Source organism: Tenrec ecaudatus, chromosome 6, assembly GCF_050624435.1.
Source record: "Tenrec ecaudatus isolate mTenEca1 chromosome 6, mTenEca1.hap1, whole genome shotgun sequence".
NCBI lineage: Eukaryota > Metazoa > Chordata > Mammalia > Afrosoricida > Tenrecidae > Tenrec > Tenrec ecaudatus.
Genome location: NC_134535.1, coordinates 5,710,720 through 5,780,624, shown reverse-complemented (window position 1 = coordinate 5,780,624; position 69,905 = coordinate 5,710,720). Strand labels below are relative to the sequence as shown.

General features: G+C 57.4%; 1 protein-coding gene across 2 annotated transcripts; it reads left to right on the top strand.

Moving 5' to 3' along the window:
- The first annotated feature begins 35,888 nt into the window (after positions 1-35,888).
- PRR5 (proline rich 5) lies at positions 35,889-65,650 on the top strand. 2 transcript variants are annotated; one of them, XM_075553512.1, is made up of 8 exons: positions 35,889-36,188; positions 49,368-49,448; positions 51,000-51,048; positions 53,520-53,577; positions 57,774-57,865; positions 58,481-58,621; positions 60,212-60,347; positions 62,532-65,650. In XM_075553512.1, exons 1-8 carry the CDS (start codon positions 36,061-36,063, stop codon positions 62,927-62,929), a joined length of 1,083 nt encoding a protein of 360 aa, XP_075409627.1. In that variant the 5' UTR covers positions 35,889-36,060; the 3' UTR covers positions 62,930-65,650. The 2 variants fall into 2 exon arrangements, with proteins under 2 accessions (XP_075409627.1, XP_075409628.1); XM_075553513.1 differs by lacking the exon at positions 58,481-58,621.
- Positions 65,651-69,905: the final 4,255 nt, after the last annotated feature.

Genomic DNA, 69,905 nt, shown 5'->3' with positions numbered 1-69,905 from the left:
ATTGCAACCTGATGAATCCCACAGGTTCCTATTGGCCAGGTTGGCACAATGAACCTACCTATCACAATGGCGAAAAGGTGGGCGTGGTCAAGGATTTCATTCTACCTGGATCTGCAGTCAACGCCCTTGGAGGCAGCAGTTAGGAGATCACAGGACACATTGCGTTGGGCAAATCTGCTGCACACGAGCTCGGTAAAGCGTTTTCAAGCAAGAAGGTGGCACTTGAAGGACTCAGGTGCACCTGACCCACACCTGGTATGATCAGTTGCCTCCTATGCACGTGAAAGATGCCCATGGAAAGGGAAGAGTGCAGGCGAACCAATGCCTTTGCACGACGGGCTGGTGAAGGATCCTGAAAGAACCGGGCCAGCAGAACCAACACAGACCTGCCTTGGAAGGTGCTCAGCCAGAGTGCCCCTTAGATGGGAGAATGGCAAGACTTCGCCGCAAGTACTTTGGACGTGTCGTCAGGAGAGGCCGGCCCCTGGAGAAGGACATCATGCTCGGGAAAGCAGAGGGCAGTGAAAAGGGGGAAGGCCCTCAAGGAGACGGACGGACACAGGGGCTGCCGCCATGGGCTCAGACACAGAACGATGGTGAGGACGGCTCAGGGCCCCGTGGGGTCGCTAGGAGATGTCAGGAACGTAACAACAGCAGCCATGATTGTTGTGGACGCCGACTGCCTCAGGTTTTCTCCCTCGGAACCGCTGCTGGGCTCGAACCTCTGACCTTGAAGCTGGCCGCCACCCTCTTGAGTCACCAGGGCTCCGAAGGCAAACTATAGTTGTCCCCAGAGTGATGTCTTGGCCTCGAAGCACTGTGAAGACATCTTTTGCAGCTGACTTGCTGAGGGCGACGGCATCTGAACCATCACAGGACCGAAGACTGCAGGTGGGCAGGGGCCATCGAATCGGTTCTGACCCACAGCGACCCTGTGCACCACAGAGCAAGACACTGCCCAGCCCTGAGCCGTCCTCACAATTGCTCCTGAGCCAGACCTCCTTGATACAGCACCATGTCCGTCCATCTCGTGGAAGTTCTCCCTTCGCTCCGTCGTCCCTCGACTGTCCCAAGCACGGGGTCCTTTTCCAGGGTCCCTCCTGACGACACGCCCGAAGTACACGAGACAAAGTCTCCCCAGCTGTCCCGCCAGGCAGAGGCTTGTTCTTCCCACAGTTGGTGGTAAAAGTTCATGACTCACCTTTAGAGCCTTGAAACAAACGAAAAATAGACGGTCCTTCTGGTGACAGGAGCAAGCTGCACATCAATGCATCAGAGAAGACGCTCCCGCTGTCATGACCCCGGCTCGACCTTACAGATCCGCCTCGACCAGAGCATGTACAGTGGTACAGATAAGAGATCTCAACTCATGGGATCAGGAACAGAAATGGGAGTAGTGATACCAGGATGGTAGGGGGCAAGTGGGGGGAACCAATCACAATGATCACCATCGAAACCACCCTAAACACACACACACACACACCCCAAGGGGGGACAAACAACAGAAATATGGGTGAAGGGAGACCGTGGTCAGTGTAAGATATGAAAATAATTATAATTTATCAAGGGGTCAAGAGGGTGGGAGGGTGAGGCAGGGAAGAAAAAAATGAGCTGTTAACCAAAGGCTCAAGTAGAAAGAAAATGTTTTGAAAAGGATGATGGCAACCTATGTACAAATGTGCTTGATCCAATTGATGTATGGATTCTTATAAGAGCTCAAAGAGCCCCCAATAAAATGATTAGAGAGAGAGAAGAGATCATTAATTAAAAAATAAGAATACAGAAAATTCAAAATATAAAAAATGTACTCTGTTACATTTCATTGCACAACTCACTTGATGTTGACTGGCCGCAGTCTTGGCTGCAGCTAGCAACCCCCACTCCTAAGGAGAACCCCTGCTGTTGGGTGCAGCTGAGAGCCTGGGGCTGCAGAAGCTTAGAGGTGCATGGCGGGTGAGGAGGAGCTTGGCTGGTGGACTAGAGAAGGGGGTCCCAGAGAGAAAGGGTTACTTGGGACACAACAGAAGACTCCCCACCACCCCTAAAACACTGGGGAAAGTTACAAGCACAGGAGCCAGGGAGTGGGGAGACCTTCAGACCCAGCTCGGGGGCGGGAGGTGGGAGGGCTTCCTTTCACTGCACTGAGGTTTCTGGGTGGGCGGAGTCCTGGATCTCATGGAGTGGAGAGGAGGGGCAGGGTGCTCAGGCTCCAGGCAGAGGGGCTGCCCAGCAGTGTGAGGTCAGCAGGAAGTCCCAGGACTCCTGGAGACAGGGCAGGGGTAGGGTTGAACCTCCAAGCGATAAGCAACAAGGGGAGGAACCCCTTGAAATGAGCCTGCTTGGTGGACTCTGAAGGGGACAGGAGGGTGTTTGTGGCTTAGTCCCAAGGACCTCTCTCTTCTGGGTCACGGGCGCAACACTGGCGTCCCAGGAGGACTGAGAGGAGGGACAGGGTCAAGATGAAAGGAAATGCATCCATTAAACAACAAGAGCTGTTTTAAAGGTCAGGAAGAAATTCTCTCCCAATGGGGATCAGTGATGATCTTTGAATGAGGACATTCTGGAACATTCCGTCAAACTCAACAAAACCACTCTCGCTGCCAACAAGTCCATTCTGGACCACAGTGACCCCTACAGGACAGGGTAGAACTGCGCCTGTGGGTTCCAGGGACTGCAAGTCTTGACCAGCGCTGAAAGCCTCATCTTCTTCCCAAGGAGAGGCTAGTGGTTTTGAACCGCTGACCTTGTGGTTAGCAGCCCAGCATCTAGCCCACTGTACCACCAGGGATCCTGGGATCTGTGGCTGTTTCCAAGCAGCCTGTCGTCACGTGGATGGTTTTTCTGGTGGGAGAGCACGTCACAGCAGCGGCCCCTCGGACAGGAAGCAGCCCCTGGGATTCAAGGACCACCTGTCCTACGGCGTCTGGAAGTAGCTGAGAGCAAGCTGAGTCTCTGCCGCAGCCCCTACAAACCACGTGCCGCTGTGGATGGAAGTTCACAAGCTGCTGCAAAGTCTATTAGGGAGCTGCACAGGGTAGAGGTTATGCATTGGGCTGCTTGCGGCAAGGTCAGGAGTTCGAAACCACCAGCTGCTCCTGGGTGGGAATGGTCTCGATGGTAGTGAATTTTGGTGGCTTTATTTGGGGGGGGGGGGTAAAGCAAGTTAAAACACTTCTCACCTCCTAAATTCAAGTCCCCCCCATCTCAGTGGCCCAGGACATTAGGACACAGCCAAGTGTGTCCACCCAGAAAAAGCCAGGCTGATGGCCTAATCCCATGCCTATCTGGTGACCATGTTTGCAAATATGACCCTTGCATATTCAACATCTGATTCTTGGGCAGTCGATCCCCAGGGATCTCTTGCAAGGCGCCTGTGGGAGACCTTGAACTGCCAGCCTGCTGGTGAGCAGCTGAGCACAGTGAACCATTTATACCCCACGGGGCGGCCTGCTCTATGCAAGTGGGGTCCTTTTAGTTGAGAAGAGACCCAGAGATGGGAAGCTAGAGGAAGAATGTCAGGTGAGGATTCCGCCCACAGGCTGAGAACTGCCTGGGGCCACAGGAAGCTGGGGGAGAAGCCAATAGGATGGCCCTGGCAGCAGGGAACACAGGCCTTCAAACCTGAAGACCCCGTCGGAGGACGGAAGATCATCATGATTTAGACTGGAAGTCTGTCAAAGAAAGGCTTGGAGTTCAGTTTATGGAAATCAGTCCCTGAGACCCTGAGGAGTGTGGTTCCCCCCTGAAGACAGCGGGGCTGGGGGGATGTCCAGAAACCATCAGTGCAAGCTGACCACACCACCGCCCCAAGGGGAAGCAGTTCTAACCCTCCCATCCTCACTCGCCGCCATCACGGTCACACCCACTCACTGCACCCTTGTTGATGTCCAAGACTAACTCTTTATGGAACTAGAAAGCCTCATCTTTCTCCCACAGAGTGGCTGGTGGTTTCAAACAGCTGACCTTGAAATTAGCAGCCCAACAAGTAAGCCAGTATGCCACTAGGGCTCCAACCATTACATGAGGGGTGAGTTCCTTAAATGTGTGACCAGTATGGCCCGTGAATGATGTTGTAAGTATCCAAATGGCTATTGGCAGAAAAAAATGTTCCCCGCCCCGACATACAGGGCAGCCCAGAGCCTCGACTGAGTCGAAGGCAACTGGTTTCCGTGGGCGTTGTATTTCTCGCAGCCTCTGACCACCACATGGGAGGGAAAGTGTCCAGAAACACCTGCCTGGTCTCACAGGCAAGGGAGGGCCCAGCTGAGAGAAACCCAGGCCTCAGACTAGGGAGACTCAGACCCAGATGAGGAAGATCCAGGCCCAGTTGAGAGAGAGCTAGTCCCAGCTGAGGGAGACCCAGGCCCAGCTGAGGGAGGCAAAGGCCTCAGACTAGGGAGACTTAGACCCCAGCTGAGGGAGACCCAGGCTTGAGCCAACTCTGCCATGTGCATGAGCTTCACGCTTACTGTCACACATGACCACAAATGTTGAGCTTTGAGCCACCCAGACATACCCCTTCCCCATCCTAGTGGCTCCAGGAAAGGGGGTGGGGGGATGCAGCAGTGGTGAAATCCTCACCTTCGACTCAGGAGACCCGAGGTTCAAGTCCTGGCCAATCCACCTCAGGTCTAGCCACCACCCACCTGTCTGTCCGAGGAGGATCACGCGCTGCTGAGATGCGACATAGGTTTCACCAGGTGAGGATAGACTGGGAAGAAAGGGCTTCTTGAGGAAATCAGCCAGGGGGACCCTGTGGACCCAGGGTGGCCCTGAGTCAGTGGCTGCTAGCAACACCGGCAGGGGGAGAGACATGCAGGCCAGGGGAGATGGCCTCCTGCCCCATGCAGGCACAGACTGGTGACAGCTGCCCTGTGGGCTGGGAGGGGCTCGCTTTAGCCTTCTGGCCCCAGAACTGTGCCCTCGGCTCCCACCTGGCACCCCTGCCCCTCTCACCCTATCATGGAGCCGGCAGGGTCCTGGCAGCTGAGCGGGCTCCTCCTGACCAGCCAGTGGGAGAACAAAGGAAGGGAATCAGGGGTCAGGTGAGCAGCCTCTCAGGTGAACGGGACTCTCACGCGCTCCAGGCCTTTCTGCAGGCTTGGCCACACACTGGCTGGGGGTGGGGAGTGGGGGTGGCAGGGCATGCTGGAGGAAGATGTAGACAGGCTGGTGGGAACTGTGGGCTCTCTGAGGTCATCCCATCCTGCTCCCAGGAACCCCAGGGCTCAGCTGCCTTCTGAACACAGGTTCCCTCCATGTCCCCGTGGCCATGGGCCCGCAGAGAAGAGCTTTAAGCAGGCATGCTTTCAGACAGGGTATCCTGGGTTCGAATCCTGCTTCTGCCATGACCACGCCTGGTCCTGGGCATATCTGGTAACAACACCCCACCACACACACACACACACACACACACACACACACACACACACACACACACCAGCTTCCAATTCTGGAAAGCAGGGGAAATACAGACTGCAGCTAATAACCGTTGAGCTGATGCAGACTCACGGCGACCCTCTAGGACAGGGTAGACCTGCCCCTCTGGGTTTCTGAGACTGTCACTCTTTAGGGGAGCAGCTAGCCAGCAGAAGGACATCGTGCTCAGGGGTATGGAGGGGCAGTGAAAGGGAGGAGGGCGCCTGACCCGATGGATGGATACGGTGGCTACAACTCTGGACCCATGTGTGCATCAGCAGGGTCTGCGTGAGAAGGGCGCAGGACCGGGGGGTGCTCCGTTCTGCGGTCAGTAGGCTCGCTGCGGGTTCGAAGCAGCTTGACGGCACCGAACAGTAACAACAGCCCGGCAGCAGACGGCAGAATTCACGCCAGGTGACTCAGCCAAACAACCTGCTCACAGAGGCATGAACGGGCCCCCAGCGCCAAGGTGGCAGCAGGCTGACCGCATGTGACCAGCACCGCTCAGTAAGGGGCCCTTCGTTCAGTTGGCACAGTGGTTATGCATTCGGCTGCCAACTGCAAGACCTGCAGTTAGGAACCACCAGCTGCCCCAAGGGGAAAAAATGGGGCTTTCTCCCCAGTCTGGGACACTCACAGGGGCAGGCACACCCTGTCCTGAGGGTCACTATGAGTCGGGATCAACTGGGCAGCAGTGAGAGCATCTCTCAGTCACTCATCAAACCAGTCGCTGGTTCAGGGGAACCCTGTGCCAACAGAGCAAAACCACAACCAGCCCTCTGCCAGCGTCACAGGAGAATCGTGCACCCACCCACGTGGTTCTGAGGATCTCGATTCCTGTTTCCAGAGTGGATTTCCAGGCCTTTCCTCCGCATCCTTCTTAGCCCCGAAGCTCCGCTCAAGCCCTCCCAGCACCATCGCAGCATGAGGTGCATGGACCAGGACTCACACGTGGGCCTTCCTCGTGGACGGCCGACGAGGGATGTGCCCACAGAACCACGGCGCACTGGGACATCTGTCAGGCACTCTTCCACTGCACGAGGAGCCGGGATACTTTGGTTAAGGAAAGGGAGGCCCCCCTCTCAGGGAACCCACCAGGAGAGAAGGAGAGGAGGCCCAGTCTCGGAAGCACAGGCGGGCTGTTTAACTCTGACCCAGAAGGGGCCTCGAAGCAGCGGGCACTCTGCAGAGGCGAGTCCTTGCCAAGTGTCCTTGCCGCCTAAGACTGGTGTCTGAGGAACAATCAAAGCTTTCAAAGAACTTCTGGCTCCATCCCCAGAACTGAGCCAGAGGACGTGGCACAGAACCAAAAATCAGTGAGAAACCCAGGGCCGCCCAGGCCGGTCCGACTCAGAGCGGCGAGCCTGTAGGACAGAGCAGAACTGCCCCAGCGGGTTTGCTAGGCTGTAAATCTTGCCGGAAGCAGACAACCTCATCTTTCTGAACTGGTGGATCTGAACTGCCGACTCTTCGGTTAGCAGCTCCGTGTTTCACCAGTGCGCCGCCAGGCATGCTGGGAAGAGGGCATCAGGTCAGGAAAGGTTGCCTCCTGTTGGGCGTGTTGTTGTTGTTGTTGTTGATTGTCCTCAAGCCTGTTCCAAATTGCAGGAACCTAGGGTACGACTGAAGCAGACACTGCCTGGTCCTGCGTCATCCTCAGCATCGCCCCTGTTCCTGAGCCCACCGTTGAAGCCATGTGTCCATCCATCTCCTTGAGGGCCTTCCTCTCCTCCTCTGCACCCCCCACCCCTTTCCTAAGCCGGATGTCTCTGCTGACAACATGTCCGAAGGACATGAGACAACGAAGTCTAACCACTCTTGCCTCTGGGAGCCCTTTGGCTCAGGACTCCACTTGGAGAACACAGGGTGGAGTTCTAACCTTCGCAAACACCTTCACGCGATCCCAGCCCCACACGTTGGCAGAAGTCCTGGAAGTGGCCGCCCATATGCCCTGCCATCTCACCCCATCTCATGAGTGCCCCTGTTTGGACAGGGAAGCGTACGGTCACCCCTACTGGCCCCTTCAGCCCGACAGTCTGAGTCCAGCAAGCTGTGTGATCTTGGGCCAACCTTACCCCCCAGACTCCTTAGCACCTTAACAAGAAGCAAGAAGCATGTCTTCCTGGGTTCCAGTGGGTTGAATGGGAAGGTGCATATGAGCCCCTCCTGCTCTTGACCATCCTGGGGGCCCAGTTGGGGACTCAGAAGGCGAGGGGTGGTAGATGGCTCCACTAAAAAATAAAATCTCACTGCCATCAAGTCGAGGCTGACTCATGGTGGCCCTACAGGACAGGGTGGGACTTCCCTGTGGATTTCTGAGACTGTCACTCTTTAAGGGAGTAGGAAGTCTTGTTTTTCTCCCGGGGAGCAGCTGGTGGTCTCAAACTGCCAACCCTACGGCGAGCAGCCGGAGTGTAACCACTACTCCACCAGGGCTCCATCACCAACAATAAAACTCCACTGACTCCTAAGACCACCCTCAAGCCAGAAGAGACTGGCTACACAGGGTTTTCAGAAATAGATCTCCAGGCCTTTCATCTGAGGGGCACGGAGCACGTGAAATGTTTGCTCTCCACCCACCAATCAGCAATTCCCATCTGCCTCCCTGAGAGAGGACAGGGCATCCTGTGGCTTGATGCTCGGATGCTCGGTGGGGAAGGGATTGTATTAGTCTGGGTACTTTAGAGAAACAAATCCACAGAAACTCATGTATAAGCGAGAGTTTTATATAAGGGTTATGTGTGCATCAAGAAAACATCCCAACCCAGTGCTGCCCAAACCCACAAGTCCAACATTAACCCATATGTCCAACACCAGTCCACAAAGTCCTCCTCCATCTCACAAAGCAGACATAATGATTCCAACTGCAGGAGGAAAGCCGAGTCAGTGAACGTGTAAGCATCTTAGTGCTGCCAGGGGTCTCCACATGGCTGCTCCAGCACCCAGGGCTGCATCAGGGTAGGTCCATGTGGCTTCTCCTTGGGGATATCTTGCAGGAAGCCAGTCTTGCCAGCTGAAGCACGGAACTGCTAAGGCAGCTGCACCCTGGTGCGACCATCACAATCCAAGAGACCTGAGAACTGGAAAGGAGAGGCTCACCGAGCCATTTATCCCTCCACCCTTCAATTAATCCCACATGTGTTTATTGGCCAGGTTGGCACAATAAGCTAACTAACTCAGGGAGCGTCGGGGGACACTCTCCTGAGCTTCCACTGGCAGCCTTGGGGCATGATGGGAGCATGCCCTTTGGAGGCTGGGCTTCCACCACACCCGGAGCCTGTGTGCTTTGTTGTTCCCTGCAGAGGTCAGAGGTCAGCAGCATACGCCCACTCGGCCCAGTGGGGCCAAGTGTCTGGGCGCCAGCCCAAGCCGCCACCTCCTCTCAGATCAGGCTCCATCTCCAGCCAGCCGGGTGGCAGGAAGGAAGGGGATGGAAGGAAGAACGAATGATTTAAACTTCCAACTGCCAAGCCTTGCTCTTCAAAAGAACCCGTTTCAAAAAAAAAAAAAATCACCCTAGTAAAAGACTCCGTTTGGAAGAAGAGAAGGCCAGGCACGAACTTGGAAGACGCTGTTTGCATGCAAGGCCACACATCCGACCCGGGACGGTTCAATGAGCTGGTCAGGAAGTATTGCTACAAGGCCACAGGCACTTTGATCCCAGAGCCGTCTCAGATGGTGAAATCATGGCTTCTCTACACAGCCTCCATCACGGTTCCTGCACGCCTGACGGCGTCTTTCCGCTCTCGAAGCCTCTTCTGAAGAGGTCTGCCCTCTCGGATGGGCAACACCTGGCCCAGCAACGTGGGCACGCTCCCGGGGCGCCAATCCAGTTCACTGTTCACAATCTGTGCATGTGGGGAACAAAAGAAGCTGCAGAGGGAAGATCAGGGCTGCCGAGTGGATGGGGGCCAGATTCCTGGTGAGATGCCCCCGTTCCTCCCTGGCTAAGCCCTCGAAGAACGAGCAGGTGCCTTGTTGTGGTGGAAACTGACCTGTAGCTTCCAACGTTTGAAGACATGCATCCATAATAAGCTCCCTAAGCATCCTGTGTCCTCTGACAACGTCTTCCAGGACGACTGACCCCTTTGGGATTTCCAAAAGCAGCTGCTATCTAACCTCCGAGCTGACCTCCCTGCCTGGAAGTTGGCTGGCCCGGCAGGCCCACTATTTGGATTGGACCTGGGTCTGTTTTGTTTTGTTTTTGGAAGGCATCCTTTCGAGACTGGGACAGGCTTATGACACAGAGAACTTGTCTGCAGCTGGGCCAGCGACTGATCACGGAGACTGGTTTCAACATGTTCCGGCTGCAGGGGAATGGCATAAACTGGACCCCCGGCAGCAGTGCTTTGGGACTCGTCCTCGTTCCTAGGAAAACGAGTCTCTAGTCTCCAGAACGCTCAGGATTCAACCCGGCAAAGCAAAAGCCATTCAACCAGACAAAGTCTCGCTATCCTTGCCTCCACTGCCCATTCCGGGGGCACCTCCAAGGCGGGTTGGTTTTCTCTGGGCAGTCCATCGGACTTTCCATGTTCTTCTCCAGCATCACCAGTCAAATGCACGGACGTCCTCGACCTTCCTTATTGAGTGTCCAATGTTCACATGCACGGGAGGAAACAAACCCACGGACGGATAGTCGACAACACTCACCCTGAAAACGAACCCTCCCCGGCTGCTGCCGAGTCAGTGCCTAGTTTGTGAAAAGACCCCAAACACAAGAGAACACAATGCTTCCCGGTCCTATCCCCCATCCCCGCACCCCGGGATGGGCTGTGAACTGAACCCTGATAAACCATAGGGTTAACATTATTTGGGGAAACAGCTCACCAGACCTTTCTTCCTAGGCTTAGTCTGGACGCTCGCCCCGCATGCAACCTGCTCAGCATCACGGCAACATGCGTGCCTTTACTGGCAGACGGGTGGTGCCTGGGTCAGGCTTCAACCCCATGGGAAGGTGGAATCCCACACAGAACCAGCCGTCACACCGAGCCGACTGGCCGACAACAACAAGGGCAGCATCCGCAGCAGGATGTGCTGGTGTGAGCAGAGACACTGAGTCACCCCTTCTCGACGGGCACTGTGTAGAATGGGGCAGCCGTGCGGGAAAACAGCTTGGCAGTTACCCCGGCGCTCTCGGGCATGTTTCCCAAACAAAGGGAAACACGGGTTCACAGACAAATCGACCCCAGGATGCTTGCACCTGCTTCCTCCACCATGGCCCCCGCTGGACACAGACCCCCACTGGACACAGGCCCCCACCATTCAGCAGCTGACCAGCACCTTCATCCGCACCACGCAGCCCTGCTCAGCAACAAACAGAATCCCAGACTGGAACACAGGACTGGCTGGAAGCGTCTCCGGGAATTCTACTGAGTGAGAGGAAGAAGAAAATCTAAAAGTTACAGCTTGTTTGGTCCATGCTCACCTGTTGCTGTCAAGTGGAGCCCTGGTAGCACTGGGCTGCTCACCACAAGGTCAGCAGTTCAAAACCACCAGCCTCTCCGAGGGAGAAAGGCGAGGCTCTCTACTCTGGTAAAGAGTTCTTCCCTGTACCGTAGGGCAGAATCGACACGGTGGCAGTGAGTTTGCTGTTGTTTGTGTGGGTGCCAGCTCGTCATGGTGAACTCAGGTATTACTTAGAACTGGGTCCCATCGGGTTCCTTGAGTGCCATCTTGACCAGAGCATTCACCAGACCTGTCTTCCGCAGTCCCAGTGTGGGTTTGAATCCCGTTAAGCAGCGGTTCCCACCCAGGCTCTCTGCCGTCAATAGAACATTCTTGTAAAGACTCCATCCTAGGTGTGGAGAGCAGGGGCCTGGTAGCCAGCCCCAATGACGGGAAGTCGGAGTAGCTATGAAAGGGCAACATAAGGAATCCTTGTTCTATGTCCAGCCAGGTCAAGGTGCACCTCCTGGTAGTGATACTGTGCTATGGTTTTACAAGATGTTACTGTGAGGGATGAGGCCGCAGCGGCTGGCTTAGTGGGCAAATGCTCCCCTTCCACCTGGGAGATCTGGGTTTGATTCCTGACCAAGGCACCTCGTCTGCAGCCACCATTGGTCTGTCTGTACAGGCTCACAGGGTGTGGTGATGATGAACAGGTTTCAGTGGAGCTTCCAGGCTAAGACAGACTAGGAAGAAAGGCCTGGCAATCCACTTCCCAACGTCCGTCAAGGAAGTCTTATGGACCACAGTGGGACCAAATCCAGTCATTCACCCAACTCAGTGATGGCCTAGAGGCTGACTGACCAGCAGCTCACACAGGGGGCACACAAGAGCTCTGCATGGTTTCTTACAACTGTGGTTGTTGTTAGGTGCCATCGAGGCATTTCCGACCCATAGCAACCATGTACACAGCAGACGGAAACACCGCTCAGTCTGCATCATTCTCACAACGGTTCCCATGTTTGAGCCCCCTGTTGCAGCCACTGTGTCCATCCATCTCGCTGAGGGTCTTCCTCCCTGCTACTGCCCCTCCACTTTACCAAGCACAATGTCCTTCTCCAGGCACTGGTCTCTCCCGATAACATGGGCCGAAGCATAGGAGACGAAGTCTTGCCATCGTTGCCTCCATGGAGCACCCTGATGTACTGCTTCCAAAACAGATCTGTTTGTTCTCTTGGCGGTCCCCGCGGCTTTCCACGTTCTTCTCCAGCACCACAATTCAATGGCATCCTTTCTTCGTCTTTAGTCAACAAACAAGCCTGCTTACTGCAAAATGAGAGCGTGTCGTTTTAAAAAGCCCTTCCAAAGCCAGGGTGCCTGGTCTGCAGCCTCCAGCTCAGAAGGACTCCCTCTTCCGCAGCACAGTACCCCATCTCCAGCCACTCCCTCCACTGTCCCTACCATGCAGCATCTGACCCATGTGGACTCCTCCCCCAACATTCGGCGGTCCTCCAACTGTCCCCTTTGTCCACACACGCTGCCCTGTCCCATTCTGGGAAGGCTTGGACAGCCTCCCGGGCTAAACAGCCAGCTTCCAGCGCCTTGGGGGCCATCTACGTTGCTGGCCACGCTGTCCTGCTGACCCTCCCCAGGAATGTCTGTCACCTTCCCCGCCCATTGTGACACTGGACATGGGCTGGATGTGGGTGTTGGACTTGTGTTGCACATGGGGAACTGGGTGTGAGTTCTAGATGTTTCTACCAGTCCAGGTTCTCAAATTCGCAGTCAGAATCACCAAAGGTTGGTTAGAACCCAGGTACCAACCTCCTCCCATCTGCGCCACAGGACTGGGACTGATTCCCATGTGGCGCCCTGCTCCCATAGCCAGGCACCCGCTCAAGCCGGGCCGCCAAGAGGGTTCCCTCCCAGGAGTGGGAAGGGCATTAGAGGCCTGAGAAAGGAGACTGGCCTAGTTACTGACCCGCGAGTGGCCGGCGCCGCCCACAGCTGCGCAGTGTCCCTGGAGAGGGAGCCGGAGGGCCCGTGCCTGGCATCCTGAGCCCCCCAGGTCTGGGCGGAGGAAGAGCTCCATCCCCAGCGCCTCGAGGTAGGCGCGGAGGGTGCGGCCCGGACGGTGGACATGCCAGAGCCGGGGTCACCGCACCGCGCCTGTCCCCGCGGGCCCGGGAGGGGCGTGGCTAGGGGCGTGGCCTCCGGGCCCCTCCCCCTCCCGGCCCCGAGGCGGCTCGGCTCGGCCGGTGGTGGCGGCGGCGGCGACGCGGGCCCCCAAGGTGAGCGGCGGCGACGGGGACGGGGCCCAGGGGATGTGGCGGCACGCGCCACTGCGGAAGGCTGGGGACCCGGGCGGCGCCAGCAAGGGGCGCGCTCCTGAGTGTGTGCGCGCGCGCGCGCGTAAGAGAGAGAGAGAGAGAGAGAGAGTGTGTGTGTGTGTGTGTGTGTGTGTGTGTGTGTGTGTGTGTGTGTGTGCACGCATGCTGTGCCCTGGGCAGGGACACGGGGGTGATGGGCCGGGGCGGGGCCGGGGCACGGTCGGCCGCCGAAGGTGGGGTTCCGCCTCTCCCTCCCCAGCCAACAGCGACCCCCGCGTTCGCCGCCCTGCCTCACTTTCCTGCGTCTCGGAGTTTCTCTCCATTTCTGGGGTGGGTCTCTCTAAACCTGCCTGGTGCCCCTGATCCCCTTCCCTGCCAGCCACTCTCTCCTCCTCTCCTCCCCTGTCCCATAATAGGTGAACAAAGATGGTCTAGAGAGGAAACCCCTTCCCTGGGGAAACCCAGAGCCCTCCCCATGCCCTGGCCTCTGGCCTGGGCCTCCAACTGCCTTCCTGCAGAGCCTGTGGGATGGGGTGGGTTGGACTGACAGGCAGACAAGAGGGCAGAGGCCCTAGACGGGAGCCCTGGGGGCCCTGGTGTCAGAGCCTGGGCCCCCCATCCCAATGACTCTCTGCAGATGGAGGCACTGATCTGCTTGGTCAACATCTAAGTCTGGCGACATCAGCTGTTTCTTTGGGCCTGCCACTGTGAGCCAGGTCCTGCCACTGTCTTTAAACTGCCAGGAGGGCCAAGGTGGGGGACAGGGGGCTGGCCTTAGCCTACTCAGCAGAGATCACACTGCTTCATTACCTTTCGAGTCCCCAGCAGGGGTAACGTGTGTGTGTGTGTGTGTGTGTGTGTGTGTGTCCCTGTGAGGACCACATGGAGTGGCCATCACCATGGACCTGGTTAGAGGTGCTTTTGGCACTGGTGACTCGGCCGGGTCTAGTTTCGGGGGCCCCAATGGGAGGCCTGCTCTATTCTGAGCCCTTTCTTTAAATTTTGTGCCTTTTGGGGTAGGGAGTAAACCCTAGAGCCTCTGCTGACTGGTTCTGTGTGACATTTCACCCCGACATAGAAACTGGGAGCCAGGCAGACAATGGATGAGTGTAGCCCCTGACCCATTCTCTGTGTCTCAGCCAACTGGATCGCTCATTCCTGGGACTCTGAAGGATCATCTGCTACCAAAGGCTCAGAAGGGCCAATACCCAAGCCCCTCCTGGCCACACAGAACCGCCTGGGCAGTGCCAGCCAGTCTACTGGGCTCAAAGATGTCAGGTGGCCTTCTTGAGGGCTGGTTTTTTTGCTCAAGGCAGGCTCTGGCATCTCCTATGCAGGGTCCGGTAGTAAGCAAATTCTGGGGCTGGGGCAGGGGTGGGGTGGGGTGGTGGGGATTAAATAGCTAACCTCCTCAGGCTTCCCTGGACCCTGAAGCAGTACTCACGCATGCCTCCTCCACCCTCCATCCTCCTTTATCAAGTGTCACGCCCACTGTTCCTTTCCACGGTGCTCGACTGCCATCATTCACCCGAATGGCCACACAGAGCTCACAGACAAAACTCGCAACGAAGTGTTTAGGGAAGTGTGTAGGTGATCCCAAGTTAGGATCGGTAAACTGTTAGGATACAGTTGTTGGTCCACAACAACACCGCTCCTCAGCCAGCAGCCAAGTCTCCCAAGGCTCTCTTAGGTCCTCAGCCCCTCAGCCACGTGGTCCCTGGACCTCTCCCTCCGTGGGGCAAGAAGCCTGCCCACTGCTCTGCCTCACAGTCCCATAGTCTCAGGAGCGCTGCTCTGCTGTTTCACGATCTCCAGGCCTCCTGCTCTAGTTTGGCTCCTTTATCTCTGTCCGTGGTCCTCATGCTGCCGTCTCTGGTGCCTCTGTCTCTTCCGACTGAGATCTCCAACATGCTCTTCCGGTGGTCCCGGGATTTCTTTCTGAGGCTGAGGCGGCTCTTATCCACAGGGGAATGGCTGTGATGGCGGTGTGGTTTTTGTCTATCCGTCGACACTGGTTGTGGTTGTTGTTGTTAGGTGCTGTTGGGTTGATTCCAACTCATAGCAACCCAAGGGACAAAACAAGGGTCCCACCCTTGTCACAATTGTCGTTCTCTCTGAGCCCACTGTTGCAGCCACCGTGCCAGTCCATCTCATCGAGGACCTCCCTCTTTCCCACTGCCAAGTTTACCAAGCATGACGTGCTCCTCCTCCTCCAGGAGCCTAACAGCATGTCCAAAGAGCGCGAGAAGTCTCGCCATCCTTGCCTCCCAAGAGCTCTCTGGCCGCACTTCTGAGACCAACGTGTTGCTTCTCTTGGTGGTCCGTGATGCCCTCACCATTCTTCGCCAGCGCCAGAGTTCAAAGGCATCGATTCTTCTTTGGTCTTCCTTGTTCAGTGTCCAGCTTTCATATGCGTATGAAGAGATTGGAAATATCACGACTTGGATCAGGCACACCTCAGCCAGCAGACCACATGCCCCACGGAAACAAAGGGTGGCACTTGGCTCATCCTCTCTCCTTAATCCCACGTGCATCCTGTCCAGTCATACAGCAGAGACCCTCGCTGGCCTCGATTGATCCCAACTCGTAGTGACCCATTGGACAGAGTAGAACTGTCCTCTGGCTTCCTGAGACTGTCACTCTTTGGAGGCGTAGAGAGCCTGTCTTTCTCTCCCAGTGCAGCTGGTGAGTGCCACCTGGTAACCGTGTGGTTAGTAACCTAGCATGTGACCACTGAGCCACCAGGGCTCCTCTGTGGCTCACAGAGTCCATATCAACTCAGGAGGGGTGGGGACAGAAGAGGCAAAAGAACAGGCCAATACAACAAAGGTACATATATAAAGGACGGGCCAATCAGGCTGATGTTCACACCAGGAAGTGGGCACCAGACCCCAGACTGTCATGAAGACGCTGTGCGGTGCAGCAGGGGGGTGACTTCCTGGTGACAATGGGGCCCTCCTTTGATCTTTTCACCACATCCCTCTCTCATGTCTTGGAGGGAGCACCTTCTCGGGGGAGGGCTTTGATGTCTGGGACCTGGTGTTGGTGCTGCCCAGGGGTGAGGGGTTGGCCCCTGCCCTTAGCTCTGGGTGGCTGCTGTGAGGGTGTGGCCTGTGTGTGACCTTGGGTTCTCTAGAGCAGCAAAACCAGTGACCTTTGTGCATGAGGTCTGCAGGAAGAGATTGATCTCAAGAAACGGCTTACCCAGGTGTAGACATAGGTGATCCCAGTCCGGTTCAAGTCAGGCTTCTCCCGACTCATGGAAGCTGATGGCCAGGGAGGAGGATGAGGAAGCAGAGGCAGCAGGACACGGGCTGGCGGCTGCACAAGGGAATGAATCCACCACCGCTAGTCTTATGATAGCTCCTGGGATCGGCAGGTGACACAGCAGGAGATGGAGGAACCAGACTCAAGATCCAGCTCCAGCAAAAGGCGGAGGATCCGACTCAGAGAGGATCCGACTCAGCTGGGGCTCTTTCTTATGCAAGAGTTCACACCTTCAAGGAGATGTCATCTGGCTGTGACCTGACCGATAGCTTGGGCTCCACCCTTACCTGGGGAGTGTCTCCTTGAGGTAAACCACATCCATCACAGCCTCCACTCTCAGGCCTTCAGCTCTTAGGGACTGAGGCTGCCTGGGGGCGTGGCCTCTGCCCTCAGACCCTCAGCTCTGGGTGACTGGGGTGCAGAACGCTGCAGGAGCCCAAGAAAGATGCCAACATCAGGATCCAAAGTCAGCCTGCCGTTTTGGCAGCACCATTTCGTCTCTGCGTGACGGCGGCAAAGCTACCCAACCTTTCTGAGCAAAAGCTGGCTCATGGGCAGAGCCGTGGGGGAGCAGTTTAGGTGGTACATGCTGGAGCCCCGCTGCCCGGATCCCACTCCTGACCCCACCCTTAGCAACCTTGTGACCCTAGACAAGTTACATCACCTGCCTGCCCCGTGTCTTCATTTACAAACCAACTGCAGTGGGGTCAGTTTCTACTCATAGCAACCCTATGTTGTTGTTGCTGTTGTTGTTGTTATGGTTGTTGTTGCCGGTGGTGGTGGTGGTAGGTGCCATCGAGTCGGCCCTGTCCCCTAGCGACCCTGTGCATGGCAGAAGGAAACACTGCAGGGTCCCCTGTGCCATCCTAACAAGTGTTCCTGTGCCCGAGCCTAGTGATGCAGCCACTGTGTCCATCCATCTCGAGGACCTTCCTCTTTCTCTGCCTTTCCACTCCACCAAACAGAGAGTGGTCTCCTGACAATACGTCCTAAGGTCGTAAGATGACGCCTTACCACCCTACAGGACAGAGTCGACCTGCCCTGTAGGGTCCTTGAGGCCGTGAATGGAGCAGGCTACCCCTTCCTACGCCCAGAGAGCAGCTGGCGGGTTCAAACTGCTGACCTTCTGTTGGCAGCTGAACGCGTTCAGCACCAAGCCACTGGGACACCTCCATCTACATTCGAAAGTGGTGCTCGTGGCCACACCTGCCTCACAGGCTGTTGTGAGAATTAAGAGGCGTCCTGTCCGGTGGTGAGGACAGGGTCTAGCTGGGAGTGCTCCCTGGTCATGCGGTCTTGTCTCGAGGACACCTAGTGGGGACAGGGTGTGGTGTCCTATGATGCGGAGACACCATCTTGAAGTGAAATGACCTCACAGTGGCGCAGTCATGCGGTGACATGATGGGGTGGTCACAAGGTCTGGCAGTGACTTGCTCCTGTAGTCTCGTGGTGAGATGGTCTGATAGTGCTGTGGTCTTACAGCGAAGCGATCCTAGCATGACAGTCTTGTAGTGGCGTGCTCGCGTGGTGGGATGGCCACATAATGCCAGAGTCATGTGGTGGAGTGGTCAGGTGATGGTGCGGTCATATGATGGAGTCATATAATGGGGGAGTCCTGCAGTGGGGTGCTCTTGAGGTGGTCATGTGACGGTAAACTCGTGGAGTGGCATGATCATGTACTAGCACAGTCCTGGAAGGACATGGTCATGTGGTAACTGGGTGGTTGGTCCTATGACAGAGTAATCATGTGGTGGGGGGATCTTTTGATCACACACACTGGTATTGCTGTTCGTGTTCATGTTACTGTGTGTACGGACCCACCCCCTCACTCCCTGAGGGTACAGGGGCAGCAAAGGAGAGGGAGGCCCTCAGCAAGATGGACTGACAGTTAGTCTGGGTGGACTAGAGAAGCAAACTCATAGACACTCATGTGTATAAGAAAGAGCTTGATAGAAAAGAGCAATTGTTTATTGAGAAAACATCCCAGCCCAGTCCAGATCAAGTCCATACATCGGGCATTCGCCTGTATGTCTGATACCAGTGTATAAATTCCTCTTCAGACTCATGCAACACATGCCATGATACGGAATGTAGGAAGATCACAGGCTGGTGGGTGAAAAGTCTTGTGAATTTGGAGGCTCCACGGAGATAAATAGCTCACTGGAGGTGGGACACTCGATCACTCCCAGGGAGGCAATAAGCCTGATGGAGCTACGCTGATGGAGCCAGAGCCCTGGAGCTGGAGGAGCCATGTGGAAACCCACCCCCGTGCTGAGATGCTTCCACTGCCACTGGATCCACAAGACTTTCCACCCTCTGGCCTGTGATCTCCCTGCATTCGGCAACATTGCATGTGTTGCATGAGTCTGAAGAGAAGTTTATAGATTGGTATCAGACATATGGGCTAAGATCGGACTATGGCCTTGATCTGGACTGAGCTGGGATGTTTTCTCAATATTCAATTGTTCTTGGATATAAAGCTCTTTCTTATGCACATATGAGTGTCCATGAATTTGTTTCTCTAGTCCACTCAGACTAACACAAAACTGACCCTCGTATTGTGCTCCCAGGCAGGGTGAGAGGTGGGGACCCTTCATGGCTGGGGGCCCTTTTTGCTGGCCCCACACAAACCCTCGCCCCACCTTACCCCCACACCCTCACATGCAGGATTTTGTGCATGAGGCGGTCCACACAGGGACCTTGGGAAGCTGTGTGCAGGGAGGAAGCCCTTCTGGAGGTCGGTGTGTGGGGGGGACTTGGCTCTTTCTGGGTGTCTGGGGGAGGCCGGGTGACATGCTTGACACTAACCACAAAGTGGGAAGTTTGAGCCCACCTGGGTGCCCAGGGAGAAAGGTCTAGTGATGCACCTTTGAGGGGGCCTGTGGAGGGGGAAGCTCCACTCTGAACACCAGGGGTCCTGGGCCACTGATGTCAACAGGGGCAGGGTGGGCAGGGGGTGCTTGTGCAAGAGAGCACGTGTTCATGGGGAAGCGAAGATCCCATGCAGACTGTCCAGAGCTGGCAGCCAGGAAGCCCTGCTGTGGAGCCACTTGGGGGCTGGCCCCCAGGGCCACAGAAATGACTGCCGATTTCATCCATCAGTGAGGCATGCAATGAGGGGCCCGAGTGACTGAACGGGGAGGGGCAGCTGACACCACTCCCCATCGCTGGATCTCAGTGCTCTCCTGTGCCATGGGGAGCAGCCACGTCCAGTCCACAAGGGCAGGGGGCAGGGCGGGGAGTGGTTCTCATGGTCAGTATCAGGAAGAGCAGATTTGGGGGTGGCAGTCCACCCTCGGAGGTATCCCTAATGGCTAACAGGGACCCTGGTCACACAGGTCTGGCAGCCAAGCCTCACAGACAGGTTGGCAGCTGGACCAGGAGGACCAGATATGACCTAGAGGAGCCCAGGGTGACAGACTGGGGTGGGGTCTGAGCTCAGGTCTCTGACTTCTGGGGCAGCTGGTCCGAGCCGGGGCAGCATTGACGGCAGAGGCTTGGGTGGCCAGCCTCCACCCCTCCCCAGCCCAAGGACGGGGACATGGGTAGGAGACAGTGCTCAGCTGAGTGCCTCCTGGGATTCCCTCAGTGGGAGCCGCAGCGTAGGGACTCCCTCTCCCCACTTCCGGGCCAGCTGGAGGGGCTGTCTCCAATCTGGAGCCCCCTTGGTGGGGGGTGTCTGCTGTGGGCTCTGATGCATCTGCATGGCAGCCCGGCCTCCCCTCTGAGGGTCCTGTGTCCCCTCACTGTGCCCAGTGCTGTCCCCCGAGTCCTGTGCTCCATCGGCAAGGAGAAGCCCTCACCCCAGGTGTCGGGCACACCCTTGCTGTGGCTGTGGATGAAGCAAAAGCCGTCCCTCCAGTACACGCTCTCTCCACTTAGTGATCAGGTTCTGTCCCAAAGACCAGGGCACTGTACGAAACAATGGGTGGTCCCCAAGCCAAACTCACGTCCGTCCATCGAGTCGATGCCTCTGCACAACGACCCTACAGGACAGGGGAGAACTGCCCCTGTGGGGGTCCCAGACTGTCACTCTTCTATTTATTTATGTAATAAATCATTTTATTGGGGGCTCTTACAGCTCTTATAATAATCTATGCATCCATTGTGTCAAGCACATTTGCACATATGTTGCCATCACCCTTTTCAAAACATTTTCTTTCTACTTGAGCCCTTGGAATCAGCTCCTCTTTTTCCCTCCCTCCCCCACCCCCCCACCCTCATGAAGCCTTGATAAATTATACGTTATTATTATTTTCATATCTTACCCCATCCCATCCGCTGTCTCCCTTCCCCCGTGTTTCTGGTGTTCGTCACTGGGGGTGGGGGAGTTAGACGTCGATCATTGCAATAGGTTCCCCGTTTCTCCCCCCACCTCCCCCCCACCCTCATGGTATCGCTTTTCCCGTTACTGTTCAGGGCGGGGGCGGTATCCGTCCTGGATTCCATGTGTCCAGAGCTCTTATCAGTACCAGTGTACCTGCTCCAGTCTAGCCAGATTTGTAAGGTAGAACGGGGGTCACAATAATGGGGGGGAGTGGGGGTGTATGAAAGAAGTGAAGGAATGTTGTGTGTTTCATCGGTGATTTACTGCACCCTGGCTGACTCATCCCTTCCTTGTGACCCTTCTGTGAGGGGATGAGCCTGTAACTCTTTACGGGAGTAGAAAGCCCTACCTTTCCCCTGGAGGACGGTGATAGCCGACCACAGAATGAAGGATGATGCCATCAGGACACAGCCATCAAATTCCATCGTGTAACTGCCACGCCCGAGAATCACAGCCTGGCCACGTTGGCATATTCCCTGAACCGCCACGGCCAGCGCCACTTGAGCCTCATTCTTCCCGGCTGCCAGACGCACGTCGTGAATGTGAAAAATAGTCCCATCACGGAATTCTACTATTGTCATACACGGGAATCGTCAGGTAACAAGATGGTCAGTAAGTGAGGCGTGGGTGAATGATTGTCTGCATCCTACCATCAATGTTCATGGACGCAGCAGTCAAGATCACAAGCAATATCGCGCCTTGGGTCAACCGCTGCACCAGACCTCTTCAGAGTATTGAAAAGCAAGGACGTGACTTTGAAGGCTAAGGTTTGCCCGACTCGAGCCCAGGTGTCTCCCATTGCCTCATGTGTGTGTGAAAGTTGGATATTCATAAGGAAGACCGAAGACGGATCCATGCATTTGACTGATGATGTTTGGCGAGGAATACTGAAAAACCCATGAGCTGCCAAAAGAAGTCGTAAATCTCTCTTGGGAGAGATACAACCAGGAAGCTCCTCCGAGGCCAGAACGGTGAGACTTTGTCAGGAGAGACCAGCGCCTGGAATGGGACCGTATGCTTGGTGAAGTGGAGGGACCATGAAAGGGGAAGGCCATGGACTAGAGGGATGGACACACAGGCTGCCACAGTGGGCTGGGGCGTAGGAGCCACCGGGAGGACGGTGCAGGATGGGCAGTGTTGCGCACAGGGTCGCTATGGGTCGGAACCTGCTAGACGGCACCTGACAACAAGACAACCCTTCCATCTAGGAGTCCCTGGTGATGCTAAAGGTTGACCGCTCGGTTGCTAATGGGAAGGTATTCTGTCTGCCGAAGCCCAGGTCTAAGGAAGGGATGATTCAACCAAGGTGTAGTGCAGCACCCATGAATCGCACATCATCATTCCTCTACTTCCTGAACGCTTCCTCCCGCCACTACCGTGACCCAGTTCTACCTTACAAATCCGGCTAGACCAGAGAACATGCATTGGTACAGAGAAGGGGGAACCCATCACAAGACTGGAAATATAGCCCCACCCCAGATGGCATGAATAACAGAAATGTGAGTGAAGGGAGACAATGGACAGTGTTAGATGCGAAATAATATAGAATTGATCAAGGATTCACGAGGGTGGGAGGGTGGGGAAGGGAGGAGAAAAAGAGAAGCTGATGCCAAGGGCTCAAGTAGAAGTTTTGGGAATGATGATGGCCACATCTGTACAAATATGCTTGATACAATTGACGTATGGGATGTTCTAAGAGCTGTAAGAGCTCCCAGTAAAGTAATTAATTAAAAAAGAAAAGAAAGGTATTCTGTCTGAACCCACCCCTCCCCCAGAGGTGCCACAAATGAAAGGGCTGGTGAGTCGCTTCGAGATCGGAGTCTTGGTAGCCCTGAGAGCAGCCCTCACAATCGGCCTGACTGCTGGCTGTCCTGCTCTCCTTTCCAGCTGACCAGTGGCTCCCTGCAAGGAGAAACCAGGCCCTATAGGTCCCTACGTCCCCCGCACTGCTCCACCCCTGGCCACACTCAATAATCTGGCTCCTGGTGTCTGGTTCCCCCAAAAACAGAATGAGCCTCGGGTAGTCGAGGTGTGTGGGGTCCACAAGAGGAGGTTCCCAAGTGGACACAGAGAGCAGGGCAGGACAGAGCAGCTTGCCCTACACAGGGTACGGTGAGGAGAGGGGCCGAGTCATGCAAGTGGACCAGCTCATGCTCTGCTGAGCAGAATGGATGGCCCTGGGGGAGGGCTATCGCCCTCCTTCAGTCCTGGCTGGAAGGGGTGCAGCTGCAGGTTCGTGGGCTGCAGGCAGCTTCCTGGGTGGTGATAAATTATTTATCAGAAGCAAGCCAGCTGGGCTCCCCTCTCGGGGTGCAGTCAGGACCAGCCTTGGGGGCCTGCAGCCCTGCTGAGTCATGGAGCCCATGTGCCCAGGCCTCCTAGCCCCTCTGCCCTTTGGCCATGCAGCAGCCCAGCCCATAGACCAGGTAAATTATCCACAGAGCAGGTTAACTGTCCACTGTCCATAGACCGGCGTCTGCAGCGCATACTGGGCATGGATCGGACCTCACAGCGGGTCTCTGTCTGAAGGAGGGGACCCGGAGCACAGGGCAGAGGGCAGAAAAGAGTGACAGGGCCACACTCTGCACCCCCACCTGCAGGCTCGCCTCCTACAAGGTAGGTGCTGTGTGCCGCGCCTTCTCTGAGCAGTGACGGCTGAGTGGAGACAGACAAGGACGGTGCCTTGTCCCTGTGTCCCTGCCCGCTGAGCTGGCAAGGGTGGACCCAGGCTGGGCTGGATGCCCACACCCATCCGACTCAACACTCCCACATCCAGTTTGCGCTTTCCGCTTTCAGAGTCGCAGAAACAACAGAAAACAGCAGCAGATGGCTCCTCCTGGGCCGCCTGGTGGGTGGCAGAGTCTTTGCTCTGTCTTTCTTTCAGAACACAGGCTCTGGGGTGCCAGGCCTGGAGACCACGGTGGGGATCAGCCAGTAGCGTCCTGTGGTGGTCCTGTGGTGGGGGTGGGACCAGATGAGACTGTGGCAGGCCCACAGGCTGAGGGCTGTGTGATCCCAGGTGGGCAGGGCTGCCTCTCGGCCTTGGTGGTGCATGGTGTAGTGACCTGCGTCCCTCGAGGATTGACTATGCCCTCGTCCACTGCTTACTCCTGTGGGGGCCCTTGGGACAGGCTTGGAGCTCGGCTCTCCTGGGGGGTTACTCAGAGTCAGGGGCTCTTCCTTTAAGGGAGGTGGGGGGGCATATTTTCTAATCCTTCAGGATTTCTGATGGGCAGGAGGCTCTGACCCTGGAGCCTCAAGAGCTGCCCACAGCCAGAAGGAGCTAACTGGACACAGAGCAAGTTCTGCATGGGTCAGGTCCCCAAGGGCCGCAGGCTCATCTGGGATCCCTGGGTCTGCCCCAGGGCCCCGTCACTCCCCCAGGTTCCTGCCCACACTCCCAGAACTCAGGAGCATGCTCTCTCTCTCTCTCTCTCTCTCTCTGGGCCTGGCTCTGCTGTCCCACTACCTGGACGGCTTCCCTGCCTTCTTCCTCTCTGGACTTCTGGTGCGTCAAGCCCCTGCGGAAAAGCTTCTACCTCCAGGAAACCCTCTTGGCTTTCCCTTCCATCTCCACTTACCCTCTCGCCCTGGTCTGTCCCAAGGGCTTTCCCCCTGGTGCCTGGGGACCCCCAAGGGCATGCTGTTTGAGGGTCTCTGGGCCCCCGGGCTCAGCTGGGGACTAGCTCAGAGGAGGGTTCCAGGGATGTCTGAGGAACGAGTGAGCGTGAGAGAGGGACCAGTGTCCAGGGCCGGTCCAGGCTTTCGAGGGCGAGTGTCACAGGGACAGGGTCGCTGTGGATGCCAGGGGTTAACCAGGACTTGGAGCCAGTTCAGAAGTCACGGCTGGCTGATGGAACCAGGGCCGGGTGTGTGGTGCATAGTGGTCACATCTCCTGGGCTGGACGTTGACCCCAGCCCTGGTGGTGCTGTGGAACCAGACGCTGGCTGCCCACCGGAACGGCTGGCAGTTCAAACCCAGCGGCTGCTCCTCGCATGCAGTCTGCTGATGGGAAGATGATGGTCTGTTGATGAGAAGGTGGCATTCTCAGGGACCCACCGAGGAATTCTGCTCTGTCCTCGAGCGTGGTTGTGAGTCAGGATTGACTTCACAGCCAGGGGACTGCCACTCAGTGCAGGCGGCCACCTCCTGAGCAGGGGACTCCACCACCTGCCTCCTCTTGGGTCCACAACTCTCACTCGGCGGCTTGGCTGCTATGCAACTCACCCGCTTCCCTTGTGTCTGTCTGTCTGTCCATCAGGACTGTGTTTCTACCCAATTCTGAGCCCTGTGGTGACACACACACTGCTCACTGGCAGGTTGGAGGGCTCCTCCTCCCGGGTGTGCTGCATAAGAAAGGCCTGGCAAGCTACTACTTCAAAACAGGCAGCCCCTTGGGAACCCCGTGGGTTTGATCTGTTCCCACGCTCACGGGACACCAGGAAGGATAAGTGGACGGGGGGGTGTTCAGGTACTGCACCTGGTGTTTGTCCAGGGAACGTCTCTGCAGCAGGACTCTGTCTCCAGGCCCCTTGGAAGATCAGGCCCATTCTGCTGGCTGGGGGATGCTGGGGCTTGTGAGGAGATGTTAGGGGGCTGAGTCCTGGGCTCTGAGCCCTGCCTGCTGTGTGGTCCCTTCCATCCTGAGCCCCTTCTGCAAGCCCAGCACATACTGTGTGTGGGTGCTCAGGGGATCTAGCAGGGACACACACCCCCATCTGACATCAGGAGAGAGGAGCCCCCAGAGGAAGGCTTCACCCTCCTTCCCCTGCAGTCTCAGCTCTAGAGGTCCAGGGTGACTGGAGGTGGCCTGAGGGGTCCACTAACCTCTGGAGGGAGGGATGGCCATCAGACTGGGTGTCAGGGCAGACCCAGGCGGCCCGCAGGGGGATGGAGGCTCAGTCAGATGGGGGAATGCTGACCAGACACCATGAACCACACAGGTGTCAGGGCTTCAGTCTGAGGGGAGAGGCCAACCAGATACCATGACCCAGGCTGTGATTGCGGCTGTCACAGAAGGTCACCATGCTGAGCAAGCCTGTAGGCGCCCTGAGCCAGATCACGGGCTTGTGAAGACAGTGTGCTGAGGACACAGTTTCTGGGACAGGTGTGCTGGGATCAGTGTGTCCAGCGCGTCCCATCGGGCTGGAGGTCTCAGGAGCAGAGGATGTGTGGCAGCAGCTTCTGGGACCCCTGGGCAGAGCCTGGGATTGAGGAGGGCTGAGACAAAGGGATAGGCTGGAGAGGGACCCTCCTCGGCTCTGGCCCCCACAGCCACAGGGAGACTGTGCCTCGGGGTCCTTCAGAAACACTGGGCCCGGGTCCTGCCGAGCCCCCCAGGCAGGGCGAGCCTGAGATCCAGCCATTCGGGCACAGTCCCTGCAGTTCACAGTGCAGCCCCACATGCTGCGCCGCCGCCCACCCCCTCCCTTCCTTCTGCCCCCACTCTTCCAAACTGGGCCCTGTGCTAATGCCGGTCCCTTGATTGTGAATGCTTGTAATTCTACACTGTGCTAACCCTGTGTTAAAGTTCCCGATACGGATTTGCTGTTTGGCTAAAAATTAAGCCACTGGGGTGAGGACAGATCCAGACCTGAATCAGGGTGAGGAAGGGACATTGTCTCAGAGAGCCCCCCTGGTCTCTTCCCGACCAGAAAGCTTGGTCTTGTGGTTGGTTCTGAGTTCTGTCCCACGTCTTTCTCTTCCTCTGTCCAGGACTTTCAACTGGGCCCTTTGCCAGCAGTTGGTCTTGGCAGCCGGGCACCAGCTACTTCTTCGGGTCTCAGGGGCATGGAGACTGACGTCTGCGTGGTCCTCGGGCCCACTGGACTTGTCCTTTTCATGTGTCTTTCACTTCCTCCCCTGTCCCTCCCTTCCGTCTGGGAGAGATCAGTTGTTGCTCACTCATATCTTAGACCCCTGTCAGTCGCTTCTCAGCCACGTGGGCCACCCAACGTGGTCGCTGTGGATTACTGAACATAGACACCTTGATCCACAGTTGGCTTTGGCTTCTCCATCTGAGAAAGGACAGGACACAGCAAGCCTCCTCCCGTGAATGTTGGCTGTTCAGCCCCACTCAGGGGGCCTGGGCCCTGAGGCAAGGCAGGCACGCCTGCCCGTGGGGGGTTCTGGTCTGGCTTTGGGGCAGAGACCTGAGCAGACCTGGGGGTTCCCTCTGAGAGGCAGTGTGGCAACTGCTCTGGTGGGTCCAGGAGCCCTTGGTCTCAAGAACAGAAGCATGGACCCACAGACCCCAAACGGTCGCCAGAAGGCAGCGCTGACTTTGAAAGCACCCTGAGCGGCAGACAGGTACTCAGGTGAGTTGCCGCCGCCGAAGGGACTGTCTCAGGACTTGGATCTGACGTGGGGTACTTGGCCTGTCTGGGTGTGCAGGTTATGAACTGACCCATCAGTCACGGACCTGACCACACTCCGTCCATACCTGGGACTTGCACAGCCATAGACAAGGAAGTAAACGTCCAGCAGGTCAGCAAAAAGAGGCTTGGAGTTGCTGACTTTGGAGTTCAAGCTCATCCCCGGCCTCCAATATCTGCTGGCTTAAGACCCGAAGTGTCCCTGGGCTTTTCAACCACCCCTCCAGACATCCTGCCGCTCCCCCAAGCTTCCCACGAGCCTCTTCTCCCTCACTCTGCCTTCAAGCTCTCTGTCTCCTATCTCTCAGCAGCACCGGGTGGAGGAAGTCATGAGATTTGGGCCCTGGGTGAGAGGGTCAGGAAGGCTTCCTGGAGGAGGCTGCGCTGGCCCTTGAAGAAGCAGGGGATTTGCTGGGAGCACAGGAGTGGGGGCTTCTGGGAGGGACATTCCCACAGGACCAGGGTCATCAGGTGTGACCGGACCGCCTAGTTTGGTCTCCTGTGGTAGGCCTCCAGGGGGAAGGTCTGGGCCAGGCGCAGGTGGTGGGGAAGCTGGGCAGACCTCCAAGAATGCTTCCCTCCACCCAGGGAAGTCAGGTCAGCCTTCACTTTCTGCTGAAGCTTCCGGCCACACACCCCACCCCGGGTCCCACACCTGCCGACCAGCCGCACAGCGCCCCTTCCTGTCACCTGCCCCTGGAGTCTGGGGAAATCCCCACAGACTGTCACACTGACAGCCACCACCGCCTCAGCCCCACCTCCAACTGCCCTCCAATGGGCTCTGGGCTACTCAGAGGCAGAATACACAGGGGGTCCATGGGAGGGGCTTCTCAGGGGATGGGCGGGGCTGGGGGGGCAGGGCAGACTGAGTGTTCCTGCAGCTCGGCTTTGTCCAGGGACAGAGGCTGCAGACTTCAGGGTCAAGAGCAAAGCCCAGGGGCCGTGACCTTGAGATGATGTTCCAGTGTGCCCTGCTACCTTGAAAGTCTCCCAGGATTTGTACTTTTGTGTGTCCCAGAGCTGGGTGTGCCCAGTCCCTGGAGAAGGACATCACGCTTGGTAAAGCGGAGGGGCGGCCGCAAAGGGGAAGGCCCGCCACAAGACAGACAGGCTGACCCAGTGGCTGCGAGGGGCTCAAAAATAAGAGCCGGTGTCAGGACGGCGCCGGGCGGGGACCTCAGGTCGCTGTGAGTTGGAGCCAACCTAGCAGGGCCTGACCACAGGATGGCCAACCACGTTTTTCTAAACAAAGAACGCATGGTTCTCTCTTGCTCTCCGGTGCCCTTCCTGCCTTCCCCTTCCACACCTCCGCAGGTACCTAGACGAGCACTCCTGTGTTGTTGGTGGTTCTGTTGTCAGGCGTTGTCCAGTCGGTTCCAACCCAGAGCGACCGGATAGACAACAGAAGGAAACACCGCCTGGTCCTTCACGGTCCTCACAATGGTTCTCACGTTTGAACCCGACAATGCAGCCACTGCGTCCGTCCGTCTTGTAAAAGTCTTCCTCACCCCGCTGCCCTTCCACTTCACCGAGCACGATGTCCTTCTCCAGGGACTGGTCTCTCCTGCCAACATGTACCAAGCATGGAAGAGGAAGTCTCGCCATCCCTGCCTCTACGAAGGATTCCGGCTGTACTTCTTGCCAGACAGGTGGACAGCTTCTTTGGGCAGTCCCTGGCATGCTCAGGATTCCTCACCAGCACCGATGTTCAAACACTTCGAGTCTCTCTTATCATTGCGCAGCTGCGGGTCGTGGTGTAGTTAGGCGCCATCCAGTCGGTGCCAACTCCTAGCCACCCCATGTCCAACCGAAGGAAACTCCACCCGGGCACTTGAACCCATGGCTCGGGCCACTGTGTGACTCTATCCTTTTGAGTGTCTTCCTCTTTTCCCCTGTCCCTCTCCTTTACCTAGAAGCCCTGATGGCACAGTGGGCTAAAGGTTGGACTGCTGACCAGAAGGTCACCGGTTTGAGCCCGCCAGCTATTCCATGGGAGTAAGATGAGGCTGTCCGCTTCCATAAGGACTTACTCCTTCAGAAGTCACAGAGGGCATGTCCATCACCCAGGGGCACTCGGAGCCAGGATTGACTCACCTGCACTAGGTTTGAGTTGGTTCTACTTTATCAAGCAGAGTGTCCTTTTCCAGGGCCTGGTCTTGCCTGACAGCATGTCCCACGCATGGGAGACGAAATGTCCTTCCAAGACAGATGTGGTTGTTCTTCTGGCCGTCCATGGGACTTTGTGTTGTCTTGGCCCGCCCCACCATTCCAGTGCATGGACCCGTCTTCCGACTTTGTTCACCGCCCAACTTGCACAGGCATGTGAGACAATAGATTGAAAATACCGTGGCTCAGGTCAGGCACCCCTGAGTCCTCAAGATTACATCCTTGCTCTTCCTCACTTTCAAGAGGTCTTGTGCAGTGGAGTCACCCAATGCAAATTGGGCTGATGGCGCTCTTGCCGGCTGCTTCCAAGAGCAGTTGGCTGTGGCACCACAGGAGAGCGATCCTCAGTGACGTTGGCTTTCCCCCGTGTAACATGATCTTGCCTGTTGGCCTTTGGAGGATGTGGGTCTTCTTTACATTGAGCTGTCATCCGCCCAAGAGGCTGCAGTCCTTGATCTTCATCAGCACGTGCTCCAAGCCCTCCTCACTGTCAGCCGGCGAGGCTGTGTCCTCAGCACCTGACCACTCCTGCATGAGCCTGCCTCCAATCCTGGCACCACGTCACCCATTCTCCGAGGGTTGGTTCCGCACACAGAGTGACGTGGGGTCAGAGACCACACACAACCGGGACACATACCTCCCAAGTGCCAGCCATGTGTCACCTACTGAAAGGTGAAACCAGTCTCAACCCCAGTGGCCTGGCTCCACGGCCTGAGATCTGAGTCACCACCCTTTACTGCCTTTACTGCCAGGGGCCATAAGCTTCACCCCCAGGGACCTGGGCAGATGCGATTTCCCAGCAGCACATGGGCAAGACGGTCAGTGGCTTTTCATCCTGATGGACGCCCTCTCCCGCCCCCATTGACCTGGGCCCTTTGGGGTTGATCCAAGAGAAAAGGCCAGGTTTCCGTCGGCCACTTCCCATCTGCTGCAGTGGCTTAGAATCCCCAGCTGGGAGCAGAATCCCTCCCTCCTCACTGGAAGAAGGAAGTGGTGAGTGAAGGGAGAAATCCTGGCCAGCGCAGAGCAGAAATGGCTGGCTCCAGAAAGGGAAGGTGGGTCTGAGCCATCTGCTGGCTCCCAGCTGACCGCAGTCCAAAGCCCCAAAGCAGACTCCTCGAACCATTGAGTCCATGCCAACGCAAAAGGACCCTCCCTGTGGGGCAGGACAGAACTGCCCCGGTGGGTTTCCAAGCCTGTAACTCTTCACAGGAGCAGAAAGCCTCATCTGTCTCCCTCGGAGCGGCTGGTGGGTTCAAACTGCTGACCTTGCAGTTAGCAGCCCAACCCTTAACCACTGTGCCTGGAGAAGTTCTGTGGGGCCTGGGGACCCCTGAGATAATCTGCCCACCCCATAAAAGCAAAGGGTCGCCGTGGCTTCTTCAAGGGCTAGGCCTTCCCTCTAGGAAGGGCTGTGTTCTTCCCACTTCTCTTTGGGACCTGAAATGTGGCCGGGGGAGGGGTATTATTTTGTCATCAGGAATGCATGGCTGCAGGAATTGATAGTCTCCCGTTGCAGAGCCGCGACAGCATAGTGGGTGATGCATTGGACTGCTAACCGCAAGGTCATCAGTTCCAACCCACCAGCTGCTCCGAGGGAGAGAGAGAGATGGAGGCTTTCTGCCCTGGTTCAGATTCACGGCCTTAGAAACCAAAGGGGGCAGTTCCAGCATGTCTTACAGGGCAGGTAGGACTCATATATCCTTAGGAACATGGTCCAAGGAACCAATGCTCCAGACATTGCAGGAGTCACACTTGGACGAGGGGTTTGTCCCGGGTGGCTGCAGCGGCGGGCTCAACCATGACAACATTGGGAGGATGGTGCAGGACTGGGCAGTGTGTCATTCTACTGTACGTCAGGTCGCTGTGAGTCAGAACCGATTCCAAGGCGTCTAACAGCATTACAAAAGGGGGCTGAAGAGGTTTGGCTTTCCTGGGAGGCCAGGAAACTGCAAACAGACGCCGCACCCTCTGAGCGAGAAAAGCCGAGTGCTACGGCCCATAAGGTACAGGGTGTGTGTGTGTGTGTGTGTGTGTGTGTGTGTGTGTGTGTGTGTGTCCCTCCCTGGGGACAGAAGGACGACAGCTGCTAACCCAGAGGTCGGCTGTTCCAGTCCCCCCAGGAGCAGGATGTGGCCATCGGCTCCCTTGCAGATGGCAGCCTGGAAATCCAGGGCCGTCCCACCAGGTCACATGCAGGTCGATGCAGGAATCTGAAGTTCTCCCTGCCTTTCCAGGCCGGGCTTCCTCCGGGACACAGGCTGCCCTCTGAGCTGTGTCTCGTCAGTTGTTCCTTGGACTGTGGCCATCCTTGGTGGACTGGTCCCCTGACAGGCCTGCCTGTGGTTTGGCTGAGGAGTGGCTTTCGTGGACAGAAACAGATCTTCTCATGGTGGACGGAGTCAGGGGGCTGAGGCCAAGGGACCTCTCTCCCTCTGGCCTCCCTCCCCTCCCCCTCTCCACTAGCTCTGGTGGAAGCTCCTTGTCTCTTCCTGCTTCTGTCCCTGCCTCTTGGTGATCCCTCCCCACCTCTGTTTACTGCGCCCCCCCCCTTCCGCCAGGGGGGTCTGCGCTACCTGCTCTTCATTCTCTCAGAAGAGACTAGCTTGGGACCCAGATGACCTCAGATGGTCTCCGACAAAGAGAACAAAGTCCAAGCAGGATGCCGGGCCCTGGGGTGCCGCTGTTGGGTGCTGTCCTGCCCGCCCCAGTGTGCAGAGGTCCTGGAATGGAGTGCATTTGCCCCGCAGGGCTTCCTAGCTGGTCACCTCCGCAGGGGGTCTTCTCCGGGTGTAGGTGTACTACCGAGGCTCCAGACCAGGGCCACAGGGGACAGGGCTGACCACACCTACTTTTTGGGGGGTGCCATGGAAGCCGCAGGACCCTGGGGGTGAATTTATGGGGTGATTGTGACACACACACCCTTACCTTCCCTAAGAAGTACAGAGTGCAGAGGATGGACCCCAGCATGGGAGGGCACATCGCTGGGGACCTGGGGGCAGTGGGTAGGAGGGACTCTATCTCAGATGCCAGAGGGCCTAGGAGGATGTGACTGGGGGGGGTGAACTCCCTGTCTGTCCCCCGTGGACCCCCAACACCTAGAGCAGCGTCTTCCTCTAGGAACCAAAGAGTTGACTCACAGTGGCTGGCCGAGGAGGGCTGGGGGCAGCTGCTCCTTCAGATGTGGGGAGAGAAGTCAGTCTTTCTGGGAGCAGCCAGCCTCGTCGTTCTCCTGCGCACAGAAGGGGCTGTGTAGACATGTGTGGTGTTGATTCAAACACGGGCTGTGGCTTCGCTGCATCACCCTCAAGCTGCCAGCAGCCCTTGGACAAGCAGCCTAAGGCTCACATTTCCCATCTGGGAAATGGCCAGGGCATTGCCAACCAGACAAGGACAGTCCCTCTGGAGCAGACCAGGGCAGGAAGAGGGCCCCCGAGCCTGGTGTGGGGCAGTCGAGCAGTGAGGCAGGGGCTCAGTGAGACACACCCCCTTCATGAAATACAGCCTGTGTCACTTATAACATGTTCACTATCCCACCCATCCTGGACATGGTTTGGCTGTGGAACGGTCACTCTGAATCCAGGCACTGCTGAGGGCCTCAGCAGTGGCCAGCCTGGCCCCACGGAATGCAAGAGGCCCCGCATAGCAGGAGGGACTTGTCCAAGTCCACTGTGGGAGTGCACTGTGCATAAGGTTTTCAGGGGCTTCTTCCTCCAAAGTGGGGCGCCTTGTCTGTTCTTAGTCCGAAGCTCCCCTGAAACCTGTCCCTGTGGGTGACCCTGCTGGCACTTGAAATGCCCAGCATCACAGCAAACCAGAAGCCAACTGACAGACCAGTGGTCAGAACCTCCACCACCTCGGGGTTTCAGACTCTGCCACCAGAGGGCAACTTGGGAAGCCAAGCCAGCTGGCTGGCGGGCAACCTGGCCCAGTATTGAGCGTGCTTTCCCCCATCAGCTGCCTGGGCTCTGACTCCGTGCTGACGCTTGCTGGCTTTTGTGGTCGCATGTTACTGGACCTCTTTGAGCCTTGATTTCTCTGTCTGTAAAATGGGTCCCTAGCCCCTCTTGGGGAGCCCTGTTGGCACTGTGGCTAAGTGTTCATCAATTAACACAAAGGTCGGTGGGTCGAATCAGCCAGCTGCTCTGTGGGAGGGAGATGAGCCAGTCTGTTTCCACAGGGAACCCCCTGGCCAGGTCGACTCTGCCCTCAGGAACCAACTTGATGGACAGTGGGAGACTCCCACATAGATGAGGCTGTGTGTCTAAAATAGCCCACCTGCCTTCCTCGTGTGCCCCCTCGAAGACCCCTTCCACCCTGCCTGACATCCTGCAGTCTGTGGGGGCTGGTGTGGTGGGAGTCACACACTCCTTCCGGGGGCTGTGAAGTCAGGAGCCCTGAGTTCAATTCCTGCCCTGGCAAGTCCATCCCCATCTCTGGGCATCAGATTTCCCTTCTGTAAAGTGAGAGGCTGAGCCCAGGCCAGGGGTTGCAAACTCTCAGTACCACAAAGGCTTCCCCCAGACCCTGTCTCCAAAGATACTGACATCTGGCCTCCTAGCCATGCCTGAGAAGGGCATTTTCAACTTGCTCCCCCCCACCCCACCCCAGGGAACATGCTGATGCTCCAGCCCATAGCTCTGAGCCCTCTAGGTTCTAGGCCTGGTTCTAATGGACTGCCATGGTCCAGTGGTGAGCCTGGGGGTTAGCTCCTAGGAGAAGTCCCCTCTGGGGCCACAAAGACGCCGGCTCACTGTCCCCTGCCACTTCTGTTTGGAACAGGTGCCTGTATGGGGCTTTTGTTGTACGCCCCATGTCACCGAGAGAACTGGGTCTCTTAGGCTGTCACTTCTAGAGAGGAGCCTTGACCTCGCAGTGGTTAAGCACTCGCTCACAACCAAAAAGTCAGTGGTTCGAACCCACCCACCGCTCCCCCTGGAGGAGAACACCTTTCTTCCTCAAGGCCGCTGACTGGGTGCCCAGGGCCACAGTGTCAGTTAGCAGTTGAATGCTTCACTCGCTGCCCCCGCCCTAAGCAAAAGCTCCACCCCTGGCTGCCACGTGGGCTTACCTCTTATCAGTGAGAGCATAGGGCATTGGTTCTTCGGCAGTGGACTCCCTGTGTTTAGCAGCAGGTTTTCCAGGTCCAGCACACACCCAGACTTCATCTCTCTTTGTGATGGAGTCCTTGGTCCTCCCCTGCCTCACCCTGACCTCCCCCCACCCCACATACCCTCTCTCCAGCCACTGTGCACAGTGCTGAAGGCTCCGACCTGCACTCCCCTGGTCCTGACCAGCCCCCGGTGGCTGCACCATCTTACCCAGGGGGTCGGTGGCTGGCTTTATGGACCACCAGGTGTGTCCCCCAAGAGGCCGATGGGTGGGCTGAAACCTCCATCCTTCACATAGCAGCTGAGCACTTAGCCCTCTGCACCACCATGGGAACGCTCCTCCTGGCCACAGCCGTCCTGGCCTCCCAAGTAGAGTCCATCCCTCCTGCTCTCCTCTTCCCGTGCCCAAGCCCTGGGCCTCCTGGGTACCTGTGTGGTTTTCATTCAAGACCTGGGAGGGAACCAGTGACCTAGTGACCCCTGAGTCTGTCTTTTTCTCAACTGTACATGTAGGGAGGTGTCCCAGAGAGAAGGCAGGGTAGGAAGATGTGTTTGGCGGGGTGGGGCGTGGTGGCTTCAGGGGATACCTAAGTTTGCCCAGCACCAGCCTTGTTGTGGGATGGGGCTGAAGCGAGGGCAGCAGCCTGGGGCATGCTGTCTGGTGGGGGTGGGGGGGACAGATGAGACTTGGGGGTCCTAGAAGCAAGGAGGAGAGAGCCAGGTTGGTCAGGTCCTCGGTGGGCTCAGGGTTTGGGCCCTTTTTGGCTTCTGCTGATGGCATGACAGTGTGCTAGTTACTCCTTCTGGGCTGTTTCCTCTGCTTGGGGGTGGAGAGGAGAGCTCTCACCCCAAGGGCAGTTGTGGGGGTGCTCCTCAGGGGAGGGGCTTCTATAAATGCTTTGTGAAGCAGGCAGCACTCTAGCCACAGGGTCCCCTACACACACACACACACACACACACACACACACACCCCACACACCACACCATAAATACACATACCAAACCCTCTCCTCTCTCCTCTCTCTCACTCTCTAGACCATTCTTGGCGCCCATTAAGTCTCAGCTGGGCAGCAGCTCCTTCCAGCGGTCAGTTAATGGGACTGAGCATAGGGGCCAAGGAGGCTGGGCCCGGGGGTGGGGCCTGGACCACAATGGGTGGGCGCAGCCTGTGGGCGGGATGCCCCCCCAGGGGACGAGAATGGGTCCGAGGGGGGCGGGAGCCACAGGACTGGGCGTGGGCGTGACGCAGTGCGTGGAGCCACACATGGACCACCGGGGTGCGGGATGCGTCCCGTGCGCGTTGGTGTCCGGTGGGCGCAAGTGCTCCTCCGAAGAGGGAAGGGGGTGAGCGCTTCTCCTGAGAGAGAGGTGGTCCCAGAGAATGGCGTTCAGGCAGCAGCCCTCCTCCCAATGCGGGGCGGGCGCCCCGCCCCCAGCAGCTGGCCCCGCCCTGCCCTGCGCCGCCCCGCCTCTGGCCCCGCCCCTCCATGCCCCGCCCCCGGCCCGCGTTGGCGCTGCTGGAGCTGGGGTTGCTCCACGCTTTCGCGGCTCGGAACGATGATCCTCTCGGCCCGGGGCGGCGGTTCGGGCCGAAGGCGGGACCCCGGTTGGCCTGTGGGCGCCCCTGTGCGGCCGTAGCCCCCCAGTAGAAGGCGCGGGCGGGCGCGCGCGCGGGCTCACCATGCGGACTCTCCGCAGGTTAAAGTTCATGAGTTCGCCCAGCCTCAGTGACCTGGGCAAGAGAGAGGGGGCCGCGGACGAGCGGGGAACGCAGCAGCGCCGGGCCTGCGCCAACGCCACCTGGAACAGGTAAGGCCGCGCCCGGGCCGCGTCGGGGAGCCCCGGGCCGGAGGGGGGGCCGGGCCGCGCGCACTTTCCGGTGCCGCCCGGGCCCAGGCGCGCCGCCCGAGGGAAGTTTGGTGAAACGTGTCTCTGGGAGCAGGGGCGGAGGCCGCGCCCGGAGGGGAGCGGGCCGGACCCCGAGCGCCGAGCCCACCTCGCCGCTGCGCCCGGGGACTGGCGCTTCAGGAAGGCTCTCCCACTTCGCCGTGGAGACGCGCGGACTCAGTCACTGGGTGGCCTGGGCGCTTCCTGTCTTCGGTGGCAGGTCCCCCAGAGGCCCCCTGGCCAGAGCAGCTGTCCGCAGGGGGTGTGGCTGCTGCCCGCATTCCTTAGAGGACCCTCCCCCAGGCCGGAGGCCCGCTTCCCAGACCTCGGGGAGGGGGCGGGGCGGGGGCGGACCTTCCCCCAGCCGGACTGAGATCACAACAGGCATGAGTTCTTTAGTGGGGTGCCCCCACCCCCACATCGGCTCTTGAGCCCTTTCAAAACTACGTTTCCACCGGCAGAGAAAAGGGACTGGAAGGGAATGAGGTTGGCTTTGAGCAAGGAGTTTGTGGGTGCCGCCTACTTGCACCCCACTCCCCCACGTGGCAACCAGTGGCCTAGGGCACACGGCAGGAATCGACCCTCAATCGAACACACTCACGCCTCCATCGACGACGACGGCTGGGTGAGCAGGTCAGCATTGTTCTTCCTCTGAGGCCTAGGCGGACGGGCCTCCTGCCTCTTTCTCTTTTAGTCAATGGGCCCCAGCTGTCCTCCAGCCCTGTGCCTTGTGGAGGCAGTGAGAGAAGGAGGGGACTGGTTATATTTGGGGGAACCTTTCTTGGGCTCTCTACCATAGTTTAGCAGCAAGAGATTTAGTTTAAACTCCTCCAAAACCAACCCCAACTCACAGCCGTGGAGCCCATGCTGGCTCACAGTGACCCTCTATGGTGCAGGGTAGAACTGTCCCTGTGGGTTTCGGAAGCTGTAACTCTTTATTGGAGTAGAAAGTCTTCTCTTTCTCCCACAGAGCAGCTGGTGGTTTCAAACTGCTAGCCTTGTGGTTACCAGCCATCAACGCATAACCGCTGCACCATTGGGCCTTTGCTCTCCCTCCAGATTCCATTAAAGTGGCCCAGGCAAAAATCCCTACAGGCCACGCTGGCTTCTCCCAGGAGGGACAGTGATCTGTTCTGTACCTGCACTCTGCCTGAGGGCAACGCTATTTACTCTGCTGGTTAGTAGCCCAATTGCTCAAATCTCCACTCTTCAAATTAGCCCCAATTCCTTGCTGTGCAACCTTGAGCAAGTCCCTGAAGCTCTCCCATCCTGTTTCCTCAGTTGTCACACCCCTTGCCCTTGAGTGGGATCCTGCCTCATGGCGACCCCTGTGATCCAGGCAGAGCTGGGGTCCAGAAGGTTCCCAGGGGTGTAGCTGGGGATCGGCAGGCCTTTCCTCCGAGGTGCATAGGCACCAACCAGGGATTCCTTCCTTTATCCGAAAAAGGGACTAAGCTGGGTGCCTGCCTCAAAAGAAGCGCAAAACCCAAACCCCCTGCCATCGAGTCGATGCCAACTTTCAGTGACCCTGTAGGACAGGGTAGAACTGCCCTTGTGGGTTTCTGACACTAACTCCTTACGGGAGTAAAAAGCCCTTTCTCTCACAAGGCATATGGTGGTTTAGAACTGCTGATCTTGTGGATTGCAGCCCAGTGCGTAACCACTACACCACCAGGGCGCATTTTAGTCTGACACGTAGCCAGGCTGTAAGTCTTCATGGGTGCAGGCAGCCTCGCCTTTCTCCCAAGGAGCAGCTGGGGGCTCTGAACCACCATCTGGCAGTGAACAGTCAGTGCACCGCCTGGCCTACAGAGATCTACGTCCTGAGCCCACAGCACAACACCTGGAGAATACCCCATGTCCCTCGACTATCTGGGAGCCAGCAGCGGGTGCTCATCTGTTACCCTGCCCCCCAGCTGGGGACTCCTGCAGTGGGCTCCCCAGCTGAGGGTCCCAGATAGAGGTAGGGGCCCTAGCTGACTCACTGCGTCCTTTGGATGGGGTAGCACTGCCCCTGTAGGTTTCAGAGACTGTAACTCTGTGGGAATAGAAAGCCTCGTCCTTCCTTGAAGCAGCTGGTGGTGAAGAACCGCTGACCTTGCCCTTAGCAGCCCAACTGGCAGCCACTGTGCCACCAGGGCTCTGCCAGTAATAGTAAGTCCTTGATGACATCTAACCTCTAAAAGAGGAGAATGGAACTGGCTTTACTCCAGAGGCTCCAGGAGGAACTCGGGCCTCTGCCACCTTGGTTTTAGTCTGTGTTGAAAAAAACAATCATCTTTTTAAAAAAATCATCGAAACTCACAGAACTTTGAACATAAAGTTTATTCTGAATGGATATTCAGATTTGCATATTTTGGAAAACCAACCCACGGCCATCGCATCTGTAACAACCCATTGTAGGTTTCCGAGGCTGTAGAGCAGGGGAACAGAAGCGCTTTCTCCCAAGGAACAACTGGTGGGTTTGAACCACCCACTTGGAGGTTAGCTGTTCATGCTTAACCTACTGTGCTACCAGGGCAGGTCGTGCGGGTTCCAGAAAGGGCAGCTGGGTCCAAGAAGCGATGGTTTCTCAAAAGAAAACAGCAAAAAATGCAACTGCCCCGATTCAGTTCTGACTCAGAGAGCGCCTACAGAGCAGCAGTTCTCAACCTGTGGGTCGTGACCCCTTTAGGGGCCAAACGACCCTTACAAAGGGGTCTCCCCATTCACAACAGGAGCAAATGACAGTGATGAAGCAGCAATGAACATAATTTTACGGTGGGGGGTCACCACCACATGAGGAACGGTGTGAAAGGGGCGCAGCATTAGGAAGGTGGAGTGTTTCCAAGACCATAGCCATTTGCTCAACCTGACAGCCTCATCTTTCTCCCACAGAACACCTGGGGGTTGTGGTTACCTGCCCAGCACCTCCCCATTATCTCATCTAGGCTTCGTGGACTAAGCCCCACCCACACCCTGCCCGCTAGATAGCTCTCTGGCTAATCAGTTCCCATGTCTTTAAAAATCAAAATAAGATGTTCATTAATAGTTATTCTAGCCAACATCAGTAAGACCACTTCCCACCACGCTTCTCTCAGTGATGGCTTGCATATTGCTACCATGCTGGAAGCAATGCCTTATTTCATATACCAGCAACATCCCCCATGGTGGACAGGTTTCAGAGGGTCTGCAGGCTAAGCCAGACTGGGAAGAAAACCCTGTGACTTATGGAAAAAATCAGCCTTCAGGTTGGAACACAAAACACGACTGGGTTAGTAGAACAGCCCCCTCAAAGTTTAGCTGACTTTAATGACATGGATAGAATTTGACTTCCAGGGCCTTCCTTTCCTGGTGTTGCACAACTCAAAACGAGAAGACGAAGGAAGAACCTAAAGGCCACATTGGCACTTCCTAAGCTGAAAAAACTCAAGGCTCGAGCTGCAGTATTGAAGGATTCTTTGTACAAAATGTGGGCGACACCATCACCAAAAGAAGATGAACACACCGAGGAACCAAAAAGGAATTGGTTGGGGTTCAGCCATTCCAGGAAGTCGCATGATCCAACCTTTCCTGAAGGCATTGGATAATAAACAAGGCTCTGGGAATGGACAGCGTACCCATTGAGGTGTTGCAACAAGCAAACACAATGCGGGAAATCCTTGTTTGTCCATGCCAGGAAGTGTAGAAGAGAGCTCCCTGCCCAGTTGACTGGAAGAGTCCGTTGTTGTGCCCATTCCAAAGAGATGATCTAATGGAAGGTGGAAATTCTCACTAATAGCTCATGCAAGTAAAATTTTGCTGGCAATCATGCCAAAAGGGCTGCCGCCATACTTTGACAGGGAACTGCCAGAAATCTAAGCAAGGTGGATTCAGAGGACAGCATGGAGTGATGGGCGGATGACAGATGCTGATGCCAAGTGGATCTAGAGAACACCAGAACCATGTTTACCTGTAATTTATTGACTGTGCAAAGACATTCAGCTGTGTGAATCATAGCCAACTATGGGCAGTGTTGCAAAGAATTGGAATTCCAATACGTAATGGTGCTCATGCAGAGCCTGTCTGTAGACCAAGAGGCAGTCGTTCTCACAGAATGGCAGGATGCTACATGATTCCAAGTCCAGCGACATGTGCGTCAGGGTTGCCTCCTTCACCGTCGTAACTCAGTCTGCATGCTGAGCAACGGAACTAGGAAGCTGGACTGTGAAGAAGAACGTGGTATCAGGATTGGAGAGAGGCTCGGTAATAGCCCAAGATATGCAGATGACTCAGCCATGTTTACAGAAAGTTTTAGTGTACCAGAGACCTCCCCCCATCTCAAATATTCTAGGGGGACATATTAAGTCTTAAATGGGACAAAGACAGACATCTGGATGAGGGAGTCTATTAACATGAGGTCATGACGGCATCCAAGTTTATGGATCATCCTCAGAGACTTACAGGACATGGGAGAACAGAAGAAACCATCTGTTCCCAAAACACTATCGACAGCAGATCTAAGCACCACAGCTGCAGGCAGGACCACAGAAGCAGGACGGGGACCAGGATTGGGACGTACATGTTCTACTAAGCACAGAAGCCTACACGATAAGAGATTCGTCCAGGGCCCTCCTGACCAAGGCAGTCAGGATGTGACTCATGACCATGAGACCTTAGTACCCCAAAGTTTTGTCAGGGACACACCCAAGCAAGTCCCTTTGGAGGGACTGCCACACACTGCTGGTTATCGGTCAGAAGGAATGCAGTAGAGGCTGAGTTGGTGTGGGTGTGAACGGAGCTAGGGCTTCCACTGAACCGCAGCCTTTTCTCGGACATTGTGTGGTTGGAGAATTGAAGCTCCGAACACAAAGCAGCTCAAGCAGGAGAGCACCTGCTGATGAAGCTCGACGATGACACACCTGTGCGGATCGCGCCTCAACCTCCAGACCAGAAATCCCCACAACGGGACCGATTAGCAGCAGCATGGCAAATGGAGACAAGATGGAGGTTGTCAGGATTTTGTCTGACTTGTCGCTACAAGCAGTGCCCGAGGCAGTCAAGAAATCAAAGGCACATTGCACCCCGCAAATCCCCTTGGAGGATCAAGGGGCCCCTGACTTAAGGCACGGTACTGTCAATCCCCTCGCATGCATTCAAGGAAGATGCCCGGTGGCATTAGTAAACTGGTCAGCACTGTGAATGCACCAGCTGCTCCTTGGGAGAAAGGTGTGGCCTTTTACTTCGGTAAATAGTTAGAGGTTTCCTGCCCTGTGGGGTGGCTATGAGTCAGAATCGCTTAGATGGCAGTGAGTAGGATGCTTGGGAAGAACGCTTCCTGCTCCAGGGACTGCCAAGAGAACAGACAATCCTATCCTGATAGAAGTGCAGCCGGGATGCTCCTTAGCATCGAGAATGGCAAACCTCGGTCTCGTGTTCTTTGGACATAGGATCGAGGGGGACCAGGAAGGGCCTGGAGAGGGGCATCGTGGTTGGTGAAGTGGAGGGTGGGCACAAAAGAGGAAGACACCCCCCCTCCCCCGAGCTGGATCCGACAGCTGCTTTGACAGTGGGCATGGCGCGGGGCCGGGCGGTGCTGGGTTCTGCTCACCTCCCGACTGGAGGGGAGTTTAGGCAATGTCTCCAGCCACAGAATGTACACTGACTTGGTGTGGGGTCACGGGAGGCGAGACTGGGGGCTTCTCTCCCTGCCCTCACACGCCACGGCCCCCAGAGGGGAAGGGCAGGGCAATGTGAGGGAAGAGTGTGAGGTTTAGCTAGTGGGAGCCTAAGATTGTTGCTGGGTTTCAGATATCTGCCTACCTGGACAGAAACACCTCTGGCTCCCAGGGAGGAGTCAGGGTAGGAGCCAGGGCCCCCGTGTGTGGGTTCCACCAGCAGGCTAAAACCAGGGTGTGAGAGACACCTGCTTGCCGAGGTTCCCCTCACCACCACCACCATGGAACTAGACATGGTGGGCGTGGGGGCTTCAGAAAGCTCTCGGGATAATGGGAATGCTTGAAGTGGTATCGGTTCGAAACCCCCAGCCCTCTCCGTGAGCGAGAGACGAGGCTTTCTGCCTCCATCAAGAGTTTTCAGTCTGGGAAACCCACAGGGACGGCTCTCCCCTGCCCTTGGGGTCACTGTGAGTTGGAATCGACTCATGGCCATGAGTTGTTCCTTTTTGTTTTGTATCTGCTGTCCAGGAAACGAGCCCTGGTGCTGTAGTGGAGTATGCAGTGGGTCGCTAAGTGCAAGGTCAGCAGATCAAAACCACCAGCTGCTCCACTGGAGAAACATGAGACTGTCCGCCCCACTAAGACTGACAGCCTCAGAAACCCGCAGGGGCAGCTCTGCTCTGTCCCGTGGGTCTCTGTGTCCAGGGGCAGCTCTGCTCTGTCCCATAGGGTCTCTGAGTCCAGGGGCAGCTCTGCTCTGTCCCATAGGGTCTCTGTCTCCAGGGGCAGCTCTGCTCTGTCCCGTGGGGTCTCTCTGTCCAGGGGCAGCTCTGCTCTATCTCCTAGGGTCTCTGAGTCTAGGGGCAGCTCTGTTCTGTCCCATAGGGTCTCTGTGTCCAGGGGCAGCTCTGCTCTGTCTCATAGGGTCTCTGTGTCCAGGGGCAGTTCTACTCTGTCCCGTGGGGTCTCTGTGACAAGGGGCAGCTCTGCTCTGTCCCATAGGGTCTCTGTGTCCAGGGACAGCTCTGTTCTGTTCCATAGGGTCTCTGTGTCCAGGGGCAGCTCTGCTCTGTCCCGTGGGGTCTCTGTGTCCAGGGGCAGCTCTGCTCTGTCCCATAGGGTCTCTGAGTTCAGGGGCAGCTTTGCTCTGTCCCATAGGGTCTCTGTGTCCAGGGGCAGCTCTGCTCTGTCCCATAGGGTCTCTGTGTCCAGGGGCAGCTCTGCTCTGTCCCATAGGGTCTCTGTGTCCAGGGGCAGCTCTGCTCTGTCCCATAGGGTCTCTGTGTCCAGGGGCAGCTCTGCTTTGTCCCGTGGGGTTTCTATGAGTCGGAATGGTCTCTGTGGCAGTGGGTTTGGTTTAAGGAGCTCTGCTCCCTCCGTGGGTCCCACGAGTGAGTTGCACACTGGGCTGCTGACCACGAGAGGTGGGAGGTTCACATCCCCAGCCGCCCAGCTGAGGCCGCCTGCTGCTGTCGAGACTAAAGGCTTCAGACACTGAGGGGGGCAATTCTGCCCTGTCCTGTGAGGTTGTTTTATATCAGAAGCGACTTGATGGCAGTGGGTTTCTGTGATGAATGCCCCAGCAGAAGAGCCAAGGCCCAGCAGAGGGGTGAGGTTTGATTCAGCATCACCTGCCCTGTTCTGCCTCCCTGTGTTTGAGGGTCAGCCGGCACAGAGCCTGAGCCCCTGGATCCCAGAGCACAAGGCACCAAGGCTGAGTGGATGGTCAGGGCGGAGTGGACTCCACAGGCCAGCTGTACTGGGAGGCCCCAGCCAGGACTCGTGGGTTTCACTTCCAGTTTGGGAGACAAGGAGTCACATGAGCTTACCCCCCAACCCCCTCAGCTCACAGCAGGGGGGGTGTTTTCCCAGCGTGGATGCTAGGCCCTAAGAGAGGGGGCAGGATGGTGGGCCACGGTACTGTATCTGAGCCCTGCTTCTGTCAGGGATGGGCTGGCAGGCATGCCTGGATGTGGGTGCTTCTGGGTGCCCTGGTGGTGTTGTAGTTACGTGTTGGGCTGCTAACCTTGAGGTCGGCAGTTCAAAAGTACCATCCGCTCCAAGAGCGAAAGATGAGGCTTTCTACCCCATGAAGAGCTACAGCCTCAGAAACCCACAAGGGGCAGTTCTGCCCAGTCCTGTAGGGTCACCATGAGTCAGAGTGGACGCGATGGCAGTGAGGTCATTTTCATTTGTGCTGGGCTCACTGCTGGTGGCTCGCCTCTGCGCCTGCCTTCTCTTTCTCCCCACCCACTGCCATCGAGTTGATGTCCACAGGGTGGATCTGTGGGTTTCTGAGACTGTGACTCTCCATGGGACAAGAAAGCCCCATCTTTCTCCCTCGGGGTTGCTGGTGGATTCAAACTGCTGACCTTGCAGTGACCAGCCCACCATGTAACTACAACCCCCCAGAGGGCTTTCCTGGGCAGTCGAGAAACCGAACTCCCCCTGCCATCAGATCAGTTTCAACACAAAGCAACCCTATAGGACTTCCCTATAGGACTTTTCCTGGGAGGGGGACGGAGGACCTGCCCCCTGTGGCTTCCCAAGGCTGTAACACTACGGGGATCGAAAGCCTCATCTTTCTCCCTCGGAGCAGCTGGTGGTTTCGTGTCTCTACCCTTGCTGCCGTTAGCGGCCTGTGTGTAACCACAATGCCACCGGGCTCCTTCCCTGGGCAGCAGGCTCTGTCATTATCTCATCCTGTGCACGGGACTCCGGCCTCGGTGGTTAGGGCGTCTGGCCAAGAATACATCCAGGAAGCGGAGAGCTGAGATGCAAACCCAGGCTGCCAGGACGGCTGTCACTGCTGTGGCCCATCGGCCTAGGGTGTTGGGGGACTGTGGGTACGTTCCCCCAGAGCTAGAAGCTGCTGGGCGGTGGGGGTGGGGTGGGGGTGGGGTCACCTCAGTGTGGTGCCCCGGGCTGGAATGGATGGAAGGGCATGTGCCCAGCATGGTCTTTGGGCGCTGCTCTGTTCAGGGCAGAGCGGCCGTCGTGCTTAAAAAGTCGAGGGCCAGCCAGAAAGAGGAGAACTCACTCCTGAGGGATTGACACAGTGGCTAGGACGGTGGAGGCCCCTTCGTTGTCCTCTCCTGGAAACAGCTCCTCCTAGGGCCACTTGACTGTCACACCCAGCAGAGCTCTTAGGGAGGGAGGGGCCTGACCCGCCCTGGGAGTAGTCCCTGTAGGCTTCGTGGAGGAAGCAGGTGGGTGGGGCAGAGGGAACGGCCTGGGCAGAGCCTGAGGCTAGAGAAGGCAGCTGGCACCAAAGGGTGGTTGGGGCAGGACCCAGTGGGGCCATCTGAGGATACAAGGACCCAAAGCCACATGAACAAGGGTCCCCTCATGGAAGGTGCAATGGGAGAGACAGAGAAGGTGGAACAGAGGCAGGTGGAGCCTCCGCTGTCAGGAGGGAGACAACAGGACCAACCTGGGGGCTGTGAGCCCCCAGCCCTGCCTCTTCCTGCCTCCAGACCCCTGCCCAGGCTGCCCCTCAGCCTGACCTAGCCACAGGGACAGGAGAACCTGGCAGACCCCAGTGAGGCTGAGCCAGGCCAGGGTGGGTTTCTGTGGCTGGGATTGATTCCAGGGAGACAGCTGGCTCCCTAGCCTCAGACCACAGGGTCTCAATGGTTTGGGTCTGGCGGAGTTCTGATGGGGGTGAGATGACAAGCCCCCAAGGCCTGACCCCCAGGCAGGGCAGGGGCTCCACACACTTAATGCCATGTCCTCCTTGTGGTTGCTTGGGGTCAGAGGCGCTCATGGCGCCTGCCTGACAGACGGGAGACCCAGTGTCACTGGGCATGCCAGGCCTGGACCAGCTCCCTGGTGACCAGACCCTGATGGTGTGTGGCATGTGCCCAGCATGGTCTTGGACATTCTTGCTTAGAAGTTGGAAGTGGCCCTGTCTGTGGAAGGAGCTCCAGTCCCGGGAGCCTTCTTTATCCCTCTGAGCTGTACATCTGAAAGATCAGAGCCCAAGCCCATTGCCATCAAGTGGATGCCAATGCTTAACGACCCTGTAGGACAGTGTAGCACAACCCCTGTGGGGTGCCCAGGCTGCCACCAGAAGCAGCCAGCAGAGCAGCTGATGGGTTCCAGAAAGACTGCTGCTACTAGGTGCCAGCCAGGGGTTCTGGCACATGGCGCCCCTCATATTGCAGAAGGAAACGGTGCCCAGCCCTCCCCCTCCTTCCCATACTCACCTTCCTCACCCTCCTCCTCCACCGTACTCACCCTCCTCCCCATACTTACCCTCCTCCCTATACTCACCCCCTCCCCATACTCACCCTCCTTACCCTCCTCCACCATACTGACCCTCCTCCCCATACTCACCCTGCTCCCCATACTTACCCTGCTCCCCATACTTACCCTTCTCACCCTCCTCCTCCACCATACTCACCCTCCTCCCCATACTTACCCCCTCTCAATACTCACCCTCCTCCCCATACTCACCCTGCTCTCCATACTTACCCTCCTCCCCATACTTACCCCCTCTCAATACTCACCCTCCTCCCCATACTCACATCTCCCCATCCTCCTTGTCTTCCCCATCCTCCCCCTCTAACCCTAACCCCCACCCCAATGTGGAGCTGGCCAAGGGACTCCTAGAAGAACCCAGAGAAGCTGCAACAAGAACTTCTGCCCAGAGCTGACAGAGAGAGAGAGAGAGAGAGAGAGAGACTCCCCTCAGAGCTGTCAGAGGAGCCTTCCCCATACTCGGGCTCCTGATTCGGACTTTCGCCCCTGAACTGGGGGAAGATGCATTTCTGTTCCCGAGAGCACCCCTCTTGGGAAGTCTGTCACAGCAGCACCCGGCTCCACGTGGGAGGTTGAGAGGGGAGCTGGAACTGCTGCTGGGCCTGCCCTCGGGACCTCACTACCAGCTCTGTGCTCCCGGGCAGGGGGAGTGGCCATCTGTAAAACGGCAGCCAGGCCACACAGGGGAAGGAGTGGAGTTGAAGAAGGCAGCCAGGCCCCAGGAGAACAGTGGCCACTGCCCTGCAGCTGTGCCCAGTAGCCGGCCTGCCACGAGGTACCGCCCATCAGCTGGTGGGGAAAGGAAGGGAGGACTTCACAGAGGTGGTAGCCTCTGAGCCGAGTCCCCCAAAACGAATCTCCGCTTGCCCTGGGCCCAGAGAAGAGAAGGGCCTTCTGGGTAGGAGGGATAGGGGGTCCAAGGACTCCAGTCAGGTAGACGGTACCCAGGAGTCAGGAATGCCACATCCAGGAGGGGCACTGTGTCTGAGGGTCCTCAGCAGAGAAGTGGCCCTGCCCTAGTGGAGGGTGGACAGCAGGGAGAGGCAAGGACAGGCTGGTGTCCATGGAGGGCAACGAGTGAGGGAGAAGAAGGGTGGATGGAGCCTCCAGGTTGCAGAAATGGGAAGAACTTTAGGACTGAATGGATTGGAGGAGAGGGAGGCATCCAAGATTAATCTAGTTCCCAAGGAGCCTCCCGCAGGTCCCTGTGCTCCTGGGGTCTAACTAGCAGGTGACCCTGGCCATGAGAGCAGAACTGGATGGTACCCAGCCACCGTGACTGAGCATTTTGACCACGGACTCACTGGCAGGATTCTAGCCAAAAGGAGTGGAAAGGCAGAGCCGATGTCCATGTTCTCACGGGATCCAGACTTCCTGGGCCCATGGAGGCTGGCAGAACTCCCTAAGACGGTTGTCTGCCACTAGCCTTAAACTACAACTATCCCTTGAGGTCCTCTTAAAACCAGACCGCCATCTAACTTAACCAGTAAAGGATGTGCATGGACCTTGCTGCCGAAAAACCCAGTAGCGGGGGGCAGCGGGCGACCCTCCTAGAGATGGGCCGCACGGTGGCTGCGACAGTGGGCTCACACAGGACACTTGTGAGGGTGGTACAGACCTGTCGTTCCGTCCGTTGCACGAAGGGTTGCTTTGGGGACCAGACTAGCTCCAGGGCACCTCACAGCCACGTCGCCCTCTGCCACCTTGTGGGCGACGCATAGCGGCGCTGGGGAGGGTTTCCTTCCCACCCCTAGCTCTCTGGGCGGGCAGACAGGTGCTTTGGCTTGTGTTCTCATTGCTGCTGCGATTTTCCCCTGAAAAGCAGCAGGTGGGTTTTAACCACTGACCTGGTGGTTGGCAGCTCAGTGCTTAACCCACAGTGCTACTAGGGCTCCTTATGCCCTGGCTGGATGTGACCCAGTTGCCAGTAGCAACTGGAAAGATGAGGTGTGAGCCTTAGGGAGCAGCTCGGAGGAGATGGGGAGAATGACCCGAGGTCTGGGGTGAAGGCTCGGGGGGGCATCGTCCGTGTCACTGAATTGCGAGTGTGGGCGCTGTTGGATGGACGCCGGCTCTGCTGTGTGTTTGCGCAACCACAAAAGAAGGAGAAGAAAACTTTGTTTAAATGATTGTTTTAGGTCAGAGGAGAGACCTAACCTGGCCACAGAGCAGGGTCTGTCTGCTGACCAATGTGAAGGCAGAAAGGACGGAGGCAGGGAGCCACAGGAAGAGCATGGGCAGAGCCCCCCCCCCTCCCTGGGGGCCTGGCACTGGTGACAGAGGGATCACGGGATCCGGGGGAGGTGATCAGTCAGCAGGGCTGGGGGGTATCCGGGCCCACTCAAAGTCAGCGCGGACCGCTCAGGGTAGATGGATCAGCAGGGACAGCTCAGGGTGGACAGGGGTCAGCAGGGCTGGCCCAGCTTGCCTTGGAACACGTAGGGAGGAGGTCTTTGGCGTGGACTCTGGCCCAGGCTGGCTGGGTGCCCGTTTTGTAGTTACGTTGGGACATAGCCCATTGGTGCACTGCCATCCGAAGGCGGAGCTGAGTGACGAGACCACATGGTCCGCAAAGCCTGAGCTCTTCCTCCGGCGGCAAGTGTGCCTCCCCCCCCAAGTGTAGACAGTATGCTGGGCAGGGCGGGCAGTGCCCAGAGAGCTGGACCCACCCAAGAAGCTGAGTGGGCATGGCTCCGGGAAAGCAGTGGGGGCAGTTAGGGGCTCACGAGGCGAGTGTTGGGGTGAGGGTAAGAATCTGAGTCTGGGAGCTGAGCAGACCCAGCAAACAGGCCTTGGCGATGTTGGGGGAGGGTGCCCCTCGTGCCTAGCCATGGAGGGGTGGTTTCAGAACACAGGGTGAACATGTGTCCCCGAGGCATGACAGGCCCAGGTTTAACTGCAGTCCTGTTTGAATGAGCCATGTCCCCGAGAGGTGACAGAGGTGCTGGTGGCACAGGACCAGGACACGGATCAGGGGCTATGGGAGCTGAAACTTGGAGCAGGAGAATCAGCCATGCTGCTCAGGCCTTCCTGCTGGTTGGGTGGGGGGACCAGACGTCCATCCACAGTGTCCAGGACAGGAAGTGGGGACAGCGGGTGACAGCATCTCTCCAGCATCCACATCAGGTGGATGATGGGTGGCCATGGTCCTCCTGGGTTTGGGGGTCTGGAGGTGACAGCAGCTCTCCCCCTCCCCCTGTAGTATCCACAACGGGGTGGTCGCCGTCTTCCAGCGCAAAGGACTGCCTGACCATGAACTCTTCAGCCTCAACGAGGGTGTCCGGTGAGTGTGCGTCCTCCCCCACCCCCTACCCAGCCTGCCAGTGGCCACGCCCAGGCCCACACCCTGTGCAGCTGCTGGCTAGCCGGCCCGGGCACTAACTGCCAGGCCTCGGTTTCCTGCTCCGCCCTGGGGCCCGAGGTCAGCAGCTGCACTCCTGTCCTGGTTCTGAGGCCTCATCCCCACCTGCACTGTTCAGGGGGAGCAGGGCCAGACCCCTACTATGGCTAGAGATGGCACCCCCCAGTGCTGAGTGCCACCCAGTCTGTTCTGTCAGGAGGAGCTGCCTGCCTGAAGCTGGGAAAGCAGCCACCCAGCCAGCTGGGGCCCCGCTTCCTGTGACAGGCGGAGAGGGGCCGAGGACAGGGAGCCCCAAGGAGCTGCCCCCGTAGGGGGCCAGACATGCTCGGTCATGCTGCTCTGAAAAGCCGAGTGACTTGCCCCAGGTCACACAGCTGGCCAGGCCCAAGAGCCATTCACTCCGTCCGGGGGGAATGGGTGTCGTTTCGGACCCCCACCCGCATTGTCCAGTCAGAGCCGAGCTGCCCCTGTGGGCCCCGCCTTTTGTCCGAGGCGCCTCTGGGCGGATGAGCCAGGGCTCCTGGTGTCATCTGGCTGATCTGTGGACCCCAATCCCAGCTCCATCCCCGACCTTCCAGCTTGCAGCAGAATGCTTTAACTGCTGCACCACCAGGGCAACTTCTAAGGGGAATCCCTGCTGTCCTCACCTCGATTCTGACTCCCCCATGGGGTTTCCAAGGCCAGACTCTTTAGGGAAACGCAGGCAGTCTCATCTTTCTCCTGCCGAGCAGCCGACGGGTTTGAACTCCCCACCTTTCCATTACCTGTGTGCTTTAGCCACTGCTCATGGGCCAGAACACAAGGGCAAGTGGTGACAGCAGCCAGGGCTGTCAGGGCACCTCTCTCTTGGCCCCACTACATGGATGTGCCTGCATGTGAGGTGTGTGTGCATGTGTGATATGTATGCATGTGTGGTATGTGTGTGCTTGCATGTGTGGTGTATGTACATGTGTGCGTGTGCATTGGTATGGCCGTGTGTGTGCATGTGTGATGTGTATGCATTGTGCTGTGTGTGTGTACATATAGCATGTGCTTGTGTGCACACATGTGTATATGTGCTTGCATGCATGTGAGCGCAGGCTCGTGTCCTCTGTGCCTCGCCTTGTTCAAGACGCTTCCTGTACGGGCGGCCTTATTAACATAACAGAGAACCCAGTCACATCCACAGGCATGGGGTGAGGGCTGCAGCCCCTCTCTTGGGGGACATGTATCAGCTTGAGGTGGCAGCCTGCCTGGCTCTGGACCTGGGCAGAGGGCAGCAGGGAGCTGGCTGGTCATGGGACTCTGGTCCTCCCAGTGGCCCCCACTGTTGCCTGGGCACCTCAGCACCCTCATCTGTTGTATGGGTGGGGTCTATCTTTGATGAACCAGGACTGTGGCCTGCCCCCTATGCCACTTAGAGGGGCGAGACTCCTCCCCAGGAGACCTGGTGACCCCCGTGGTCTGACCCCTGCTCTTGCCCCTCTCCCACAGGCAGCTGCTAAAGACGGAGCTGGGGTCCTTCTTCACTGAGTACCTGCAGGTGAGTGGCCTGCCCTCCAGCGGCACAGAGCTGGGTGGCTGGCTAGGCAGTAAGTGCCCCCCACCCCCACGATCTGCCAGGGTTCCGGGACCCCACTCTGCTGCGTCTCATTTCCTACCAGTGAAGGGGAAACCAGAGGCAGCAGGTGACATCGTGGTGCCAGCTTGACCCTGGTGGGGACTCTGCATCCCCCTGCTCAGGTTGTGACCGGTTTCTAAGTTTGGGTCTCCTGACCCACTCCGTGCCGGCCCTGCCCACTATCCCCACGGGGCTGACCAGCCCACAGAGCAGTGTGACCCTCAGTAACAGGCTCAGGGAGGTCACAAGGTCACACAGCTTGAGGGCAGCAAGCGGTTGAGTCCACTCCATGGGGTGGTGTGGGTGCCCAGGCCGTCCCCGGGGGCGGGGGGCATCCATGTGCAGACCCAGAGTGAGGATAGCAGCTGTGCTCTGACAGCACATTGCTTTGGCTGTAGTGGGCACTGCCTATACACGAGGACTTCTGGAAGTTACTGGGGATATTCTCTGATCGTCCTGATTTTCTCATGTTGCTCTGAGTCGCATGACGGTTGACCGAGCCGATGGTCAGTTTCCCATTCGACAGTCCATGCACCCCTCGTTTCCTGAAATGGATCCCACTGCCCCCCTGCGGTCCCTATGTCCATTCCTCCTTTCCTGGCCCTCTGAGCTTGGTCCTGGGGTCCGTGCTGCCCTTCGAGCTCACCTGGTTGATGGTTCGAAGGCAGATCTGAGCTCAGCTCCAGACCTGAAGCGGCACAGGGGTCCAAAATCTCTACCCACCAGTAAGCCAGGTCTCGTTGATGTCGGGGCTTTCCTTCCATTCTGCGGTGCTCCTCGCAGCAGGGGCATGGTCACCGGGCACCGGGGTCCTGGTGGCGGGGGCTTGCAGGGTCTGTTCCTCCACTGGGATGAACTGTGTCTCAGTGTCTTTGCGTTTCCTTTTCTCTCCTCCAGAGCACCAGGTCATGACCCGGGGTCCTGAGGTGGACCTCTTGATCGGCCTGTCACAAGCTTTTGAGACCCCTGTATCTACTCACCCAACTAGGACCCCGAACTCTGTGTGCTGTGCCAGGCGGCCTTGGGGTCCATGCCCGAGACCACGGTCTTGATCTCCCAGGCCCAGCGGCTCCTTGTGCTGCCCCTGGCGATGGCCTCCGGGAGGACTCAACCCCCCCCATGTCTGTCTCCTGTCCCTGAGTGTCCTGGGTTCAAGGTTCATCCCTGTCCTTTTCAGGGCCTTTCGGAAGCTCATGGAAACTCTCACTGCATTGTTTTTCCTTCTTAAACAGTTTTGTGGGAACATAATTCATGTCCACACAATTGAATAGTTCAGTCATATCAAGAAGCGTTGGCCCTTCATCACCACCATCAGTTTTGGAACATTTTCTTCTTCCGTGTACTCACTGTTAGGAGCTTCCCACTTCCTGACAACTTCCCTTCCAGACCCCAAGGGAACCAGGAATCCAGTCACTGTCTCTAGATTGACCTAGCCTGGATTTCATAGCCAGAATAACGTACCAAAAAAAAAAAAAAATGAACTAACAACAAAATTAGCTAGAGAAAAACCTCAATCAAAAGAAAGTAGGAAATTTTTTTTCTTTTAAATAGAACTACTTTAGAATGGGTGGAAGGGGAACCGAAGGTGTTACATTTTAACCAAGTTGCATCTGCCGTGATCCACCTTCCAAGACTGGGTCAGAGGGGAGCTCCGTGAGATCCTACGTTGTAACCTAACGACGTGGTGGTTGCCAGGTGCCGTCGAGTCGGCTCCGGCCCATGGTGACCCTGGGCACAACAGAACACAATGCTGCAGGGTCCCGCGTCCTCCTCACGACCATTCCAGACTGGTCTGCCATCTACCCTTATCTCCTAGATTTATCTTCCGCAAACTTTTTCAAAGCCCCCTCTTAGGTGCAAATACAAGGGGTCCTGGTGGGGTAAGGGTTAAGAGCCCAAGTAGGAACCGGGAGGGTTGGCAGTTCAGCCCCACCCAGGGGCCCTGCAGGAGGTGGGCCAGCAAGCTGCTCCACAGTCCCACGGGGCAGGACCTCTGTCATGCCCCCCCCCCCGCCCCGCTGTGAGTTGGAATGGGCTCCAGGCCACACCACAACAGCACAGGCTCTCATCCACCGAGGACTGTCCACTTGTGTCCACCCCAGTCTGAGGGACCGGCCCCGGGATCCCTGCTGTGGTCTCGGCCGAGATGTGAGCCCCTGTGCAGGCAGTCATCCACCAGCCAGGCCTGCTTCCACTGCACCTCCTCCCACTGAGGTCCTCTGGCACAGACACCCTCGGCCTATCTCGGGGGGCGCCCCTGGCAGCACAGGTAGGGTCAGGGCAGGCCGAGGGTTCCTGGTGAGCCCCTTCCTGCCCTGCTGAGGCTCGGGACCCTGCTGGCTGCCTGGCCAGCCGTCCAGTCAGCGATCAAGGCCCCTGTGTCCCCTTTGCAGAACCAGCTGCTGACCAAAGGCATGGTGATCCTGCGGGACAAGATCCACTTCTACGAGGGTGAGTGCTGCCGTGGCCGGGCAGTAAGGCAGGCTGGCATGGGGGGTTCCAGAAGTGGGGTGCAGCGACAGGCAGCACCAAGATTCATACCCTGGAGAGGGCGGTGTCAGAGATGCATCTGGCCACGCACATGGGTCCAGTGGGGCTCACCTCATTGCCCTGTAAGCAGAGTCCCACTCCAGCGGCCTGAGAAGCCCGAGGGCCTTGGGGCCTGTAAGGACTGGGCTTGGCACTCGCTGTGATCCTTTCATCAGGAAGGAGGACAAGTCCCGGAAGCAGAGGATGGTGGCGACGGAGGTCACTTCAGGGCCGAGCTCTGGAAAGGCTTGCTGGCAGGATGCCACCTCTGCCCTCAGAAGAGCAAACTGTAGAGCCGGAGCAGGCCCCATCCTCCAGGGCATGCCCACCAGGAAGCCTCGAACCTGGCCTCCAATACGAGTCAGTGGACCGACCAGTGGTCTTAGTGGCAAGGGACAGAAACAGTTTCCGGTAAACAGGCCTGGAAGGAGACGTGTAGGAAGCCTCTCAGGGAGCCGCTGACCTCCCAGGACAGACGCTGGACGACCAGGCCGGATAGGGACAGAAGGCAGCCCAGCCCGGGCCTCACTGGCAACATGTTACTAATCTCTGCCAGTGGCTATTCTGAAATGTTTGGCTATCAGCATTCCTTTATGCTTTTAATAAGAGCTTGCTATAGAACGTTCTAGAAAACCCACGTTCACACACGTGTGCCTTCTTTGTCAGGGCAGTGACATCGCCACAGGTGTGTACCCCAGGGGCTTCCTAGGGGCCCTCCGGAGTGAGGGTGGGCATGGCTGAGGTGGGGGAGGAAGCACATGGGAAGGGGCCGGCACCGAGGTGGTGGGGTCTGCTCACACGAACCCTCGGAAACCTGGGGGGGTCCCCATTGGGCGCTGAGGACTGACATGGCAGGAGCAGATGAAGGGCCAGAGGCAGGATGCAAACCCCGGTCAGCCTGGCTCCTGAGCACACGCCAGTTGCCTCCAGCAGGACTCAGGGTTAGCAAGTCGCTGCATTCTGGGGCCCACATCTGAGGGGCTTGTGTGTGCTTCCTGTGGGCAGACTGCTGTCAGGCAGTGCAGAGCGTGGGGGTGGAGTGTAGGTGGGGCCTGGTCAGCACCAGCACCACACCAGGCCCAAGACTCTCGGAACAGCAACTGCCATAGGCAGGTTAGGCGTGCGCCTACTCCCAGCCCAACCCGAATGTTCCACGCCTGCTCCCCAAGTGTTGTTGACACTGACCACTTAGGGACACTGAGGCACTGTGCAGCTGCAAGCCTTGCTCAGGCCACACAGCACCGGGTTGAATGAGGGTGGCTGGTCGAGCCTGCTTTCAGCACCTCCCGGCTCTGCGGCCCTGCCCCCACCATTCTGGGGTCTGTTAACCCATTTCACAGAGGAGTAGCCTGAGGCCTGAGATGAGCCCGTCATGCTCCCGACCAACTCAGCTGTTGGTCCTGCATAGCCTGCGAGGGCAAGGGGAGGGGCAGCATGAGGGAGGGGAGACGGGTCCCCCAGCAAGGGGGCCCTCCCATGGCCCACTGCTGACTCAGCACATTCCTGACTACCCGACTCCATGTCCACCCAGGGACATGGCCAGAGAAGGGCAGCTTTGTGTGGCTGTGGAGCGCTGCCCACAGCGTCCATGCTTGCCAGGCCACCCAGGGGCCAGCAGTGCCCTTGGCATTCCCAGTCCATCAGCGTCCTGCAGACACAGCCCAGGGCAGGGTCAGTGTCCCCTTACTGCAACAGAGACCAGCAGCCACATGGGCCCAGCTCCCCAAGGCTCTGGGGACTGGGGTGGGGCAGAGATGGAGGGAGCCCTGGCCTGGCCCTGGAGGAGCTCCTGGCCTAGCCGGGGCCTCAGGCAGGGACCAGATGGTGGCAGTGTTTGTGATAACATCACAGTGTAGGGCAGGTAGAGCACTGGGAGGGGAAGGGTCCATTCCAGCCTGACCTTCAGTGAGAGCTTCCCGGAGGAGGTGACCCGTAGACAGGGTCTATCTAGATAAACGCCTGTCTCTCTCGACCCCCGTGCAGTGGGGGGTCAGAGACACCCCCTTTCTCCTCCCACTCTAGTCTGGGCCCAGAGGAAGCTCCAGACCCCTATCCTTGTCTTCAGCCCTGGCTCTGCTGGAAGGGGTTGAGGGGACCAGGGCCAGGACTCTGCTGCCTGCTGCTTCCCCACCCAGCTCAGGACCTGGGACAGGAGAGGCCCTTTCGCCCAAGACAGTACTGAGGCTCGGGGGCAGAACTAGACTTATCAGGTGCTGTCAGCACCCCCAGACCTCAGACCCACGCGCTCAGCCAGCGCATGGCTTATGCTCGGATGGTCTGGGGCGGTGTTTGACACTAGCCCTCTGGCAGTGTTTCCACCCCAGGACTGGAGAGCAGCCTGCTGAGCAGCCTGGGCCTGGCCGGCAGCCAGAGCCACCCCACGCCACCCGTCGGACCGAGTGGCCTTTGTGCACAAAGCCAGGGGCAGCCAGTACCCGCCTGCCGGGCGTTCCTTCAGCCACTCGGAAGAACGGGGCCAGATGTGGGCCACCAAGAAAGGGGGCCCAGGCTGGATGGGCCTGGGCTGCTCAAAACCAGACCCCCTCCAGGGCCCCAGCGTCATGGTCAGCAGAGGCAGCTTCCCTGCTGGCCTCCCATCCCCATGGAAACCAGATAGCTGGAGGCAGTCAGTGAGGTTTCCAACACAAGCAAAGGTTTTCCTTCTCCTCTGGGCGCCGACCGCCCAGATTGTGCCCAGCCAGTGGGTCCCGGGGCTCCTGGGAGGGGTCTGCCTGCTCCAGAGGCGGGGGCATTGTGGGGACACCGCCCTGCTCAGTCCTGCATGCCAGCAGCCTGCTCTCCAGGCCCCCTCCTCCAGGAAGCCTTCTCTGCTTGCCCCTCCCTCAGACACCCAGATGCTGTTATAAGGGGTCTCCTGGACTGCCGCCGGCAGCAAACAGGGCCCTGTGAGCACCGCCTCCTCTCTGTTCCCTCGTCTGCTCAATGGGCCTCACTCTTTCAGTGCCCTGCTTCCCAGGAGCCCTGGTGGCATAGTGGTTACACTTTGGACTGCTAACCACAAGGATGGCAGTTCAAAACTACCAGCAGCTCTGAGCAGGGAAGATGAGACTTTCTACTCATGTAGAGTTACAGTCTCAGAAACCCACAGGGGCAGTTCTACCCTGTCCTGGAGGATCGCTGTGAGTCAGAATGGATTCAGTGGCGGTGAGTTTGGTTTGGGTTTGGCCCTGCTGACTGTCCCATCCTAGAACTGGGGCTGTTTGGGCTCCACTGGGGCTCCAGTCCCCAGGGTAGGGCCTGACACAGCAAGTGCTCTATGAATGCTTGCTGGATGGGGTGGGCGGAGAGCTGGGAGTGTCGGCACAGGGAAGAGGACAGAGATGGTGGGTAGGTACTTGGGTGGATCATAGATGGGTGGGTGGGCGGAGGATGAGCGGGTGGGTGGTGGATGGTGAGTGAGTGATTGCTGAGGGCTGGATGATCGCTAGATGGCAAGTAGGTGGATGGGTGGGTGGGCACATGGAGTTGGGCAGATGAGTAATAGACAGTGGGTAGATAGATGGGTACGTGGAGGGGGAGGGGGCTGGATCACTGGGTGGACGGTGGACAGGTGGAAGGGGGATAAGTGGATTCTCCGACTGCCTGGTGGGCTACCAAGAGGGCTGCGTGAGACGGTGTGTGATCTGAGACTCTTTTCGGAGTCTCTCTCGAGGACAGGGACTGACAGCTGGCATTTTCCAGCCCCCACCTACACAGAGCCCCAGTTTCATCTCCAGTCACCCCCTTTCACACAGGGGGAGACTGAGTCATGCCAGGGTTAAGTGGCCGGCCTTGGGTGGTGGAGCCAGAAGTCAGCCTCAGGTGGACACGTGGGGGGGGGGGCAGTGCAAGGTGACCCCAAGTTCCAGAGGAGCTCTGAGTGTTTCTGGGGATGAGGTGACCATCTCATCTGGGCCAGCCGCGAGCACCTCCAGGCTGAAGTGACTCCGAGTTCTCCATGAGCCATGAACCCCCCCCCAGGTGTGAGGTGATCCCCAGGTGTGAGGTGATTCCCAGTTCTGAATGAACCATGAGTACTTCTGAGGCTCAGTGGGTGCCCAACCCCACCCCCCGTCCTGGGCCAGCTGTGAGCACCTAGTAATGGCTCTGCCCTACAGGACAGAAGCTGCTGGACTCGCTGGCGGAGACCTGGGACTTCTTCTTCAGCGATGTGCTACCCGCCCTTCAGGCCATCTTCTACCCAGTGCAGGTGAGAGCCCCTGGGCGCAGACCCAGCCCACCCGGGAGGGAGGCATGCTGACCCACTGCTGGACATCCTCCCGCTGCAGAGCAGGGCCCAGCCCCCTCCTGTGGGCCCTGGAAGCCCAGCACGGGCCATAGCCGTAACCCTGGATAGATGGCACCCTCTCTCCTGGGAATGAAGACCCTCAGAGGCAGGGGTGGGAGAGAGAAGTGGGGTGGGTGCTGGCCCCAGAGCTGGGAGGGGGAGCAAGGCCTCCCTGTTCCTTAAGGAGCAACATACACCCACTTCCCTGCTGGGGTCGGACACCTGCTGCACGCAGCATTCTGGCCACCCCTGGCTGTAGGTAGGTCCCGGCTGACCCTCCCGGGACAGAGGACCCAGGCCCCCGACCACAAACACTAGCCCCAGGCCTGGGAGTCCCCATGCCACCCTCACTCCTGACCTGCTGGCTGCAAACTCAAGGGTCATCACTGACGCTTTTTTTAGGGGTGACGATGTCCCTGCATCCAGGGCAGTGGGTCTTCGAGGGGACATCCTGGGTCTCAGGGCCAAGGACACGTCTGTGGGTGAGGTCCTGGGGATCCCTCTGTGACAGACAGTGGGGCACATGGGTGTCTGCAGGGCAAGGAACTGTCTGTGCGCCAGCTGGCCTTGCTGCACTTCCGGAACACCATCACGCTGGGCGTGAAGCTGGAGGACGCACTGGCCCGCTCACATGCCCGAGTGCCCCCTGCCATCGTGCAGATGCTGCTGGTGCTACAGGTGAGGGTCTGCCTCAGGGACATGCTGACACCTGACAGCCCCCACCCCCAAGCAGGTGTCAGCTACAAGCTACTGGGTGGGGCTGAAGAAAGGGGCCAGGGCTGGATCAGGGCCTATGGGGTGGTCCGGTACCTGGGTCTGGCTCCTCCTGCTGCTGCAGGAGATGCCACAAGGGGGAGCTTGCGGAACAGATGTGCTTTCGCTCTCTGTGCAGGAGGTTGGGTGGAACTGGTGTCTCGGCCCCTCTACACCCAGCGGCCTTGCCTCCTCAGACCCGCGTGTGCATGCTCTGTCTGTCTGGGCTGCTCTCTCTCTGACTCAGAGAGGGCCTGGCTGCAGGGCCCACCAGGCCTGGGCAACAAAACCCAAGCCCAGGCACCCCACTACCACCACTGTGAGGGCTGGTGACATGTCCCGCCTCCCCACCCTGGGGGCTCCCGGAGCATTCTTGTATGGGGTTATTTGCCCAAAGGGGGGGGCTGTTGGTTGGGTTTGAACCACCAGCCTTACGATACGTACAGACCGTGGACAGTGTGCCACCCTGGGGACTCCTGTAACCCAAGCTGGTCTCACGGATACAGAGGACGGAATCCCGGCCACAGGCCTAGGGGGCAGGGTTCTAGGGAGTGCGGGTGAAGGGACTTCTAAAGTCTGGGGGCAGTGGGATGTCCCAGTGTGATTAATGTCGTTCCTCCCCCCCACCGCCCCACCCAATGCAAGGGGTCTTCAGAAAGTTTGTGGAAACACTATCCTCTTTTCTGTTTCTCCTCAAACTTGTTGACGCTCCCTCCCATTCCCAACTCTAAACTTGCTGTCAAGTGATGCTGGACAGGGTGGAACTGCTCCGTGGCTTTCCAAGACAGCCGCTCTTTAAGCAAGTGGAAAACCTCATCTTTCACCAAAGAGCAGCTTCTGGTTTCCAACTGCTGGCCTTGAGCTTAGCAGCGCCATGCGTAACCTCTGTGCACAGGCTCCTTCCCTTGCACCCAGTGGGACAGAAACCTCACTGGCTCCTGGGTCTCCTGTAAAGATCCCCAGTGCGGGGAGCTGGCCTGCTGCACTCTAAGCAGGAAACTCCCCAATGGCCAGGACTTAGTGTCCCTGGCTAAGCAGAAAAGTCCCCAATGGCCAGGACTTAGTGGCCCTGGCTCCTATCCACGGAAAATGGGCTCTATAGTAGGGCAAGTGGGTGGAAACTTCCTGCCCGCCTCAGACCTGCAGCTTCTTCCCCAAACCCCAGCTCCACAGGGCTTTCCAGGGCAGAGGTTCTAGGTGGGGGTTGCCAGCCCTTCTAGGCACGGCTGAGTGGGTTTGAACCGCCAACCTGCCATTCGCAACTGAGCCTGTTCACTGCTTGCAGTGCAGGTGGTTCCTTACACAGTGACAAGCCCCAGGCGTACCGGGGGATGTTGGCTGTGTCCCTGGTGGCTGCTGGGCAGCTCCTGGATGGGCTGGTGCTGCCACCTGTTGCCCGTGGGGCCTCCTGCAGTTCCCCAGTCTGACTGCACTGTCCAGAGGCCTGGCTGGGAGCGGGGAGGGGAAAGGGGCACAGCTTAGGCCAGTATACCTGACCCCTCCTTCCTCCCACAGGGGGTGCACGAGGCCAGGGGCGTGACTGAGGACTACCTTCGGCTGGAGACCCTGATCCAGAAGGTGGTGTCACCCTACCTGGGCACCTACGGCCTCTACTCCAGCGAGGGCTCCTTCACACACTCCTGCATCCTGGGTAGGTCCCCTGGGCCTGGGGCGAACAAGTGGACAGATGAGCAACCAAGGCAGCCTCCCAAGAACCCCACGGTAGAGTGGAGGCTGAGCCGGATCAAACTCAGGATTAGCCTCAGGCATTCAGCAAACCTGCCCCCCACCCCATACACACACCCATATGTGGTAGGAGGGCTGCCCCAAAGTGTGTTGGGCCCCCACCTTCCCAGGAGGGGGGCTCTGTGTTGTGCAGGACAGGGTGGCACAGGGGCTGGGGGCGGCCCTGGGGCTGGCATGTCCAGCAGAGGCCAGCCAGCTCGCTCACTGGACAGGTTGACCCATCTCTTCATCTGCATCACGAGGTCCCACCCCTGGCCACTCTCTCCCTTCATGTGCACGTTCAGCAGAGACCACGGCCCCTCTCCCGGTGCCCTTCTATAAGCTTCCAGCCACCTTTCTGGACTGCAACCCAGGTAGCCTGAGGATGTGGTCAGAGTCCAGCAGAGGTGGAGGGAGGTGACATTCGGGGTGGGGTGAGGCCCTGGAATCTCTCCCAGCAGCCTTCCTGAGGGAACACGCCCCCTGCCACCGCCCCCTCCCTGCATTCAGAGTGGTGTCTCAGTGCAGGTGCCAGTCCACCACCAGGCACAACCCCACCTGGGCAGACCTGCAGCCCAGGAGAGCGTTGTGCCTCCAGGTGGGACCCCAGCCCCAGAGAGGGGCTCCCAGGCCAGGTAAAGCCCCCAACTGGTGGCCTCATGCAGCCCTGCCCCCAAGAGGCCACCATCAGAAACTGCAGGGACCTTTCCCACTCACCTACCTGGCCCCTCCCTCAACTGCCTTACTGGCAAGGACCCCACTTCCCAGGCTCCCCCCTCGGCTCCCACTCCCACAAAAGCCACAATTTTTTTATTGGAGACTCTTACAGTTCTTATCACAATCCATACATCTTTTTCAAATCATTTTCTTTCTACTTGAGCCCTTGGTATCAGCTCCTCATTTTTTTCCCTTTGATAATTTATCTTTTTTTTTTTTTCATGTCTTACACCGACTGCTGCCTTCCTTCACCCACTTTTCTGCTGTCCATCCCCCTGGGAGGGGCCCCATAGGTCGATTATTGTGTCCGGTTTCCCCCTTACCCTCCTAGTATCACTGGACTCTTTGGCAGTGAACATGCCGTGGTCACCAGCGGCAACGTCCAGAGGCTATATGACACCCACATAAGACTTCTAGGCCTTGCCCCTCCCTACTGCATCCACTGTGCCCGCTAGACACTGCCCATCGTTCATCCCACACCCCCTCCACACTTGGACATCAGAGACATTGAGGCCTGACTCCCAGAAGCCCTGTCGGATGGAGACATAGCACAAGCAGCGTCTGGGGTTCCTTTACCCCCTGTCCCATCCCCGCCCCCCAGTGTGGGCAGAGAGGCTGGGACCCCAGAGGAGAGGACTTAACAAGGTCAGAGAGGGAGGGGCCTGGTGTCTGCTGGGGACAAGACCGGCTCCTGCCCCGCCTTCTGCCACCTCCCCTCCTGTCTGTTCCTTGGCCGATGTCACACCCCACGTGGCCCAGTACCTAACAGGAGTGTGTGTGTGTGTGTGGGGGGGGGGGTGTCACAGAGCCTTCATCCGCATCCCCTTACCTTGTCACGAAGGAGTGCTGGTGGCACTGTGGTTAAAGCACTCGGCTGCTCACCGGAAGATTGGCCTTTCAAACTCACCAGCTGCCCAGCGGGAGATAGCGGAGGCTGTCCACTTCTGTAAGATGGACAGCCCCAGTGGGGCCCTTCTGCTGTGCCTGCCCCTCGCGTTCCTCACTCCCTGCCACCCAGTCACCCATGCGACCCTGCAAGACAGGGTCAAACGGCACCTGTGGGTTCCTGAGACTGTGCATCTTCACAGGAGTAGAAAGCCTCGTCTTTTTCTCCGGGAGCAGCTGGTGGTTTTGAACTGCTGAACCTGGGGTGAGCAGCCCCTCGAGTAGACAGCGTGTCCCAGGCTCCTTACTCTGCCCTGTGGGTCGCTGCCAGTTGGCATGGGCTCAATGGCAGTGGTGAGTGGGTTTGCCTCGTCCCTTTGTGTGGAGCAGGGCACTCAGTAAGCACTCACCAGGTGGCCTCTGGCCCGCTAGGGCACCCAGTGTCAGCTAGGGACAGTGCCAGTGGGCGGGGTTCTCCCATGACGCCCCTGCTGTCCTCTCTCCGCAGAGAAGCACCTCCTGCGACGCTCCCGCTCGGGGGACGTCCTGGCCAAGAACCCTGTGGTCCGCTCCAAGAGCTACAACACGCCGCTGCTGAACCCTGTGGCTGAGCACGAGGCCGAGGCCACAGCGGGCGGCGCGGGCATCCGCCGGCACTCCGTCTCCGAGATGACCTCCTGCCCCGAGCCCCAGGGCTTCGCCGACGAGGCCGCCTACTCCGGGCCCTGCCCCAGCAGACTGCAGCCCAGCCCTGGCTCCCCACTGGCCGACAGCCCTGAGCACCTGGTGGACCAGATACTGGAGTCGGCTGACTCGGACACGGAGGGCATCTTCATCGACTTTGGACGGGGCGGCCACACCGACGATGAGTTTGAGGGCAGCCGGGGTCGGCAGAGCGTCGTGTGAAGGACTGGCCGGCCCTGCGTGCACGCGTGCAAGCCTGAGTGTCGTGTGTGTGTGTGTGTGTGTGTGTGTGTGTGTGTGTGTGTGTGTGAGAGAGAGAGGGAGAGTGTGAGTTTTTTTACTCCTACCCTCACTGGGCTCCGTTCACTTTCGTATTCTGGAATCATCTTTGTTAGAAGCCGCCCTGCCCTCCCAGCTCGACCCAGACCTCGGCTACCCTCCGTCTGGGGTCCCAGTGGGGGACCCCCTCGTCCTCACATCCACAAGGTGGGGTTGGCTGCTGTCCCCGAGGATGACGACCCCGGCCCTGTCCCAGGTTGCCCTGCAGCTCCCATCCCCCACCCCACTCTGCTGGGGGCCCTGGGGCAGGGAGGGTGGAATAAAGTCTGCCTCCTTCCTTCCTGGCTCATGACTGGAGAGGACAGGCCAATCTGCCCCATCCAACCTGAATGTCCTTCCATCTCAGCACTGCCGCCCAGCCGTAGGGGCTGCTGCTGCTGGCTGCTGCTCCTGGCGACTCCAGGAGGGAGGGTGGCAGCTGGGGCAGGGCCTAAGGGTGGGGAGGTGGAATTTGCTGGCCACACCTGGTCCCTGAGGGCTGCTGCAAGCAGGTGTCTGCTCCATGGACACTAGAAACTATAAAGGAGGAGGCTGAGACCTGGAATGTTCTGAGGGCTTTGTGGTCCAGTGGGCAGTGAGGGCACCTGGCTCCTCCTGCCACTGGTTCTGGGGAGGAGGGACATAGGGGCTGTGGCCTCACAGGTCACCTGGTCCCTCAGGGAAACCGGGAGGCATGAGCTGGGGGCAGGGTGCCAGGAATAGCTGGTGGGCGGAGGTGTCGGTCATGGAGGAGCCGCCCACAGACCTGGAAGATTCCCCCAGACAGGGCATGCCCACACACAAGGCACCCAGTCCCTGGGGTCCTGGTCACGGGGCCTCCGGAAGCACGTACCACAGCTACGCAAGCACCCAGCTCACACAGACCTGAGAACCACTGAGGACAGGTGTCCTGCTCTCCCAGCCTCTGGGTGATTGGGGTGCCTGGCGGCTGTGTCACCTTAACCCCTGCCTCCATTGTCACAGGGTCGTTTTCCCTCTGTGGGCCCCTTCCTGCCCCCTAAGGCCTCGGGGTTAGCCCACCCTGATGAGCAGTGCAGGGGATTGCAGATGGATCTGCTAAGCACAGGCCGGCAGCTGTGTCCAGCAGCTGCTGTGGGAGAGGGGAAGCTTTCGGCCTCCATAGTCAGTCTGGGAAACGACGCGACAGTTCTACCCTGCCTTCGAGGGTCAGCGTGTATGAGTCAGAATCGACTCCGTGGCAGTAAGTTTTGAGACTATCGTGTAGGCAAAGCCTGTTGAATACACCAAGGCCTGTCAGAACCAGAAGTTTCCGTGGATGGGGGAGGGTGATGAGATGGGACGTCACCAGAAAAGACCCATCTCCGGGAGAGGATGCCACAGTGGGTAAGTTCTAGAGTCGGAGAAGAGGAACGAACAACCCTGCATGAGACTGACTGACCCCATAGCCAAGACCTGGGCTCAGACAGTAATGACCGGGCAGGGCCAGCTTTCATTCGGCCAGGGGTTGGGGTCATTCCGAGGCCACAGACAGGGAGAGCTGGTGCTCTGTGACCACCAAACCCAGAAGTCGACCCCGGCTGAGAGTGACCCTGTTAAAGGTCTCCAGACCAAGTCTTTATGGGAGCAGATGGTCTCATCTTTTCCCCAAGTTGTAGTTGGTGGGTTTGAACCACTGACCTGCGGTCCAGCACCTAACCCACAGTGCCACCAGGGCCCTTGTAATTTCATCCCAGTCCAATTAATAACCTCTGCAGAAATTTTATCTCAAGACCATATTCCTGAAGTTCCAGGTTGATAGTTTTGGGGGCAGAGGTTCAGTTCCAGGATGCTCCAGGACAACACCACCCCCAAATGTCTCCCATTTGACCTTTGCTTGTCTTACCAAGCTTCTGCCCAGTCTTTTTTTTTTTGCTTCTGCCCAATCTTGTCTGCTTCCTGCCTGGACTCGGAGTTCCCTGAGTCTGGAGGGGACCAGCCTAGGTACATGTCAGGCTGCCAGAGCAAGGTTAGCAGTTCAAAGCCACCAGCCGCTCCAAGGGAGAAAGCAAGTCTGGTCCTGTGAAGAGTCACAGCCTCAGACACCAACAGAGACCGCTCTGCCCTGCCCTGGAGGGTCACCATCAGTTGGCATCAACTCAACAGCACTTGAGTTTCAGGGTTCTGCGAGTGAGGCCCCAGGACCGGCAGCCTGGGCTCCACCAGGTTGGTTCTGACCCCAGCAACCTGACGTAGGACAAATGAAACTGCGCCAGTCCTGCCTGTGCTCACAATTGCTCTTGTTTGAGCCCGTTGTTACAGGCAGTGTCTCAGTCCGTCTCCCCCACGGCCTTCGCTTTTCACTTCCCTACACTGTGCCAGGCAGGATCGTCTGCTGCAGACAGTCTCCTCATCCTTGCCTCGAAGGGGTGGCTGGTCATGCTTCTCCCAAGGTTGCAGGGCATCTGGAACATGAAAAGACTTTTTTAAATCGTTTTATTGGGGCTCATCACCATGCATCCATTGTGTCAAGCACTTGTACATTTGTTGCCATCATCATTCTCAAAACATTTTTTTTCTACTTGAACCCTTGGTATCAGCTCATTTTACCCCTTCCTCCCTCATGAACCCTTGATAATTTATAAATTATTATTTTATCATGTCTTACACTGTCTGACATCACCCACTTTTCTGTTGTCCGCCCCCCAGGGAGGGTGCTATATGTAGATCTTTGTAATCGGTTCCCCCTTTCTACCCCACCTTCCCCTCCTGGTACCGATACTCTCGTTATTGGTCCTGAAGAGTATTTGTCCTGGATTCCCTGTTTCCAGTTCTTATCTGTACCCGTGTACATCCTCTGGTCTAGCTGGATTTGTAAAGTAGAATTGGGATCATGATAGTTGGCGGGAGGGGGAGCATTAAAGAACTACAGGAAAGTTGTATGTTTCATCGGTGTTATGCTGCACCCTGACTGGCTCCTCTCCTCCTTGAGACCCTTCTGTAAGGGGATATCCAGTTGCCTACATATGGGTTTGGGGTCTTCACTCTGCACTGCCCCCATTCACAATGGTATGATTTTTTGTTCTTTGATGCCTGGTATCATCGACGCATCGTGTTCACACAGGCTGGTGTGCTTCTTCCATGTGGGCTTTGTTGCTTCTCAGCTAGATGGCTGCCTGTTTATCTTCACGCCTTTAAGACCCCAGACATTATATCTTTTTATAGCCAGGCACCATCAGCTTTCTTTGCCACATTTGCTTATGCACCTGCTTTGTCTTCAACAATCTTTTCGGGAAGGTGAGCATTATGGAATGCCAGTTTAATAGAACAAAGTTTTCTTGCATTGAGGGAGTACTTGAGTAAAGGCCCAATGTCCATCTGCTACCTTAATACTAAACCTATACATATATGCACATAGATCTATTTCCCTCTTATAAATATATTTACATAATGTACATGCCTGTATTTAAGCCTCTATAGATGCCCTTTGCCTCCTAGTTCCTTCCTCTATTTCCTTTTACTTTCCTTTTGTCCCACTATCATGCTCAGCCTTTATTTGGGTTTCAGAAATTCCTCTGGGCTACACTGCCCATGATAAAGCCCTGTTGTCTCTGCAGGTCTATCTAGATATGATAGACGGAATAAACAATCTGGAGGAGAAAACACTGGGACCGACAGTTCTGGGGGGGGCATGGGAGTGGGGAGGCAGGGGAAAGGAAGTGGGTGTTAACAAACTTCGGGGACGGGAACAACAAGTGATCCAAAATGAATGGTGAAGAGGGTATAGGAGAAGACTCGTTACAATGGAAAGTTTTATTTAAGAAAAACACTTCCCCCTCAGGGGTCATGACCTTTCTTGGGTCCTCACTGCCTCATCTGGAAGAGTCCAAAGAGACTGTATCCTAATCATTTCTTAAACGTGTAAGATTAAACAGGGAGTTACAAAAGAAACCAAACCAAACTCACTGCCATCAAGTCGATGCTGACTCAGCACCGCCTCCTGTGGGCTTCTGAGACTTTTCAGGAGTAGAAAGCCCAGTCTTGCTTCCCCCCAGAGCTGCTGGTAGTTTTGAACTGCCAACCATGCAGATCTCGGCCACCAAGGAGCCCTGACTGAGGAAACCAGTAATATTGAAATAGGGTGTTCAAAGCTCTGTTTTTTAGAGCAATTTTAGATTTATAGAAAAATGTGCAGATAAAAAAGGATTCCTATATAATCCACTCCCACTTCCCATTGTTTCTTTAATTATTTACATCTTTTAGGAGAAACACGGGGCTTTCTCTCCAAAAAGAATTGCAGTCTGAGAAACCCACGGGGCAGTTCTATGCTGTTCTACAGTCACTGTGAGTCAGTCCTCATCCACTAGGTGGCAGTGAGTTTGTGTTTTGCAGGGATGGGTAGATTTGCTACAATTGTGGTACATTGTTACAGTAGGGATACATTGTTATTAACTAACGTCCACAGTTTACATGCAGGACTGACTGGGTGATGTAAATAACTGGTGATTGGCTGCTCACCTAAAGGCTGGTGGGGTGAACCCAACACACAAGAAAAGGCTGGCAAATATATATATGTGTGTGTGTGTGTATATCCAGCATATATATATTAGCCAGACGATCTATAAGGGATCAGATTGACAACAGCAACCTGAAAGGAGATAGACAGTTTAAGAGACAGCATGAATGTCAGAGGGAGGAACGACTCGGAAAAGAAGCATGAGAGTACATGACACGGGGAATTGAACATGGAGAAACGAGTTGTATGTTTTGCTGTGTGTATTCTCAACGACCACAACATAATCTAACAGTTCAAGGGGGCAGCCAAGAGCCTCCTATAGGGTAGCTCCACCCGGACCCACCGGGCTCACCATGATTGGGATCAACGCCACAGGGTGATGGGTTGAGTTGTGTTGGTTTGCCCCGAGAACCAGTGCCTGTGTTGTCTGTTCTCTGCCTCCTGCTGGGCTTCCTGGTTCTGGTGGGGCTGGCGGTGACCAACGCTGGCCAAGGAGTCTTGAGCAGGGGAATGTGGGTCTGACCTCCAGAAGGAAGGAGATGTTCCTCTATTTTCACCCCCTTTTCTGTGGTGGTGAATGCCCCAGCAGCAGGTTGAGTCCTGAGATATGCAGGGGTGTGGTTGGATGAGTAGATGATGGGGCGGAGGGTCAAAGCCCCTGACTTGAGGGAGATGCTTGTTACTGGAGCCCAGCCCAGCCCGTACTGACTAATGCATGCCTCTTACCCAAACACTAGAGAAATCCTTGGAGACAAGGCTGGTGGTGGGATATTGTGTATCACCACCACCCCTAGTGGTTCTCGTGTTACTGTCACAGAAATACCAGTGGCTTGAAAAAAAAAAGCAAATTACTGTAGTCCCTCACAGTGGGGGCGCTTGTTAGGTACCATTGAGTAGATTCCATCTCAGCAACCCCTGTACAACAGAACGAAACACCGTCCAGTCCTGCGCCGGCCTCACAATGCTCCTTATGTTTGAGCCCATTGCTGCATCCGCTGCATCCATCCCCTCAGCAAGGCCCCTCCACTCTACCAATGACGTCCTCCTCCAGGGACTGGTCTCTCCTGACAGCGTGACCACAGCGCGTGAGACAGCCTCGCCATCCTTGCCTCTGAGGAGCGCGCTCGCTGTCCTTGCAAGACTGATTTCTTGTGCCTTTGGTTCTTTCCATACTGTTCGCCGGCACTGCCGTTCAGATGCATCGGTCGTTTCTTCTGTCTTGTCTGCCAGTTTGTCGTTCTGCGGTGGCATGCGTGTGCTGATGCTGGGAGCTATGTCGCTGGTATTTCAAATGCCAGCAGGGTCCCCAAAGTGGACAGGTTTCAGCAGAGCTTCCAGGCTGAGAACAGACGATGGAAAAAAGAATAGGTTGTCCACTCCAGAGGGAGTAGCCGCAGAAAGCCTGATGGGGAAGCAGAGGGTCAGTAAGAAAGAGGAAAACCCTCAAAGAGATGGGGGACGTGGGGGCTGCCGTGCAGGCTCACATGGAACAGCAACTGTGAGTGAGGTGTCTGTGAGGATTCCAACACATGCTTTGGGGGTGCGCAGTTAAATCCATCACTCCCCTACAGCGCACAGCCAGGACTGGGGTCGGTCTGTGCTCTGTCACTGCCTTGCCGTGTGGCACTGGGCCAGGTGCCCCAGTCTCCCCCTCTAGCAAGGATTTTTCCAGATGCACAATTAAATCTGTGGCGGGCGGTGACGTGGAGGGGGGCGTGGGGTGAGGGGCGGTGATGAAAACACTCTGAGGAGACAGCAGTGTGCCAGGCAGGTGGGTACTTAATGGGTTGGGGCCTGAAAGTTATGGCGATGTACAAATAAACAGTTCTGTCCCCGAGGACTGGCCGGCCTCACTGGGATGGGTTCGAAAAGCACTCAGAACCGCTCAGACAGGTGTGACAAACTCCGGAAACAGTGCCATTGAGGTCGCAGCCTGCCTGGAGGATTTCCAGAGCTGACGCTTCTTCTGTGGCGAGGGCCGGCCCTCATGGAGCAGTGGCTGACTGCGAGATCAACAATTCTAATCCACCGGTCGTTCCCACCCAGAGAGATGAGTCTGTCAGATGCTGTAAAGTTTACAGCCTCAGGTGATTGGCGGTGGGGGGGGGGGGATAGATAGGGCAAGCCTTGAGAGAGGGGGTCTAATAAGTTGTCGAAGTTAGATGCAAAAGTCATGATCTCATATGCAACACACACACACCCTACAAGCACACACCTAATTCACCATAAAAACTCAAACAGGTTTTGAACAAAGATTGACAGCCTCAGAAAGCCACCAGGGCAGGTCTCTTCAGCCTGGCAGGGCCGCTGTGAGTTGAGACTGACTGGTCGGCAGTGGGTTTCGTTGCGAGGATTGGGGGAGCACAAAGCAGCGACATTCAGCAGGACTTCTCCGAAGGCAAAGTA

Excerpts from the sequence above, each read along its gene's own strand:
- PRR5 (XM_075553512.1), top strand. The coding sequence starts at position 36,061 with ATGCGGACTCTCCGCAGGTTAAAGTTCATGAGTTCGCCCAGCCTCAGT. Across the intron at positions 36,189-49,367 it reads GCCAACGCCACCTGGAACAG|TATCCACAACGGGGTGGTCG; the intron begins GTAAGGCCGCGC and ends CTCCCCCTGTAG. Across the intron at positions 49,449-50,999 it reads AGCCTCAACGAGGGTGTCCG|GCAGCTGCTAAAGACGGAGC; the intron begins GTGAGTGTGCGT and ends CCTCTCCCACAG.